Raw genomic sequence first — 70171 nt, forward strand, 5'->3', positions numbered from 1 at the left:
ACGAATGAGTCCAATGTCTAGACGATAATTAATAATTTCTTTGGACCTTGAATGGGAAAGAGAGCAGATAATGGTTTGGGATGAAGTTTGGGCTCTAGGTGTGGTGTTTAATGTTCAGTCTCATATCCTCTGGGATATGAGTTTTAACCTCTGGTGAATGATATTCCAGAAAAGGTAACTGTGTTCCCCTTTGGCAGGTCCAGTTTCTAGGAAGATAAAGAAACTTCAGAGAACAGCGTCATCCTGCACTTTGAGAGAGACAGAGAATTCAGAGAAGGAGGCAGAGAGGTCAGATAGACCTCGAGGCTGCTTCATGTCAGAGCACCGTATTTTAGGGCAACGCTTTCTGAGCCCCAACACCCCCATCCATGTCAGTTGCTGTGCTGGTGCCAGGACAGGAAATATGAATAAGATACGTTACCCCTCAACGGTTTACAGCCCAGCCAAGGGAGGCAGGCAGGGCAGGTGCAGGGCAGGAGAGCAGTAACTGTAACAATACAACACCGTGGTCAGGCACAGTGGCTCAGGCCTGTAATCCCAGCACTTTGAGAGGCCAAGGCAGGTGGATCGCTTGAGGTCAGGAACTCGAGACCAGCTTGTCCAACATGGTGAAACCCCGTCTCTACTAAAAATACAAAAATCAACCAGGTGTGGTGGTGCGCACCTGTAATCCCAGCTACTCCAGAGGCGGAGGCAGGAGAATTGCTTGAAACTGGGAGGCGGAGGTGGCAGTGAGCCGAGATCACACCGTTGCACTTTAGCCTGGGTGACAGAGTGAGACTCCATCCATCTCAAAACAACCAACCAACCAACCAACCCGTGGATTTGGTGCTTATCGGGTCAGTTTCTGCTCTCAGTGCTATGTATGAATCAAATCTTTTCATCCTCACAGCAATCCTATAAAGTGGATTATTGCCATGTCACAGATGAGGAAATCCAGGCCCCTCTGCCCACACTCACGGCCAGGGAGTTGGAGGTCAGGGTGCTCCGGAGGCTGCCCTTTGAACCATCCCCTGCTGCAGCTCTCCCTGGAGCAAGGGGGCACAGTCCAGGGAATTCATAAAAGGGACTATGTGCAGGTGTGGAGGTGCCTCTCAGACCCAGAACCAGCCCCCCCAACCCATGGTGGTTCTCTGTGTTTCCACTTCTCAGATACTCCTCGCCACGTTGTTGCCAGGGTCCATGTCTATCCTGCCCCATGAGGCGAATGCCCCCTCTCGGGGCTGGTCTTTTTTTTTTTTTTTTTTTTTTTTGAGACGGAGTCTCGCTCTGTCGCCCAGGCTGGAGCGCAGTGGCGCGATCTCGGCTCACTGCAAGCTCCGCCTCCCGGGTTCACGCCATTCTCCTGCCTCAGCCTCCCGAGTAGCTGGGACTACAGGCGCCCGCCACCTCGCCCCGGCTAGTTTTTTTGTATTTTTTTTTAGTAGAGACGGGGTTTCACCGTGTTTGCCAGGATGGTCTCAATCTCCTGACCTCGTGATCCACCCGTCTCGGCCTCCCAAAGTGCTGGGATTACAGGCTTGAGCCACCGCGCCCGGCGGGGCTGGTCTTTATCCTCCATGCCCCCAGATCCTGCCACAGGGCCTGTCCCTAGGAAGTGCCCTGGAACGAATGGAGGAGACAGGCTGAGTGTTGGGAGTGGGCTGGGTGGGGGACCTGGACAAAGGCAATGGGAGTAGAGGTGGAGGTCTGACCGGCTGTAGTTAAGTGGGACAGAGTCTCAGGTTGCTTGCTGCCAGGTCTGGGCCTGGGTGACCCACAGGTGGTGACTGTGCATGCTGAGACAGGGGACACAGGTGGAGGAGCAGGGTTGGGGCCTGGCAGGCCACGACTCAGGGGTCTGAGTTCAGGAGGAATCCAGTTGCGGGAGGCCCCGATTCCAGAGTCACTGGCTCAGCACAGTCATTGAAACCATCCGAATGGTGGCATTATCTAGAGAGCAGGCCCGCCTTGAAGTAGGCCAAGGCAGACTCCAGAGAACAGGGACAGGAAACCAGAAGGGCAATCAGCTAGGATTCAGTATCGAGGACCTGAGGACCCCAAAGTCCTAACAGTTTAAGGGCAAGGAGCTCCTGCAGGTATCGCTGTGCAATCAAGGGATCAAACAAAGCCACTGGAAGTTCAGGCAAGATCAGCCTACCACATTCCACCCCTACCAGGTTAATAGGCGAAAAATTTAGTTGCTTAAAATAACACTTTCTGTTAACCTGAACATTTCAACATTTCATCTTCCCCCAAATGATTCATCCTCCATAAGTTAAGGATAATAAAGCTCCACTGTGCTTATATAGCTGAGGTTATTTCAGTAGGTATGACAGCTGACTTCATTTTGAGCCTTACCTGATGTGACATCACACCCACACTGGGCATGGCAGAACAGAGTTTGCTCCCATTTTTCAGATGAGAAGACTGAGGCCCCAACAGGAAGGCTCTGGAACGCAGACCTTCTGGGGCCTGGTGCAAAGCTGATTCCACAGCACCAGGACCAGATCACTGCATAGATCCATATTCAGCCCACTGTGTGGATGGGGGCTTTGATCCCTGGCGGCAATGACCCAGGAAGTGGAAAACATTCCAGCGCGGATGGTTAGGTGAGGTTGGGAAACGCATTTCCAACTGTTCCTGACACAGAGGGGGCGCCAAGCAAATATTTGCCAAGTGGATAAAAATTTCATCATTCTTGTTGCTCAGTGTTGCAAGCTCCTGCCTCGAACACACAGGGTGGGTGGGGCAGGCCCTGGCAAAGGCCAGGATCCTGCAGTGAGTGGTTAATTATTCTAGGAGTTCAGGCTTGCAGGAGGCCGGACAGAACTGGGGGGAGGGTGTGTGCCTAGTTCATTCCTAACAAACTCCTGCAAAGTTAAGCTGAAGTTCTGTGAGTCTTAGAAAGGTACAACTAGATCTCCCACCTCTGGGCAGGTCACCTCCAAGCCTGTCCATACCCAACGAGGACCGTCCCAGGAGAAAAAAAGCCCAGGGCTGGGATCAGCCTTGGTTTCCTTGCTAGAGGTTGGACTAGGGTAGGGGAAGGGCCCCTAACCCAAACCCGTTGATTGAATTCCACTGCTCAAGGTTTCCCTGTGGAGCTGAGAAACATGTGGCCATCTTCCCTGAGCTTCTCACGTGTTTCTGTTCTTACTTTGATCCTGGAATCTGGAAAACCATGGCAGGCAAGATCCGCTGGAGAAACTCCTTCCCTGGAGAATTCTAACTCCAGTTAGGTTCCTCTAGGAAACTAGCTGTGTGCCCTGAGGCGAATCACTGAACCTCTCTGAGCTTGTTTTCTCACCTGTAAAACTAGTCTGTTGTGAAACAGATCATTTCACAGCACCCCCTTCTCTCTGGAAATGTACTCGAAAAGACTAGTTTCTCCTCCCTAGTTTGAAAGCTTTGAGAGGGGCTGGGACACAATTCTATTTGTCACTCTCTCTCCTCCAGGGCCAGAAGTGCAGAAGGCACTTAACAGGCTGAATAAATAAAACTCCTTTAAAACTAACGGAAAGAAACACTTGATGTTTACTCTGTACCAAGCTAAACAGTTTCTATGGATTATCTCATGTTATCCTCATACTGCTCAAAAAGGTACTCTTTTTTTTTTTTTTTTCTTTTTTAAGATATGCTCTCGCTCTGTCTCCCAGGCTGGAGTGCAGTGGTGTGTATTCACAGCTCACTGCAGCCTTGACCTCCTGGACTCAAGCGATCTTCCCACCTTAGCCTCCCAAGTAGCTGTGACTACAGGCATATGCCACTCTGCCTGGCTCATCTTTTCTCTTATTTTTTTGCATACAGATGAGGTCTCACTATGTTGTCCAGGCTCGTCTTGAACTCCTGAGTTCAAGTGATCTTCCCACCTATGCCTCCCAAAGTGTTAAGGTTACAGGCATGAGTCACCATGCTGGCCAGGAAGGTACTATTGTGCCTGTTTTAAAGGTGAAGAAACGGGTCTGGGCACTATGGCTCATGCCTATAATCCCGATGCTTTGGGAGGCAGAGGTGGGCGGATCATGAGGTTCAGGAGTTTGAGACCAGCCTGGCCAACATGGTGAAACCCTGTCTCTACTAAAAATACAATAATTAGCTGGGCATGGTGGTGAATGCCTGTCATCCCAGCTACTCGGGAGGCTGAGGTAGGAGAATAGCTTGAACCTGGGAAGCAGAGGTTTCAAGGAGCTGAGATCGTGCCATTGTACTCCAGCCTGGGCAACATAGCAAGACTCTGTCTTGGGGGGCGGGGGAGGGGAGGGGGAAGAAATCAAAGCCTGCAGAGGCTGGGCAGCATGTCTGAGGTCAGGCAGCCTTGTGTGGAGTGGCTGGGACCAGAAGCTGGATCAGAACCTCACATGTTTGCAGACAAACTTGTCTCCTCCAAGGGGCAGATCCATTCCAGGAAGAAAAAATAAAGCTTGTCTAAGACCGGCCAGCAAGAGGGGAGTGTCCAAATTGCTTCATTTCCACTTCTGGGAGAAGGTGCTCATGATGGGGATCGGGCAGCCCCTCCACGTTGGGTTCCCTGTCTACGCTGTTCCTGACTGCAGTGGCCAATGGTGTTATTTGCCCCTAGAGCAGTGGTTCTTAACTGGGGGTGATTTTTGCCCCCCAGGAGACAGCTGGCCACATCTGGAGACTTTCGGTTGCCATAACTGGGCGGCGTTACTGGCATCTAGTGCAGAGGCCAGAAACGCCCTCTCTGGTCTTGTTTCCAAAGGAAGGGCCAATAAGGTATCTCCTCAGTGCTGCCTGGCAGGACGCTGCCCCTGCCTGCTGAGATGGTGCCTGGGGGCTGGGAAGGCGGGGAGGGGTGATCCAGGTCGTGATGGGCAGGGGGGAATTTGGGGCCTTCTCAGACACCGACATCCACCTCTGCACAAAGGATAAATCCAGGGCAAGGACTATGGAGCCCCTATCCTTGGGAAATGGGGAGAGATGTTCTCCTTGAGCAGAAAGAATCAAACTCCCTGGGTCCACCCACTCCGGGAATTCCAGAGACCAGCCTCCAAGTGTGCGCTTCCAGAGTTTAGAGCCAGGTTCTCCTCTAATTCAGCCCAGTCAGCCCTTCCCTAGAATATCCCAGCTGGGCTGGAACATTCCTCCTTGGCATGGCACAGGCTCCTGTTAAGCTCTGGACCCATCTCCTTCTGGAGATGAGATGTACTATTTACCTGCTAGAAGGGCAGGTGGTGGGAGAGTAGCTTTGGGTGGGATCACAGACATGTCACAGCAAAATTCACCTTAAATAGGCCAGATGCCAGAAGGGAGAACGCCCGGGATTATGGGCTAAGGGAGAGCTTGCTAGGTGCTAGCCCAGTCACGGGAGCGGAGAGCTCTGGGGCCCCAGCACTGCTCAGAAGGCAGAGACAGGATGTCCAAGACCCTCAGGCTCCCCAGAGTGACCTTTGCTGGGCATGACAGAACCCCTGGCTCCTTAGGAAAACCAAGGCAGCCCCAGCGCTACAAAGATTTAGCACTTGGTGGTTTTATTTCTTCAAAAATAAAACAGAAAGGAGGCGGGGCCCCACCTCAGCACCAAGTGGGCAGCTCAGAGTTGCAGCCTCCCTCCTCCAGGGCTCGCCTCTGCCTTTCCTCCCACCCCCACGGGCAGCCAACAAGTCAACAGGATTCCTGGCCTTTGAGATGTCACCCAAAAGTCACCTGAGTTGAATGAAGAAACACTCTCTCGGTTAAAGCAGAGCCAGAGCTACCAGGCCAGGCATTGCTGGTGGCCAGCATCACTCGAGCTTGCCTGCGTCCTGCCCAGCCTCAGTGGCTCTTCCCCCGGCCCTCTGAGATGATATCTTCGGGCCGGGCACGCATGTACCACTCCACCCAGGAGCCATCATAGATGGGCACGTCGGGCTTGCCGCAGAGGTATGCCCCTAGTGCCACGTGGCAGGCCGTGACGCCAGAGCCACACGTGGCCACCAGTGGCTTGGACAGGTCCACCTTCTTCTCCTGGAACAGATGGCGGATCTCCTCAGGGCTCTTCTCCAGCCCCTCCTGGGTCAGGAAGTCTGTGAAGGGGATGTTCACGGTACCCGGGATGTGGCCAGGTTCAATGCCTACAGCAGGGGAGCAGGGAGGAGGCGACAAATAGAAGGGTGCTATGAATGGTGCCTCGTATTTGTGGTGCCCGAGATATTGAGATCATGCTGTGCAAGCATGGTGCTAAATCCTTTCTATCCACCATCTCATTTAATTGTCACAACCATAAAACTCGAGCACTGTTTAGAGGAGTCCCCATTTTATACACGGTGATACTGACGTTAAGTACCACCTAAGGCTAATGCATCTACCAAATTGCTGACTGAACTTTGAACCTAAGAATTGGCCCCCAAGGTTTCCTGACTATACACCCTAGGGACAGCAAAGCAATAAACAAGACCCCTGCCTAGCTAGAACATGCAGCACCTGCAGGCAAGGAGTTTTAATCTGGCAGGGCAGACAGGCAACTGAATACTTACAAGCATAATGGGTGTTCCAAAAATGCCCTACTGGGTGGCCTGGGGCATGTCAAAAAAAATAACACCAGTAGTAGCAATAGCTGATAGTATTACTGAGACAGGGTCTCATTCTGTTGCCCAGGCTGAAGTGCAGTGGCATAATCATGGCTCACTGCAGCCTCAACCTCCTAGGCTCAAGCAATCCTCCTGCCTCAGCTTCCTCCTGAGGGGCTGGGACTACTACAGGCACATGCCACCATGCTCAGCTAATTTGTTTTTTTTCTTTCTTTTTTTTTGTTTTGAGACGGAGTTTTGCTCTTGTCGCCCAGGCTGGAGTGCCGTGGCACGATCTTGGCTCACTGCAGCCTCCACCTCCTGGGTTCAAGTGATTCTCTTGCCTCAGCCTCCCGAGTAGCTGGGATTACAGGCTAATTTTGTATTTTTGGTAGAGACGGGGTTTTACCATGTTGACCAGGGTGGTCTCGAACTCCTGACTTCAGGTGATCCACCTGCCTTGGCCTCCCAAAGTGCTGGGATTACAGGCGTGAACCACCGCGCCTGGCCTAATTTGGTTTTTATAGACATGGGTTCTCACTATATTGCTCAGGATGGTCTTGAATTCCTGGCCTCAAGCAATCCTTCTGCCTCGGCCTCCCAAAGTTCTGGGAATATAGGAGCTTTGCCTGGCCAATAGCTGATGTTACTGAATGCTTACTTTGTGCCACGCACTGTTTGGAGATGGTCAGCTATTGTTTCTCCTTTAATACACCCCAAAATTCTCTGGGAAAGAAATGATTATCCTCTTTTGTACAGATGAAGAGAATGAAGTACAAAGACTAGCTTGTGCAAGCTAGCAGAGGGCAAGGAGGAGTAAACCCAGGCAAGTCTATGCCTCCCACCATCATGCCACACTGGCTGGGGGCTCAGCGGGTGGAGGAAGTTTCTCTGAGAATGCCCCGAAGGATGAGCAGGATTCAGTCACATAAAGGGGTCTGGGTGGATGGAGGCCTAGAGCATCCCGGGCAAAGGGAATCTGAGAGGCGAAGTAACCACCTGTTGCTCGGAGGGGTTTTAGGTCATTGTAGAGAAAGCCCAGACAGTGAGGAGGCAGAGGCCCAAAGGGGAAGCCAAAGGGGATGGAAACGCCTTAGCAGGCCTGGAGTTAAGACTTGAGGGCTTTGACCTGACTGCAGGGGGAACTCAGGTTTCTATGTTTACTTTTTTACTATTACTTTTTCCTTCCTTCCTTCCTTCCTTCCTTCCTTCCTTCCTTTCTTTCTCTTTCTTTCTTTCTCTTTCTTCCTTCCTCTCTTTCTTCCTTCCTTCCTTTCTTCCTTCCTTCCTTTCTTCCTTCCTTCCTTTCTTCCTTCCTTCCTTTCTTCCTTCCTTCCTTTCTTCCTTCCTTCCTTTCTTCCTTCCTTCCTTCCTTTCTTCCTTCCTTTCTTCCTTCCTTTCTTCCTTCCTTTCTTCCTTCCTTTCTTTCTTCCTTCCCTCCTTTCCTCCCTTCCTCCCTTCCTCCCTTCCTCCCTTCCTCCCTTCCTCCCTTTCTCCCTTTCTCCCTTTCTCCCTTTCTCTCTTTCTCTCTTTCTCTCTTTCTTTCTTTCTTTCGAGAAGGGGCTTGCCATCATGTCCAGGATGATCTTGAACTTCTGGGCTCAAGGGATCCTCCCACTTCAGCCTTCCAAAGTGTGAGAATTATAGGTAGGAGTTACCTTGCCCAACCTAGATTTCCATTTTTAAAAGATCATTTTAATTGTAGCAGAAAGAATGAGATGGGATGCCTGGCGCGGTGGCTCACACCTGTAATCCCAGCACTCTGGGAGGCCGAGGCGGGAGGATCACGAGGTCAGGAGATCGAGACCATCCTGGCTAACACGGTGAAACTCTGTCTCTACTAAAAATAAAAAAAAAATTAGCCGGGCATGGTGGTGGGCGCCTGTAGTCCCAGCTACTCGGGAGGCTGAGGCAGGAGAATGGCGTGAACCCAGGAGGCGGAGCTTGCAGTGAGCCGAGGTTGCGCCACTGCACTCCAGCCTGGGCGACAGAGCAAGACTCCATCTCAAAAAAAAAGAAAAAAAAAAAAAAAAAAAACAAGAATGGGATGGGAAAGGCCCCTGCCTCTGCAGACTCCCAGGGTATTTTTTGTTTTTACTGCCCTACCTTGAGGCAGGGGTTACTAACATTCCCATTTTCATGCAGGACTGGGATTTGCAACAAAATAAACATTCACAACTAATGCTTGGACCAGGCACGGTGGCTCACGCCTGTAATCCCAGCACTTTGGGAGGCTGACGGGGGTGGGCAGATTACCTGAGGTTGGGAGTTCGAGACTAGCCTGACTAACATGGAGAAACCCCTTCTCTACTAATAATACAAACATTAGCCGGGCGTGGTGGCACATGCCTGTAATCCCAGCTACTTGGGAGGCTGAGGTAGGAGAATCACTTGAACCCGGGAGGCGGAGGTTATGGTGAGCCGAGATTGTGCCACTGCACTCCAGCTGGGCAACAAGAGCGAAACTCCATCTCAAAACAACAACAACAACAAAAAACCCAAACAAACACCCCCCCCCCAAAAAAAAAACTAATGATTCAAATCTGAGCCATTCAGACTCTTGTCCAGCTTCTGCCTTGGTTTCCCTCGGCACTGGAGTGACAGCCCCATGGGAGCTGCTGGCCCATGTATCGGTATCTATTCTCAGACCCTGGCATAGAGACGGCACTCCCGAGTCCACGGAGAGGCTGCAACGGGTTACACATCCCACTTAACAGACACAGAAACTAGGCTTGGTCAGATATCACATAGAGACCAGCTCAGAGCAAGGAAGAAAACAAACTCTCAACCCAGGGTGGTGACTGTAAAGGGAGGGCTGTCCCTACACCTTGAACCCCCACCAAGTAAAGCATGCTTCTCCTGCCTGCTGGACTGGTGTGGCACATCACAAAGGTCACTTGGCCAGGCCTCAGAATGTGGAGTGGGAATGATGATGACAGTGATATTCATCACTGATCCAGCTGCATTGAGCTTAGTTTGTTTTGACAACAAGCCCGCTAGGCGTGTATCACCTCCCATTCTATAGATGAGCCAGTACGACTGAGATGTGTTAGGCACCTTCTTGTGTGCAGCACACTTGTGCATGAAAACCCGGAGCCGAGCGCTTTACACACTTGCTGTCCTTGCCCCTACCATGTCTTTATGCTCTGGGTTACTGCTCCCAGTCTACACAGGCAGAAGCTGCGGTTCAGAGATGAGATGACCCATCATGTGTCACAAAGCCCACGTAAATGTGGCACCACCAGCTAGCTCCCCTGTGCTGCTCAGCCTCCTGGGGCTGAGATGGAGAACCCAACAGGATCAAGGTGGTGCTCTCATTAGGCGGAACCACACGAAACTGACACCTGTGTAGGTTCAAAAATGGTTGGATATCAGCTGTTTCCTATGGTTCTGATAACATCAACATTGCTTTGCAGGATTCCATGTGACAGGGACCTTCTGAATTCACCAGACCTCTCTGGCACATGGACTCTGTGCCAGGTACTGAGCTAATCTTCAGGATGCATTAAGAGCAGGGACAGTCCTTGCCCTCAGGCCATCCAAAACAATGCTGGTGAGCCCAAGCGGCTCCAAACCCAATCTGTAGGCCTGGTAATGCTATTCAGAGAGCTCCCTCAGGGCAGTGGTCAGTTTCTTGCACTCTTGAAGGCACAAGAGAAAGGGCTGGGGAGTTCCTGGTTGCTCCCGAGTCTGAATCCTGACTGGGTTGTTTCTTGAGACACTGGGCAAGGCTCCATTTCCTCCTCTGTACAATGACAGTATATACTTACACGGGATGTTTGAAAGACTCACACCAGTGTGACCACTGACCAGTCTGCTTTGTGGGGACCCCTCCCCGCATTATATAGAACTTACCCACAGGCTTCTTGCCTGAGGAAATCCAGCCCACAGGCAGAAGGGTCTGCCCTACCCACTTCTGTTTAATCCCCCTTCCGCCCTCAGCTCTCCAAGCTTTGGTCCCTGGGAGAGACTTCCTCTTATGCAGCCCCCGACGCTGCCCTCATTCCACCATCCTCAGGGGCATGGGCAGCCCTGATCAGGACCATCCCTCTGGGGCTTTCTCTCACACTGGGGCCTGCTCCCCAACATTCCACAGTGACCCCCCACACCTCACTCACAGTTCGAGGGAAAGCTGTTTGGGCAACCAGCGTTCCCAAGGAGCCAGGGAGAGTCACTGGCCAAAGCCCAGGAGGGGTGTGGCCAGTATTATTGCTCTGCTTAACAAACGAAGTCACCCAGGCAAGTGGAAGTCAAATCTCCTTCCCCATCTCATGCAGTGGCCTTTGAAGGCGAGGTCAGGCTGAGGGGCAGGGTCACCTGAGCCCAGGAGGTTGGGGTTGCAGTGAGCCATAATTGTGCCACTGCACTCCAGCCTGGGGGATAGAGCCAGACCCTGTGGAAAGAAGGAAAGGGAAGGCAAAAGGGGAAAGGAGGGAAGGGAAAGAAAAAGGAAATGAAAGAAAGATAAATTAAAAAAATAAAAGAAAGGTCAAGTCCAGGAAAATGCTCAGGACACAGGCCATGCCCCCGACTACCTCCCGTCCCCTTCTCCCGCGTTACCGTCTCGGGGCTCGGGCTCTTTGCCGCGGAATCTGCCGGCGGCTCGGGAGTCCACCACCTGGAAGCGCCGGGATTCCAGGTTCTCCCTGATCTCCTCATAGGTCTTGATGAAGGCGGGGTCGAGCTGAGCGCGGAACTCGGCGGGAGCAGGGTAGCTCTTGCCGGAGCTGAGAGGGAAGTTCTGGCGCAGCCAGTGGCGGAGGCCGCCGTCAAGCAGTGACACCGCGCGGTGGCCGAAGGCGCGGAACATCCACCAGACTCGCGGGGCGGAGTAGAGGCCCTGGTCACTGGCGTCGTAGATCACGACGTGGGTGGTCGCGCCCACGCCCAGGCGGCCCGCGTAGTCTGCGAAATGCTGGGCGCTGGGCAGCATGTGGTCGTAGGGCGAGGTGCGGTCGCTGCACTGGTCGATGTCGAAGAAGGCGGCGCCCGGGATGTGGCGCTCCTCGAACTCGCGTCGCGCATCGCGCCCCAGCTTCGGCAGGTACCAGGAGGCGTCCAGCAGCTGCAGGGGCTGCCCAGCGCGCGGGGTCTGCAGCGCCTCCACCACCCACTGCGCCGACACCAGCGCGCGGAAGAGCTGTGGCTGAGCCATGGTGGCGACACTCGGACTACGGGCCTGGGCGACAGGGAGGATGTCAGGAGGGAAGCAAGGAGAGGCTGCCGATGGGGCTGGGGCTGGGGCTGGAGCATGGGCGAGGGCCGGCGCGGGAGGTGGGACCCGTGCAGGGCAGAGTCCAGAGAACGCAGAAACCAGCGGTGGTGAACCCGGGCACAGAGGTGGGTAGCCAGGGGCCTCCCTCTGCCAGGCTTCATATAAACACAAGCTCCGAGTGACCCAATGACCATGACCTCATGGAGAGCCCCAGGATGCGCCCCTCACCTCCACCTGCTGGGCAGGAGTGTGGGTGGAGGTATCCTAGGGCAAGGCTCTGCTGGCTTCAAGGCACAAGCAGGGGCAAAGTCTCCACTCCTCTCTAAGATGCAGCTCGGCTTTATTTGCAACCAAGTCCCAAATGGAAGTCATTCATTCACTCATCAAACATTTATATTGGCCACCTAATAGGAACAGTAGCTGGAATTTACTGAGTTCTTGCTGGGCACCACTAAATCCTAACAATATCCTAGAACAATGCCTGACATAGTAGACTCTCCAGTATGTGTTGAATGAGGGATCTTAAGAAGCTTGGTATATTATTGTCACCGTTTCAAGGAGGACACTCAGGCTCACTGAAGGGCACTAACCTGGCCTCGTGCAGTGGCTCATGCCTGTAATCCCAGCACTTTGGGAGGTCAAGGCGGGTGGATCACCTGAGGTCAGGAGTTTGAGACCAGCCTGGCCAGCATGGTGAAACCTCATCTCTACTAAAAATACAAAAAATTGGCCGGGCGTGGTGGCTTAAGCCTGTAATCACAGCACTTTGGGAGGCCGAGATGGGCAGATCATGAGGTCAGGAGATCGAGACCATCCTGGCTAACACGGTGAAACCCCGTCTCTACTAAAAAATACAAAAAAAACAACCAAAAAAACAAAAAACTAGCTGGGCGAGGTGGCGGGTGCCTGTAGTCCCAGTTACTCGGGAGGCTGAGGCAGGAGAATGGCGTAAACCCGGGAGGCGGAGCTGGAGTGAGCTGAGATCTGGCCACTGCACTCCAGCCTGGGCGACAGAGCGAGACTCCGTCTCAAAAAAACCAAAAAAACAAAAAAACAAAAAAATACAAAAAATTAGCCGGGCTTAGTGGCGGGCATCTGTAATCCCAGCTACTCAGGAGGCTGAGGCAGGAGAACTGCTTGAACCCAGGAGGCAAAGGTTGCAGTGAGCTGAGATCGCGCCATTGCAATCCAGCCTGGGGGACAAGAGCGAAACTCTGTCTCAAAAACAAAAAACAAAAAAGAAAAAGTGCACTAACCTGACCCGGTGGTGCCAGGCTTCTCAGTAGGCAGTCAGTCCGGCACCAGAATCCGGACTTCTCAGGCACACACTCTGTGCAGGCTCCGGGAGTCTGGTGAGGCCAGGTTTTGTCTGTCCAGCCTGGGCTCTCTCTGGCCCTTAGAGCAGTAGCAACAGTGATTTCGAACCTCCCTCCCTCTCCTCTCCATCTTTCCTGCACGCCACAGACTGACAGTGTACCAGCTCGCCAGCCCGCTATGCCGGGCCAGCCCACAGCCTTCCTGGGTGTAGACTCCCCAAACACTTTAAGCCCTTTGTGCTGGGAAGCCACCACTGCGCAGGTGAGAGGAAAGGGCCCCTTCTGCCAGGCAGAGGCTGAGCCCCCACCAGGGCACATGGCTGGGTGTGTGGAGTAAGGGCTGCAGGTCAGCCCTCACTTACCCCCTGTGTGAGGTCCAACCTTGACACCCATTGCAGGCAGTCCTGCCGGTGAAATGAAGGGGGCAGGTAGAGAACAACATCTGTGGACTGAGTGCCTCTGTGGGCCAGGTCACATGTTAGGCACCGAAGCCTTGGGCAGGTATTAGGATGCCTGCTTTATGAATGAGGCCACTGGCAATTAGAAGAATAAGTGCCCTGCCCGTGGTCACAGAAGGCAGCCTCAGGATTGGCAGCCAGAATCTGACCTCCTCAGGCTGGACTTCCCCTCCCCCAGGTGCCACGATGACTAGGGCCTAATGAGTTCTAGGGTGACACCCTGTGCCCATCCCCACAGTCTCGCGGCAGCTGGCTTTTAGGAACCCACTTCACCCATGCAGTCAGGCCCTGTGCGGGACACTGAGCCCTCTTGCCTTTGCCAAGCCCTGGGGGTAAAAATCAGGCTGCAGGCAAGAGACAGTGAAATTGAGGACAGTTTAGAATTCAGTGTTGAGCACAGAGGGCCCCTGTGTCAGCCTGGGGTGGCAGCAGAAGAGGTGGGAAGGCTTCCTGGAGTAGGAGGAAGTCCAGACTAATCTGACTTTTCCAGGGGCCCAGGAAGGCTCAGCATGGTCTTTAGAGTAGGGAGGCTGCCAAGCGATCTTTGGCTAAGGGGCAATCCCCATTATTTGCGTTACATCTCAGCTAGGGGGCGCTGTGCTGGCAGCTGCTGCAGGTTCCTTCCTGAGGAACCCTATTGTGGGAACCACAGCAGCCCTGGTGTACCCCCCAACACTGTCCCCCATTCTTGAGGATCCTTGTTTCCCTCACCCAATCATCCATTTAGAGTAGAAAGAGCCCTGGCTTGGGAGCCAGAGAGCCCCCAAAATCAACGTAAACCCCACTCCACTGCTTAACTGGTTGTGTGACAGTGGCTGTGTAGGGTCTCTGGGTAGTTTCTGTTCCTTATAATGGAGCTTCCCACCTCCACCTCTTAGAGCCAAGATTAAACAATAAAGGTAGAGGGGCAACCGTCATGCATTACATCTGGCTGGTTTTAATAATCATTAAAAACGGTTTAGGCCGGGCACGGTGGCTCACACCTGTAATCCCAGCACTTTGGGAGGACAAGGCGGGCAGATAATGAGGTCAGGAGTTCGAGACCAGCCTGACCAACATGGTGAAACCCCATCTCTACTAAAAATACAAAAATTAGCTCGGCATGGTGGCATGAGCCTGTAGTCCCAGCTACCCGGAAGGCTGAGGCAGGAGAATCGCTTGAACCTGGGAGGCAGAGGTTGCAGTGAGCCGAGATCGCGCCACTGCACTTCAGCCCAGGTGACAGACTGAGACTCCATCTCAAAATAATAATAGTATTGCATTATTTCTTCCATTACTCTCATTGGTGGCCCTGGAACTGACAGCAGCAAATCTAAAATCTTAGAATTTCAGGGCTTGGTGGGACTTCAGAGATCTGAGGTCAACCTGCCCCAGTCTCCCTGCTTGATTGGCACTTCTCACAAAGGACTGTGGGCCATAAAGGAGGGTGTGAGGGCAGGCTGTGGGTGTCAGGGAGGGGTAGAAACCAGGTGCCTGTGTGATTCAGGAGCCAGGATCACCATAGGTGGGGGTGCCCTGGGAGTGGAGGACCCTAGGACATAACCACCCCAGGCTCATGTCAGGAGGGTACACAGCTGCACTGAGGCAAGCGTGAGTAGCAGGCTGGATCCAGGGTACCCATTGAGGAGCAGAGCTTGGGCACTCCTCTAGGACCTCCCTACCTGGTCCCTCCTGCCCACCCCCTCCCCCAACCACCAGACACTAGGCTTTGAGGATTGCTGTGAGCATTTTAGAACAAAACCTTTTTTAAAAAAGGGGGATGAGGCCAGGGACGGTGGCTCATGCCTGTTAACTCAGCACTTTGGGAGGCTGAGATGGGCAGATCGCTTGAGCCCAGGAGTTCAAGACCAGTCTGGACAACATGGCGAAACTCCATCTCTACCAAAAATTTAAAAATTAGCCAGGCATGGCGGCACATGCCTGTGGTCCCACCTACTTGGGAGGCTAAGGTGGGAGGATCGCTTGAGCCTGGGAGGTGGAGGTTGCAGTGAGCTAAGATGGGGCCACTGCACTCCAGTCTGGGCCACAGAACCACAGCCTGTCTCAAAAAACAAAACAAAACAAAACAAAAGGTCAGAGTTGGGGAACAAGGAAAGCGTTCCAGGCTAGCCTCTGCAAAAGCTAGGGAGGAGCAATGGAGTCCCCCACGGTGAGCTTTTCAGGAATTTTGCCAACTGGTTGTTAAACACAGCTATTATTAAAAATTGAATTACATCAACTTATGATTACATGGTCTAAGTTAAAAACAAGCAATTTTTTTAAAAGCACGAGGCTTCAGGGAAGAGCCAGGTAAGCAAAGGCAACGGGTACTACGTGGGCTTCAGACCAGGATCAGACCCGGCCTGGCCTCAACTCTGGGTGTGTCCTCCAGCAACTCGCTCTGCCGCTCTCTCCTGTCTTAGTAAGTTTCTGGCCTACTCCTCAGTTATTGTGGGAACTAAGTCACACCACGGGAGAACCCAGCAAAGTGCCACACCAAGCAGGCCTTGACAACGTTAGTTCCTTTCACTCACTAACAAGCTATTGGCTAGTGGCTCTTTCTGGGGCCTCTGGGTCACCGGGGTCTCGTCTCCCTGTCCTCCTCTCTCTCTCCCACCCTCTCTGGTGGTACCAGGCCACCCCACCTCCACCCAAGGCTCCCCACCTGTCACTCGCCACGACCCCACCCGGCAGGCCGCCCCAAGCGGACAGTCACCCTTAGTGCCAACGTAGCGGCGCGACTTCTCTCCTAGACTGCGCCCCCTCTTCCGCCCAGGTCCCGCGCGGGAGCCCCGCGCCGCGCACCCCCAAAGAGCTACTCCCTCCCGCTCCGGAAGGGCAAGCCGCCACGCCGCGGCAGTTACCAGGATCTCGGACTCCTGGCTTCCCGGCTCCGCCATGGCCCCTGCAGCGCGGCGCCCCCTCCCCGCGCCCGCAGCTGTCCCCTCCTCCAGCCACCAACCTGCAGCTGGCCAAAGGGAGGAGACTCCGGCACAGCCCACCGCCGCAGCCACTCGGAGCCGCTGCTGCCCGCGCCTTCCACAGGCCGGGCCGTGGGGGGACGCCCGCTCCGCCTAGCCCGGGCCCGCGCCACCCCCGCGCCACCCGGCGTCCCCCTCAGACCCCCGCGGGTCCCGAAGGCTCTGCACGCGAGGGTGGCGGGTGCGGGCGCTGAGCGGCGGCGCGGGGGCGGCACGGGGTGGCGGCGGGCGGAGCAGGGTCCCCCCTCTGGCGGCGGCGCGGTGGTGCGCGCCGCCCGGGGAGCTGCGGCCGGGGGTTTGAACCGGCCAACTTCTCCAGCGGGCCAGGGCGAGCGCCGGCGCGGCGTCTGGGGCGAGTGAGTGCGGGGCGGGGGCGGCGGCCGGGCGCCTGGGTCGCCGGCCGGGCCACCTGCTGCCCGGGGAAGGATAGGGTTGCGAGAGTGGGACGGGGTGCCCCGGGAACCTCTGAACCACCTAGGGCAGAGGGCAGTGAGCCGCGGGCCGGACTTGGGCACTCTGGAGGCGGGCGAGCTCGGGCTGCCTGGGGAGGCCGCAGGCGATGGCCTGTGCGCGGCCCGCGGAGCTTCCTCGCCGTGCGCCCACCCCCTCTGCCTTGGAAGGAAAGGGGATTATAAGCCCAAGATGCCATCGCCCCCCATCCCGGGCATGTTTTCACTGCTCTTTCCTGGCGGGATCGAGTACTGTAGCTTCTAGGAGCCAGACCCCTGTCCCAGGAAGCACCCCTATCTGGAGTCCTCGGAAACTCTTGCCCCACCCGCTTCTGCGCTGGGCCCCCGGGCCCGCTGGGAGGGGCGGGGCCGGCTTTCCAGAGGGAATCTGCAAACTTATCCCGCTGCACGCCACAGCCCCGCTGGCTTGCAGTAAACAAGGACCCCGGGGGAGTGCGGAGTGAGAAAGAGCTTCTCCCAGGCCTCACCCTACTGCACACACCGACTTCCTCACGCCTGTCTCTTTTTCCTGGTTCCCACCCGTGCCAGGTGACACGCAGAGCTGAAGCCATGGTTCATCAGGTGCTCTACCGGGCGCTGGTCTCTACCAAGTGGCTGGCGGAGTCCATCAGGACTGGCAAGCTGGGGCCCGGCCTGAGGGTGCTGGACGCGTCCTGGTACTCACCAGGCACCCGAGAGGCCCGCAAGGAGTACCTCGAGCGCCACGTACCCGGCGCCTCTTTCTTTGACATAGAGGAGTGCCGGGACACGGCGTCGCCTTACGAGATGATGCTGCCCAGCGAGGCTGGCTTCGCCGACTATGTGGGCCGCCTGGGCATCAGCAACCACACGCACGTGGTGGTGTATGATGGCGACCACCTGGGCAGCTTCTATGCCCCCCGGGTCTGGTGGATGTTCCGTGTGTTTGGCCACCGCACCGTATCAGTGCTCAATGGTGGCTTCCGGAACTGGCTGAAGGAGGGCCACCCGGTGACATCCGAGCCCTCACGCCCAGAACCGGCCGTTTTCAAAGCCACACTGGACCGCTCCCTGCTCAAGAACTACGAGCAGGTGCTGGAGAACCTTGAATCTAAGAGGTTCCAGCTGGTGGATTCACGGTCTCAAGGGCGGTTCCTGGGCACCGAGCCGGAGCCGGATGCAGTAGGTAGGTGTCCCAGTGCTGGGTGGTCCCTGGGGAATATTGCCCCGTGGAAGGATAGGGAGTAAGGATGACTGGGACCCTCTCCAGGGTCCGTCCCATGGCTTCAATCCTCCCATGTAGGCCTCAGTCTTTCCATCGATAAAACCAGAAGGTGGAGACAAACCTAAGGCTTTTTCAGCTTGGATGCACAAGGACCCAAGAATGTGTCTCCATAGCCATGTGCCAAGAAGCCATCTAGCATCTGTGTGGAGTGACATCAGCAGAAGTCACTGGTGACATGTCTACCACCTCCACTCCCAGGCACCAGCTGCCCCACATGTGCTAGGATATACCTAAGGGTGTCATGCACCCTGAGCCAGCATTTGCATTGCTGTACGGAAACCTCCCACGGACATTTCCAGCTTCTCCAGGCCTCTCTTGTCCCACAGAAACCCTTACAGACATCGACAGTGTCCCTCCCCCAGGATCCCCCTCTCCCCAGAGCTAGCTTTCCTGGGGCCCCTGACTGGTGTTTGCAAAGGCCGTGTTCCCTAACCTTTCCAGGTAGCTGCAGCCTGTCTGCAGAGCTGTAACAGCAGCTGCCATTTCATGCCAGACACTTGGTACTGCATTATCTCAGCGAACAAAGCTCAATGCCCCTGTTTTGGCGGCAGGGGGTTGGGGAGACTGATGCCAGGACATTAAGTCACTTGCTCAGTTAAGTGGTGGAAGCCAGGATTCAAACCCAATGCTGCCTTGTTTCAAACCAGGGCTATAAACCCGGATGCGCCCCGTGCTGCCCTACCCCTACTTCCCAGGGCTAGGAGGGTGTCCCCTCTGCTAGTTGCCCCAGGAAGGCGACTCAGAAGTTCCCCTCCTGTGGAAGGGAAGGCCAGGTGGATTGGAGGCTGAGGGCTTGAGGGCTGTTTCTAGAACTCAGGAGAGGAAATGCTGAGTTCTAGAACCTCCTAACCAGAGAGAACCTCAGAGGTCTTCCCTTTTCTAGATGCAGGACTGGAGTCTCGCTGCCATCACTCCTGCTGAGTGCCCTCCAGCCCCTGCCTGGCCATCTCCAGGAGCAGGGTCCTCTCTTGTCCTCTGGGCACCTCCTTGGTGGGTCTTTCCTCAATCAGGGCTCCTCTACAGAATCTAACTCATGTGCAACATTTTGCCGGACTTGTTGAAAGACATCTCTTCCGGTCTGTACCTCCCACAGAGAGAATTCTGGGAAAACTGTTTTGCACACTCTTAGAGCTGGAGGGCCTGAAAGGTGACCTCATCTGACAGAGGGGAGACTGAGGTGCACAGGGGCAAGGCCGTGTAGCTAGTGACAGAGCCAGGACAGCAAGGTCTCTGCCCTTTCCAGCGCAGCTTTTCCAGGCCCCATATTTTTCTTGCCTGCTTGCTCTCTGAAGGTCTGGAGTTGAAGATTCAAGTTCATTTGGCACCTCCCAGAGAATCCCAGCTGGGAACGCCTGCAGCCCTCTCCTGGCCTTGGTTCAAGATACCTCTTCTCCTTGGGATTTAAGCTGTCACTGGGGGAGGATCAGTGGAATTGGTTCTCTTGCTGCTTCCCAGCCTGCCCTGAAGCAACCTAGGAAATAAATGGAAGGGACAGGTTGGAGGTACCAGGCCCAATGTCCTAATCCATTTTACAGATAAGGAAACTGAGGCTCAGAGGAGGAAAATGGCCTGCAGTGGGTAATGCCTCCTGAAGGCCCAGGATGCTGAAGTTCCTCCTCTGTGATCCTGTTCCCACCTCCTCCAGTTTCCCTCAGGAGCACCAGGGAACATAGATTCTCATTTCAGTTCAGCCACTCCTCCTTGGGGTGACCTCAGTCCAGTTGCTTGGCCTCTCTGGGTTTCCTTATCATAAAATGAGAAGAGTCACGACAGCCCTACCCACATGAGTATGCATTTGTTTAAACGTAGAAGTGGCGGCCGGGCGTGGTGGCTCACCCCTGTAATCCCAGCATTTTGGGGGACCGAGATGGGTGGATCACGAGGTCAGGAGTTCGAGACCAGCCTGACCATGGTGAAACCCCATCTTTACTAAAAATAAAAAAATTAGCCAGGCGTGGTAGTGCGCACCTGTAATCTCAGCTACTTGGGAGGCTGAGGCAGGAGAATGCTTGAACCCGGGAGGTGGAGGTTGCAGTGAGCCGAGATCGCGCCCTGCACTCCAGCCTGGGCAACAGAGCAAGACTCCATCTCAAAACAAAAAGAAAAAAAAATGTAACAGTGGCTGGAAAGGGATTTCGAGAAGGGTAAGGAACAATACAAAACCTGGCAGGTGTGGCATTTCCCCCCCAACCCCCTCCTCCAAGAGGCTTTGCTGACCTGCCATACAGGATATTTTGGGGACACAAAGGCGCGTGAGGTTCTGCCAAGTTTATGGTTCCCAGCTTGATGTGGGATCAAGGAGGTACCCTATAGCTTCAGCGGTCCAGGTGTAACACACAGGGGCATGGGGGTGGCAGGCCTGTGGGATCAGGCCTTGGGCCTGATCATCTCTGGAAGAAATGGCCCCAAATGGAGCGGGAAGCAGAGCCTAGACACCTGGCAGCCACTTCCTGCCCACCTTAGGCAAGCACCTTCCTCTTTGACTGTAGTTTTGTCCTTCCACAAGCCCTTAGTCCTGGAGTCAGCCAGATGTGAGGTTCCATCCAGGTGTGATACCGATGCGTAGCCTCAGGCTAGTGCCTTCCCTGACTGTTCTTCATGAAGGGAGCACTGCTCACCTGAGAGGAGGGCTGGAGGAAGCGAGAGAGGCAGAGTAGGAGTTTATCCAGCCCAGTTTCTTTATCAAGTTAATTTTCTTTGCCTCCCTTGGAGGGAGTGAGGGTGAAGAAGGGAGAAGGGTATCGACCCCCTAATGAGCACTTTTATTTACAGAACCCTTTTTACATAGTCTCTTCTGGACACCTGCAGCAGCCCTGCAAGGGGAGGCAGGCAGGGGTAGGGTAGGCTTGGTCTCACTTTGTGGGTGGGGACAGGGAAAGGGCTTCTCTGTTAAGGCAAAGTGGCTGAGACTTGACCCCAAGTTGCCAGGCTTCAAGGTGGGGCTGTTTCCCAAGGCTACTGCTGTGGGTGGGGTGAGCTGTAAGCAAACCCAGGGGCTGAGGGAAAGGTCACAGCTCCATGGTGTGGCTTCCAGGCTGCTGTATGGGACTGAAAATCCACTCTGCGTGTGTCTCCCTCCCAGGGCTGGGAGCTGGGCTGAGGGAGCGGGGAGGGTGCGGGGCTGCCTCCTCCTGGCCAGAGTTAAGGGGTTGCCTTCTGGGGCTGCCTGCTCTGGATTCCTTAGTGAAAGCAGAAAGGGCCAGACACCTTTCCTTGGCCTTAAAAATCCACACCTACCAGCGGCCTGAGGGATGTCAACTCCAGTAGTTGAGCATAAGAGGTCATCTCATCCGTTCCCCGCCTCAGTCTCCTTTTCCAGGGAGGCTCAGGGTGGTCAAAGAACACAGGCGTTGGGGACTGACCAATCAGACTTCACTTACCTTTGCTGTGTGTCCTGGGGCAAGTGACCTTACCTCTCTGAGCCTGGGCTCCCCAGCATTGCTGAGAGAATAATCTCCCCTGCTTTGTGAGGATTGAGGAGGATAATGTTCTTGAGAGCACCTGCCGTCAAGTGCCTGGTGCCACAGGTTATGGGAATGGGGGGATGCCTGCTGGGGGCAGGGAGAGCCAGAAGCCTTCAGCTAGACTTGGGAAGAGAAGCCTGGGAGCCTCTGCTTTCCAGCCCAACCTGCCTTTCCACCAACTGGCTGTTCTTGAAAGTTCTCTGGCCCAGGTTCATCTCAGCCCTTCCCACAGTTCATTTAAATGCCCCAGACAGGCCCTGAGCTCCCCTCACTTCACCCCGTCCAGCTGGCCCAGTGTGGGAGGCCCGCTCTACAGAAACTCCCTGACTTCATCTTTACTCAGAAGAGGTGCCCTTTATGTAATCAGAGGAACACAGTGGGGCTGTGTCATCAGGTTTGGGGGCAACAAAACAAAACAGGATTCAACCCTTTGTGCTTTCAAATGCACTTCAATGCAGCCCACTGCCTGGATGTGGAAACATTTTAAAGCTGGGTTTCTTGGGAAAGAATACCCTCGATGCCAGCGGATCCGTTGTTCCTCATTGGAAGGGTGGGTGCACATCTTAGATTCAAGTTTCCAGGCAAAACAGACGAAATACAACAGGAAGAAATGTTCTAATTTTATACATTACATTCAATCAAACTTTCTTTTTTAATTCATTATTATTTTATTTTTGAGACAGAGTCTTGCTCTATCACCCAGGCTGGAGTGGCATGATCACAGCTCACTGCAGCCTCCTAGGCTCAAGTGATCCTCCTACCTCAGCCTCTCAAGTAGCTGGGACTACAGGTGCATGCCACCACGCCTGGCTCATTTTTATTTTTTATTTTTTTTCTATAGAGATACGGTCTTGCTATGTTACCCAACTCCTGGGCTCAAGGAATCCTTCCATCTGGGCCTCCCAAAGTGCTGGGATTACAGATGTGAGCCACCATGCCTAGCCTTTCTTATTTATTTTCAGGCTATTCAAATGAAACAGTGGGAGTGGAGAAGGAAGAAAGAAATCTGTAACTGGTGATCAGTTGATTGTAAACACCACTGCCAATCAAACTCGACTTGTACTAATAGATTTTGGAATCCGCTTTGGCCCCAGGATGAAAGGAGCAGGACGTAACTGGAATGATGACATACCGAATCATGTGCCTGCCAGGGTCACTGGGTTCTTTTAGCTGCAGTAGTTACACTTCCCCACACACCTTTGAGGTAGGTGGGGTTTACTTTTTTTTTCTTTTTTTTTTGAGACGGAGTCTCACTCTTGCTGTCTAGGCTGGAGTGAAATGGGGCGATCTTGGCTCACTGCAACCTCCGCCTCCCAGATTCAAGCGTTTCTCTTCCCTCAGCCTCCCAAGTAGCTGGGATTACGGGTGTCTGCCACCATCCCCGGCTATTTTTTTTATATCTTTAGTAGAGATGGGGTTTCACCATGTTGACCAGGCTGGTCTTGAACTGACGTCGGCCTCCCAAAGTGCTGGGACTACAGGCGTGAGCCACCGCACCCTGCCTAGGTGGGGTTTTCTCCCCGTTCTGCAGGAGGGAGACTGAGGCTTGGAGGTTCAGGGCCTGCTTGGCTGTACACAGCCCCAGTATGTGCCTTGGCCACATTAGTCAGATCCTTCCCCTCCCACTCCTGCCACCCTTTTCCTGCCCTGTCCCATAATCCAGGTTGAATGGGGTGGGGATCTGGGGAGCAAGGAGGGCTCAGAGGGCTGGAGATAGGCCTATGTCAGGCCAAAGTGCAGATTGGGCACTGGGAGTGGGGCCAACCACGGAGCCCCCACCCCCGCCAGGGTGTGGGCTGCTTGAGGAAGAGAGGAGTGGCCTGGGGCATGTGTGGGATTGGCCTGTGGCCTCACCTTGTTGGTGGCACCAGCTCTGGCCGTGGCCTGTTCCCCTTTGTCCCAATTCCTGACTCTTTTGAAGCCAGATTTGGCTGAGGGCCCTCACTGGGTACTGAGACAGTTCCAGAAAGGACCCTAGAGCCAGCCTAGTCCCTCCACTCTGCTTCCATCCAAGTTCTTGGAGGGGACCAAAAAGGCCCACACTGTCCCTGTTCTCCCCCTACACCCTCCGTAGGTGGTGAAGTGGCCGGGGGTGCAGCATGGCAGCGTGGGTGGGCCAACCTCCAAAGCCAGCAGTTTCCTTGTGCCATCCGCTCCGTACAGCAGCCTGTACCCAGTGGGTACTCTCATTTCCATTTTTCCTATGGAGAAACTGAGGCTCAGAGAGCTGACATAACTTGCTCAAGGTGGGATTTGACCTTACGTCTGACACCAGGTCACTTGCTCTTTCTGCAACTGTGTGCTTCACAGAAAACCAGAGGCCCCGATGTGATCCTGGGTCTGCCTTCATCTTTCTGTGTGGCCTTAGGTGAGCCGTGTTGTTTTGCAAAGCCTCAGGGGATTCATCTGTAAAATGAGGTGACATATCTGATTGGTTATGTGGTTATCTATTTAGCATCTTTCTGGTTAGACTGGAATCTCCCAGAGGGCCTGGCTGTGTCTCTCCCTTTCACCGCTGTGTTCTCAGCACATAGCATTTGCGATAAGTTGTCCCATTTGCTCTTCTCAACATCGCTGTGAGATAGGTATGTACCACTGAGCCCATTTTACAGATGAGAAAACTGAGGTTCAGAGAAGTGAAATGATTTGCCCAAGGTAAAGGTTAGTGGAGCTGAGACTCATGCCGCTGTCCTCTCAAGCAGGTGTGCTTTTGGGCATCTCGACTTTAATACAGGTGTTAGGGGAGGAGGTGCAGGCGTCTTAAGTCATGAGAAATGATAGTAGGTGGGGCTGGGAATAAATTGAGCTCCAAGCAGAGCAAAGATGTGATTTTTATTTGCAAAGCTATCTATCCTTCCAGCTACAGCTGATTGAATCCTCCAGGCTCCATTAGTCCCCACCCCTCATACATCCCCTAACCTGTGTCCTCTGCCCTGCCCAGGACTGGACTCGGGCCATATCCGTGGCTCTGTCAACATGCCTTTCATGGACTTCCTGACTGAGGATGGCTTCGAGAAGAGCGCAGAAGAGCTCCGTGCTCTGTTCCAGACCAAGAAGGTGGATCTCTCGCAGCCTCTCATTGCCACGTGCCGCAAGGGAGTCACTGCCTGCCATGTGGCTCTGGCTGCCTACCTCTGCGGCAAGCCTGATGTGGCCGTGTACGATGGCTCCTGGTCCGAGTGGTTTCGCCGGGCCCCCCCAGAGAGCCGTGTGTCCCAGGGAAAGTCTGAGAAGGCCTGAGCCGTGACGTCTCCTGCTTACTGTATAACTGCGGCTGGTTTAGTAACCCCATGACTTGCAGCCGGTTCATACCTCTTAGGTGAAGGAGATTGATGTGTTTTTAGAATTGCTGTGCAAGGCTCACCCTCTCTCTGTCAACACTGGAATAAACTTTGCCTTTTCTGAGTAGTTTGCCTGCCTCTCCTTCGGTTCCATCCTTGCCCCCAAACTTCCATCTCTTTCAAACTCTGGAGACTCCACCAAGGACAGAGACCACCATAGCCCCTCCGGCTGTGGAAGCCATACCGAGGACACCGCTTTCACTCAGTTTTGGCAGAAACAGCCTCCTGCTGTCCCATGTCAGGTGAACTCTGTCCCAGAGCACACTGGGTCCTACCAGGAAGACAGGTGGAAGGGGAACCAGAAAGCCAGAGAGCTGAAGCCCCAGCTGCTGTAGCCCCAGCCTCCTGGGGAGGGGTGGGGGGACAGGTGGCTTTGCCAGTATGTCCATAGAGGTGTCACACAGCCCCAGGGCCTCTCAGGCCATGCTCAGGAGCAGGTGAAAGGATGGTGGCTTCTGTCTGGAGCACCCTTCCTGGCCCAGAGTAAGGCCCCCTGGGGAGCGGTGGAGGGAGGAGCTGGAGAAAGCTTTGGCCCTGGGACAAGGTCCAGGTTCTGTCAGGTGAATCAGGAAGTCACAGTAGAAGAAAGCAACCTGGTAGCTTGGCCCCATGTGGCTGGATTTCGAGTTTCCCAGAAAGAGTCTTGGCCCTCCTTTGGGGTTGCAAGAAGAATTCTGGGCCCCACCTACTGAGGACTCCCGGCTCCCCACTATCCAGCCTTCCCAGTGAAGGCAGGATCCTGGAGGGCCGGAGACCAAGTCTGTCCTTGGCTTGGCACTGGGGCAAATAGGTGCTCAGGAGATGCTGAGGAGGTTGGCTTTGGGGCTGGCAGGTTGGGTGACGGGGCTGAATGCTGAGGCTGGTGGGATCTATAGTGGAGGGACTGGTAGTCTGGAGGGTTGACCCCTCTCACTTCCATGCCACTAACAAAACAATCCTCTTCCCATCTCACATATGGCTCAGACCCTACTGTGGAAAGAAGAAGCAAATATACATAGTATGTCAGATGGCGATAAAGTCCAATGGTAGAAAAGGTCGGAAAAGAGCAATAGGGAGTGTGGGGTGGGCTGGGATGCTTTTTAAGAAAAGGTGGTCTGGGAAGGCGAGCAGAGTCTTGAAGGAGGTGAAGAGGCAAGCCATGTAGATATGTGGGGGAAGGAAGTTGCAGGAGAGGAGAGGGAACAGCCAGTGCAAAGGCCCGGAGGAGGGACTGTTCTTGGTGTGCCCCCAAACAGCAGAGCCTGGCATGGCAGGGACCCAGGGAGCACTTGGGAAAGTGGGAGGAGCAGAGGTCAGAGAAGAAGGTTGGACACGTTGGGTAGGGCCTTGTAGACAAAAGGGAGGAGGTCAGCTTTTACTGTGGTTGAGCTACTGGAAGGTTTTGATTAGGGGGTGACATATGATCTAACACATAGGTCTTAACAGGATTGCGGGGCTGTTGAGTGAGAAAAGACTGTCAGAGAATATGGTGAACTCCAGGGTGGTCCCCATATTATCTGCTCCCTCATGTTCATGCCCTGTGTGGCCCTCTCCCTGTCACTGTGGGTGGGACCCATGACTTGCTTTTAACCAACAGCCTATGGCAAAGGTGACAGATGCCACTTCTGTGATTATGGTACACAATATTGTAATATCCCATCTTACAAGAGAACCCTCTCTTTGCTGGCTTTGATGAAGTCAGTGTCATGCTGGGGGGCCCAGATAGCAAAGAACTGAGGATGGCCTCTGGCTGACACTCAGCGAAAGCCTGAGACCCTCAGTGTAACAGACTGCAAGGAACTGATCCTCCCACGGTCACATACGCTTGGAAGCATATTCTTCCCCAGCGCAACCTCAGATGAGACTGCAGCCCTGGCCAATACTTGGATCATAGCCTGCTAAAACCCCAACACAGAGAACTCAGCTAAGCCATGAGTAGACCCCTGATCCAAAGAAACTGTGAGATAACAATTGTATGTTAAGCTTTGAAGTTTATGGCAAGATTGTCATGCAGCAATAGATAATATGTAGGCAAGCGATGGGGGTGGCTTGGACCAGGGAGTTGGGGGAGTTGTGGAGGTGGACGAAGGCATCCAAGTCTAGTGTACTTTGAAGGACTTGCTGATGGATTGCTTGTGGAAGTAGCTTAGAGTTTTGTGATGCCTCTGTGCAAGGCAATGTGCTACATTTTGCAAAAAATCATTTTATTCATCCGTCACCCTTATCCTTAGCATTGGGTGATATCTGTTTCACACATGAAGAAAGTTCAGCCAAAGAACTTGGCCAGTCTCTTGTCTAATAGGTGACAGGCCCAGGTTCTGGGGACTCCAAGTTTAAACACAGTACTCTCTGTTTCCTGGGGAAACCCTGAAAGTTTGCAGGAGGCATTCGCTATACCCACTCTTTGTCCAGGCTGAGCAACAGCCAGGCAGGAATGGGCCAGTGCTGGCACCAGTGGCTTCTGCCTCCTTCTTCTCTGCAGAAAAGAAGTCACTTAACTTTGTTGATCTCCTTCTGTAACCCTTGCTATTCAGGAATAGAAGAGGGGACTCTCACTGTTCCATTCTTGCTTTAGTTTTACTCCCAGGTCCCTGATCCCTGGGCATAGAAATCAGACAGCCCCAGATGCATCTTTTTCCTTCCCCATTGATCTTGACCTACATTTATGCTGTTATACACATCCATGCCTTTAATATTCTCATCGCTTCGAAACTGTTAAACTCCTAGGCATCCTTCAAGATCCAACTCAAATGGCTCTTTCATAAGTCCTTCCTCCTTTTTCCTACACAGAGCTAGTTCTTCTCTCTACTTAGTGCTTTGAACTCCCAAGAACATCTTCTGCACTTGGTAGCATCTGAGCCTCCTGTGCCTGGCACACACCTGGCACGTAGTGGGTGCTCAACCGACATTCTTGAGTGGATGAGAGAGTGAACAATACATGAAGCCCCTCCTACCTCCTCAGTCCTGGCTTTCTCCTGGCCTCTTTTCCCTAGCAGTGGGCCTGTTAGCCCTCTGAGGTAACAGAGCCCTGTGTATAGTGATCACCATGGCAACTCCAATGAACATCTGGGGGAGGGCCACTTCCCAGCAACCATCCATTGGTCTTTACCAGTAGTTCTGCAGCGGCGATCTGCACTCCTGGGCTTCAGCACACATCAGTGTGGTTCACGTGTTTCCTGCTGTTATGAAAGAGATTGGAGAGGTGAGGCAGAGACTTATGAAGGGCCAGGGTCCTTCCAGGACATGGGGTTTCATCTTCCTTTTCCCCATTCAGAGTTGCTTGTGAGTGAAGACTGCCCAGACTAGAACTACCTTCCCGCCCTCTTTGACCAAAGTTCTTGGGATCTCTCTCTCCAGGTCAGAAACTGGAAGTGAGTCCACACTTCTATTGTAGCCCATCCAGACTGCTCTGGACTGGCGGTGCACGGGGACGTACAGAGCTGCTGTGGACACATCAGGTGGGTGGCTGGGGATGGGGGATGGGGATAGGAGGAGAATGACAACTTGAAGGAGCTAACTTGAACTTCACCTAGCTTGAAGATGTGCAACTTAATTTTAGCCCCACCTGGTGAAGTCCTGTGCCTTTTCTGAGCCTCATTTTCTCCATCTGTGAAAGAGGATACGTTAGTAGTGTCTCTGAACACCTTACTGGGTATTTGTGAAGACAGACTAATTTACCAGATGTGAGAATGCTTGACATAGGACTTGTGTTAGTTATCTCTTGCTGCACAACAGATCACCCCAAAACTTAATGGGCTTAAGACAACATTTACTCTCTCATAGTTTCTGTGAGTTGGGAGTACTGGTGGAGTGTTGGTGATTTTTCTGTCCTAGGGTCTCTCACAGGCTGCAATCAAAGTGTTGCTTGGAACCCATTCACATGGCAGGATCCAGCTCCTTTGGAGCTGTTGGCAAGAGGCCACTCTGAGTTCCTTGCCCTGTGGACTTCACCGTAAGGCAGCTCACAACAGGGAAACTGGCTTCCATGAGAGCAGATGAGCTGAGGAGAGCTGCAGAGAGTGTGTGAACAAGACAGAAGTCGTAGTCTCTTATAAGTTCATCATGGATGTGACATCCCTCATTTTTGCCACATTCCATTCATCACTAGGTCCAGTCCACACTAAAGGGGAGGGAATTATACCAAGAAACAGGATGATTAGGAGCCATGTCAACTGCCTACCACTGTCTGCCCTCTGGCCACCAATAATGTACATCCCTTCCACATGCAAAATACATCCCCTCCTAAGATATTTAAAATTCTCATCCTATTAAAGCATCAGTTTAAAAGCTAGAATCTGGTCATATAAATCAGCTCCAGGTGTGGCTGAGGCTCCTCCAGTGTTGTTCCTTAAGTACAGCTTTTCAAATTCAATTCTTCTCCATCATAGATCTATGAAACTAAGTAATTTGCCCTGAACACACCTAACATACAATGATGTGATAGGCATAGGATAAGAGCTAGTGACATTCCTATTCAAAATTGAGGAAAATGGAGACATGGAGTCAATGGTCCATAGCAGTTTTGAAATTCAGCCACACAAATGTTGGACACTCCTTGGTTAGGTTTCAAGGCCTGGGAATAATTCTCCATGGCTCTCAGCTCTGCCTTCTGGACTCTTGCTTCCGCTCTCTGACTCGTCTTTTTTATTTTTATTTTTTTTTCCAATGGTATCTTTTCATTTTGTACTGTCTCTATCCCTTTTACCCCAAGCTGCCGGCATTTTGCTGATGTTGTTTTCTCAACAGTAAAGCTTACAGGGGTTCACTCCACTGAACAAAACTCACACCCCTTTTTAACTGGGGCTCCTGTTGAGGAACCTTAAGCTTCCTAGAGGTCCTATAGTTCTGTTAAGAGGATACATCAGGCATATCGTTAATGTCTTTAAAGCACCGTTTGTGTGATGGAGTAATATCCTGATCCTTTGATCTTTCTGAAGTTTTAACAACAGGTCGCACAGTCACACTCTGGGGCACACTTTCCAGACAGTTTTCTGAAGCCATTTCTTAATTTTAGCATCTTTTTGGCAACTGGAGAGGATGAGACTTCAGAACCATTAGTTAGGTACTGGCATCTTTTTCTTTAACAGTCCCTTCTTCAATTCATCTCCTTCCTTTCACATTTCATTACAAGCAGCAAGAAGAAACTAAGTGGCAACTGCAATCTTTTGTTTGGAACTCTTTGGCTAGATGACTCAGTTCATTAGTCAGATAGCTGCAGATGACAGTGTCACTGTTTCTGCCACTACATAACAAGGGCCTTTCTTCTGCTATTTCTAGTAATATATTCTTCACTTCCATTTGGGCCCTCACTGGCAGCTTCTTCCAACTCCAGATTTGTGCTTAAAAAAAAAAAATCTGTTTAAGGTGATTTAGGCTTTTCCTATCATGCTTCTCAAAATCCTTAAAGACTCTGAACACTGCTTGGTTCCAAATTCAGTCCAACATTTTTAAGTATTAATTACAGCAACACCCCACTCTTAGTACCAAAATATGTATCAGCTATGTATTGTCACATAACAAATGACCATAAAGCTTAGAAGCTTAACACTGCATGTTTAAAACAGTACAAATTTATGGTCTCAGAGTTTATAGGGGTCAGGATCCTGACTTGGCTGGGTCCTCTGGCCCAGGGTATCCCACAGGCTGTAACAAAAGTGTCATCTAGGCTGTGTTCTCGTATCAAGGCTCAACTGGGGAAGGATCCACTTTCAAGCTCACTCAGGTGCCAGGATTCATTCAGTTCTTCAAAGACTGTTGGACTCAGGGCTTCTATTCCTCATGAGCTTTTGGCCAGAAGCCACCCTCAGTTTCTTGCCGCATGTGCTGCTCCACAGGGCAACTCAAAACATGGCATTTGCTGTCATCAGAATGAGCAAACCAAGGAGAGCCAGGGAAAGAGTGCAAACAAAACCAAAGTCATGGGCTGGGTGCAGTGGCTCATGCTGGTAATCCCAGCACTTTGGGAGGCTGAAGCAGACAGATCATGAGATCAGGAGATCTAGACCATCCTGGCTAACACAGTGAAACCCCGTCTCTACTAAAAATACAAAAAAAATTACCTGGGCATGCTGGCGTATGCCTGTAGTCCCAGCTACTACAGAGGCTGAGGCAGGAGAATGGCTTGAACCCAGGAGACGAAGGTTGCAGTGAGCCGAGATTGTGCCACACTGCACTCCAGCCTGGGAGACAGAGTGAGACTCCGCCTCAAAAACAAACAAACAAACAAACACCTGAAGTCACTAATATAACCTTGGAAGTGACATCTCACCAGTTTTGTCATATCTTTTTTGACCAGAAGCAAGTCACTAGGCCCAGCCTACACTCAAGGTGGGGTGGGATCATACAATATGTGACTCTCAGAAGGGTAGGATTATTGCAAGTTATATCAGAAGTTTCACAATCATCAAACAATGATTAAGTGTCCAAATTAATAGAGTGTTTTCCTTGGTGGTTTTTTTGAGAATAAAATTGACCTGTTTTTGAGCTTACCAGGAAAACAACTTACAGGATGATCTTAGAGTCACTCTCCCTCTTCGGGTCTCAGTCCTCAAAGATGCCTTCCAGATCTGACTTGTGTCTATTCCTCCCTTATTACAAAGACACTTACCTTGTAGTAGTATCTTTAGGGCCAGATTTTATTTATACTACAAAATTCACAAAAACCTGGGAGTCGGGGGAGCGGTGGAGGGACAACCCACATGGAATAAAAGAAGAGAACATAAATAAGAAAAAGAGGCCAGACATGGTTGCTGTAAGCCCAGCACTTCAGGAGGCCGAGGCAGGTGGATCACTTGAGGCCAGGAGTTAGAGATCAGCTTGGCCAACATGGTAAAACGCCATCTCCACTAAAAATACAAAAAATTAGCCAGGCATGGTGGCACACACCTGTAATCCTAGCTTCTCGGGAGGCTGAGGTGGGAGAATTGCTTGAACTCAGGAGGCGGAGCTTGCACTTGCAGTGAGCCGAGATGGAGCCACTGCACTCCAGCCCGGGTGACAGAGTGAGACCCTGTCTCAAAAAAAAAAAAAAAAAAAAAATCACATAAGAAAACAAAACACAAGCACGAAAGCTACAGAGCCTATTGAAACTACCCCTCTAATTTGAATCAAAGGCCTTAGGGAGAAGACTGAGTTTACAACAGAGCAAAGTGTGGGTTCCTGCTCTTGGCTCTTCTTCATGGTGGCTAAGCTGCTTCCCTTCCCTGACCACGAATGACCAGTCAGCAAATGGATACAATCCTATTTGCAGGAAGACAAATGGTTGCCAGGCTGGGGGCCGGGGCAATGGGCTTCACAGCCAGGGGTCTGCTAGGGTCTCCTAGGGTGGTGGTGATAGGGGAGAAGAGGAGGAGGAGATGAAGAGATGATGAAGGAGTAAAAGGAGCCCAGGGTCCCAAGGCTACTTGAGAAAGGCCTTTGAGGACTGGTGGGGTGGGGTGGGGGTGGCCAGGGCTTTTCAGAGAGGGCAGAGGCTGCATAAGTCCAGGAGGCAGCCCCTGGGCCAGGGGTGATGAGTAATGAGGCAGAGGTTCCGTGGGTCTGGGCAGTGCCAGAGGGCACCAGGAACAGCTTAAGAACCTCTGATCAGGGGTGGGCAGACAGCCACAGGCCTTCCTGTTCAGCTCCCAGCTCATCCTTGTTCACAGAGACTCTGTGTCATCTGAGATGATGGAATGTGGTGCTTTGTTTACAGGACTAAGCTTGGAATTGCCTGTCCCACAGCAAGAGGCTATGGAGCTGGGCCACCGAGCAGGTAAGACGGGCAGACCAGGGATGTGCTGAATGCACATCCAGGCTTCTGGAGGGACTCCCTGGGGCAGCAGGGCACAGGCCCTTTCTCCTCCCCTTCCGTCTTGCGTTGGCCGCCAGACCCACCATCGGCCCTGGCTTCCTAGGGTGCATTCTGTTGGAAGACAGAAGGAAAAAGAAGGGATTGGTATTGTTGAGCCCTCCCATCCTGCCGTGTGTAGGGATTATTCACCCCGATATGGTCCCCATCCTGAGGGGATGACTCAGGTGGTCTGAGTCTTGTGTGCACCAGAAGGGCAGGGCTGTGGGGGAACATGGTGAGGGGTCTGGCCTTGGTGGGTGGGAGGTACATACGGGGTCACACGTGAGCCAAGACCAGGGTTAGTGTAAAGCCCAAGGAGTGGAGGGGAGTGTTCCAGGCAGGAGGAACAGCTCAGGCAAAGGCCTGGAAGGGAGAGAGGTCTGGCACTTTCAAGGAGTCCTGAGAGCAGGGACTCTGCCCTGAGGACAAGAGGAAAGATTTCAATGCAGGTGCGGGACAGAGTCAGGCCTGCTCTGAGAAGGGTCCCCGGGGTGAGTGGAGGGTGGCTGGGGCTGGCAGGTGGGATGGGGCGAAGAGAGTCCAGTGAGTTGGGGCAGCGCTCCTCCTAAAATCTTCCTCCAATGTCGTGAATGCCCACGGGCCTTGTTAGACACTCAGATTCCAGATTCAGGGCCTTTCTGATGTAGCAGCTCTGAGAGGGGCCCAGGAATCTGTATTTTTAATGAACGCCCAGGGAATCGTGATACATAGCCACATTTAGATAAACTCTGCAGACTAATCATTTGATCTTCATAATAGCAAATGAAGCAGGGTTCACTCTGCCCGTTTTACAGCTGAATGAATGGAGTAGAGGAAAGGTGTCAATGAGATTCTTGAAATGGCAGAGCAGGTCTTCATTCATTCATGCATGCATCCATTCATTCATTCAACAGATATTCAACACTGACAGGATAGGGGTTGGCCTGTTCAGCTTACTGTTGTGTCCCCGTCGCCTGGCATAGCACCTGACACGTAGTTGGGTCTTGCTCAGTTGATGAGTTGGTGAATATCCTGGCTCTCCAGGTCAGAGACATAAGACATATTTGGGCCATAAACGTGCCCATAATCCCAAAGGGTAGGCTGAGGGTGAGCTGGCAATGGCGACAGCACGTGCTGATAGAGGAGGCAGTGCAGGACTGGCTGTCCTGATCCAGGAGGAGCCCATCCCTGCCCTGGGCCCTCAGTCCACCCAGGAGCAGGGGGAGGGGGCTGAGGTTGACCAGATGGGTGGTCTTCCCGCTCTCTGCCTCCGCTCTTTTGAGGAGGGTCATCATGCCCGTCCATCCTGACAGTCCAGCTGTCTCCAGAGGTGCCCCTCTGCTTGGCTGCCTGCTGGTTGAGGCACAGCCCAGTATAGGAAGAAGGAAGTCTGGTCTTGGGGAACAGGTTTTCCCTCTGCCTGTCATGTAGGTGACAAAGAGCCATGACAAAGGCACCAAGCGGAAGGAAGACGAGGAGAAAGTGGGCAGGGAAGCAGAGAAACCTCAGGTCTCCGTCTCCCACTGCCCTGGGGAAGGGTCTGCAGTCCCCCGAGGGGTAGGCGAGAAGGGCCCTTCCCTACCTCCATCACTTGTGACAACAGAGCAGGGATCCGTGGGAGTGAAATAAAAACCACAGTGGCTGCCAAAGCCTGATGTCTGCAGCATCCTTCTCTGAGAAACTAAACTGGGCCCATCTGAATGTTCCCCAGTGGGGTGGTGGTGGAGGCCTGCAGGGCTCCAAAGGGAAGTTAGGGCTGTCTCCACTACCTTGAGTAGATCCCCAAGGCAGGGTGGTGCATTGAACAGAAAGTTACAAAGCAACACACTACTCTGGTCTCATTCAAACACAAAAGCAAAACAAAGTTATGTACTTTTTTTTTTTTTTTTTTGAGGTGGAGTCTTGCTCTGTTGCCCAGGCTGGAGTGCAGTGGTGTGATCTCAGCTTAATGGAACCTCCGCCTCCTGGGTTCAAGCAATACTCCTGTCTCCGTAGCTGGGATTACAGGTGCACGCCACCACACCCACCTAATTTTTGTATTTTTAGCAGAGGCAGGGTTTCACCATGTTGGCCAAGCTGATCTCGAACTCCTAACCTCAAGTGATCTGACCACCCTGGCCTCCCAAAGTGCTGGCGTGAGCCACCATGTACAGGCATGTCATTAATGACTCTTACAGGTATGAGGCCCTTAATGACCACTTACAGGTGTGAGTCACTGTCATGCACGTGAAGAGACCAGCAAACAGGCTTTGTGTGAGCAATAAAGTTTTTTAATCACCTGGGTGCAGGCGGGCTGAGTCCAAAAAGAGAGTCAGCAAAGGTGGGAAGAATATTACGAAGTACCTTCCTAAGGGCGGGGGAGGATATTACAAAGGACCTTCTCAAGGGTGGGGAGGGCGTATCCTACAAAGTACATTCGCAAGGGCAGGGGAACATCACAAAGTACATTATCGCAAGGGCCAGGAGGCTGTATCGTCACAAAGTCAATTGATCAGTTAGGGCAGGGCAGGAACAAATCGCAATGGTAGAATGTCGTTAGTTAAGGCAGGAACTGGCTATTTTCGCATCTTTTGTGGATCTTCAGTTGCTTCAGGCCGTCTGGATGTATACCCACAGGCCACAGGGGATATGTTGGCTTAGCTTGGGCTCAGAGGCCTGACAGCCACCATGCCCAGCCCCTGTGTATCTTTTAAGAGGACTGGAGGACTCATCTTGAGGTTTTGGAGGGAAGACCACCAAACACATTTACAGCTGTAATCTGGGGTGGAGGATGGGGCCAGGCTGTGAGGCTGAGAGCAAGAGACCCAGAGGAGTGGAGGCCGTGGGCAGGGACATGGGAGACAGGGAGAGGTGGGGAGGAGAGAGCCTGGGAGGTGAGTGGGATGGTGCCACTTCTCAGCCCTGGCGAAGGGAGGAGGTAGGTATTGGGGAGCAGCCTTGCATTGGAGGCAAAGTCTGGGAGTCCCATCCAGCTCCAGTACTTCCCAGGCATGTGGCTTGGCCCCAGGAACGCCTCTGCCAGTGCCACTGCTGCCAGATTCTCACTGCGGAGACTAAGGGGGAGGTTTCAAGATGGAAAAGTGGGGAAAGGAACTATCCAAATGGAGCCAGGGGCATGCAAGTGCAGACAGGCCAAGTCCCTTGCTTAGGGTCACACAGCTAGGCCTCAAGGCGGGACACGCTTGGGGGGTAGCCCTTGTTGCCCCAGGCAATGTGGACTAACCCTGCCCATGGGAGGCATGGCAGGCTGACCTGTCTTCTCCCTTTGTGTCTCCTAATTTCCCACCCATGCCTCTGGTCCCTCTCCCCTTCTCTGGCTCCGGAGTTCTGGGGCTCTGTGCCTGTCTGTTCCCCCTCCTCACCCCCATCTCTGCCCCTCTCCCCATCCTCTACTTTCTGCCCTTGTCTGCGTGTCTCTCTCCCTCCCCCTCTGTTTCTCTTTGTCCTGTTCAGGTACAACCTCTTTGACCAAGGCCCACCTGAACGACAAGGAGGGCCAGCAGAACTTGGACCCCTGGAAAACGACCTGCAGTTCCTTGGACACCTCCAAGTTCAAGAACCAGGGTCTGTCGCCACCACAGCCCCTGCCCCGGGAAGCCAGCACTCAAGGCAGCTCCCTAGGACAGTGCCACTCGAAGGAGATTCCCCCTCCACCTCCGACTGCTGCCAGAAGGGATTCTCTGGGGATGGACCCACAGTCCAGGTCCCTGAAGAACGGGGGCTCTCGATCCTCCTCAAGAGAGAACAGGGCCACCTCGGGAGAGGGGGCTCAGCCGTGCCAGGGGACGGATGACGTTCCCAGCTTGGGGGCCCAGGACCAGAGGAGCACACCCACGAACCAGAAGGGCAGCATCATTCCTAATAACATTCGCCACAAGTTTGGGAGCAACGTGGTGGACGAGCTGGTCTCCGAGGAGCAGGTGTCACAGCAGGGGCCAGGAGGGTGATGCAGAGTCTTAAAATGAGGACACAAGATAAACTCACTCTTGAGTACAGAGTCCCTATAATAATAACACTAGAAAGCAGTATCTCCTGAGCACCTGCTGTGTGCCAGGCACTGTGCACTGTTTACACTTCACATATAACAGGCTGTTACATCTTCCCAGCAACCCATGAGGAAGGTACTATTATTCTCCTCATTTTATGGTTAAGGAGCCCGAGGTTTAGAGGGGTTAAGTCAGTCAACCAAATTCACCCAATTGTGTGAGACGAGGGTGCAAACTGGGTCGGCAGGTTCTGGAACTCTGGCCCTTAATGACTTTGCAGTTAAAAGCCTTTTGTGTGAATTGGATGTTTTCCATTTGAACAAGTCTCCCAAAGAAGACAGCATTTAGTGGATGGATAGCATTTACTTGGAATCGGAAGACTTGGATTTGAATCCTGGACCTACTCCTAAATGCTGGGTGACTTTGGATAAGTTACTTACCCTCTCTGGGCTTCAGTCTCCACATCTGTAAAGCAAGGCAGTTGGACTAGGTCAGGCTGACAAATACACAGTGTGTATATCACAACCCTCCCAGCCTGCATTCATGGCAGACATCGCTAGTCGATGCCAGCACTCTTTTCCACCCGATATAGCATTCCAGGCAGTCACTACGAATCAACTGAAACTTAAGATAAAATTCATTTACCATTTTTGGCCAAATGCTGTGTTCTTTCTGCCCTGGCATTCTGAGACATACTTTCAAAGCCAGCATCTCAACCCTCATAGCAACTGCATTATGTGGAGGGTCAGGCAGGAGTTACTGCTTCATTTTTAACAGATGGTATAACCAAGTCCCAAGGAGGGGCGTGGGTCACAAAAGCTGGGGGTCAGGCTTCTCCCAGGCTACCCTTCCACTCTGTCATCTTAAAGTGCGGTGACCCCACCACCAGCAAGTCTGGAAGGTCACAATCTTGACATGTTCTGCCCCACTTGGAGGAACTTGTCCCAATTTGAGGTTGACTCTATGGCCACTACCTCTCACCACCCTGCCCAGCCTTGGGACATGTCCTTTTTTTCTTCAGCCACCATTGTCCCTGGCTGGAATCAAGAAATCTGTGTTTTCTGCCCACCTGTAACTTATGTCACAAGTGTCATTGAGCCAGCAAGTGTCAGAGCTGGAAGCCACTTCAAAGAGCATCCAGTTCCACCCTGCCTTCACATTTTACATGTAGGGAAACTGAGGCCTAGAGCGGAGAAGAGGCTTGCCGAAGTCAGCAGCTGATATATTGCAGAATTGGAACTCAAACCCAGGTGTTCTGCCCCTGGGCCTGGGCTCAGCTTCTCTGCGTGTCAGTTTCCCTGTTGGTATGAAGAGGGAGTTGGCCTTGTTGAAAGCTAAGCACCCACCCAGAGCTGCCCTGCGTGATGCCTCAGTTGTAGGAGGCAAGCCAGGGCTCTGTGGCCTGCCAGCCATGTGAATTGGGTGATCTCGGGCCTCCAGAGGCCCGCTTTCCTCATTTATAAAATGGTGGGAAGAGTGGCACCCTATAGAGACCCCCCACCCCAGTGTTGCATGTAGCAGGTGCTTAATGCTTGGAAGAGGTTTTATGATAGTTAACCTGATGCCCCCCACCCATGGCAGTGCAGCTGAGAGGGGTTGGGGCTGGGGCCTTTGTATACTCCAGCTCCCCAGCCCTGTGAACAGGTTGAGGGCTGCAGGCTGAAGGTGGGATCATGGTGGGGAGGGCAGGGTCAAGGGAGGAGGGGTTGGAGGGAGATATGGGGCTTGACACTGCTTTCCCATCCCCGGTCTGTTGTCCCTGCCTCTCTGCTCAGGCTCAAAGGGCTATTGAGGAAGCCTTCGAGGGCCAGAAGAAGGCAAGCTCATGGCCCAGCAGGACCCCGAATCCTGTGGAAATCTCCTCCGTCTTCTCAGACTACTATGATCTCGGCTACAACATGCGGTCAAACTTGTTTCAAGGTCAAGTCAAAGGGGAAAAGGGTGGGACCGGGAACACCCATGGTCTCCCAGGCATGGGGCAGGGAAGGCCTTTACCCCAGGGCACATCTCCAAGGACACTTATTTCATGCCCATGTGTCCTCTATGTCAGCTTGCGAGTGCTGGGAGCATCCAGACCCCTGTCCTGGATGTGTGGATGATTCATCCCAGTTGGCAGTCAGCCCCTCACGCTCCCAGACACCTGTGGCCCCTTCCCTTCCTTTCCATTCCCTTCCCTTCTCTTCCTTTCCTTTCCCTTCCTTTCCCTTCCTTTCCTTTCCTTTCCCATCCTTTCCCTTCCTTTCCCTCCCCTGCCCTCCCCTCCCCGCCTTCCCTTGTCTTCCCTTCCCCTCCCCTCCGCTCCCCTCCCCTCCCCTCCCCTCCCCTCCCCTCCCCTCCCTTCCCTTCTTGTGTTTTTTGAAGTCTCATCCTGTTGCCCAGGCTGGAGAGCAGTGGCACAGTCTTGGCTCGCTGAAATCTCCACCTCACACGCTCAAGCAAGCAATCCTCCCACCTCAGCCACAACCCTGCCCTGACAAGTAGCTGGGAGCACAGATGCATGCCACCATGCCTGGCTAATTTTTTTTTTGTTTTGTTTTTTGTATTTTTGATAGAGACAAAGTTTCATCATGTTGCCCAGGCTGGTCTCAAACTCCTGGGCTCAAGTGATCCACCCACCTCGGCCTCCCAAAGTGCTGGGATTACAGGCGTGAGCCACTGTACCCTGCCCACCTCTGGTTCTTAATTTGCCAGTAGGAGGCCCAGGACTCAGTAGAAGACCCAGGACTGCTGCTCCCCACCCCCAGCCCCATCCCAGGAACCTTTGATCACAGTGACAATATCAAGTTTTTTTGGTTCAAAACTCAGCTCACTAGCTGGGTGTGACCTTAGGTGGGATCCTCAACCTCTCCAAACCTCCACTGCCTTCTCAGTACAGTGGAGATGATAATGAGAGTATGGCCCTCGCTGGGTCATTGGCAGGACTTTATGAAGTGCCACACAAAGGTGCTTGGCCAAGGCAAGTCGTGAGCACTCAGTAGCTGTCAGGCTATCATTTTTCTTCTCCAGAGCCTGGAGGTGGCGCTACCTGGGAAGACAGGAAGGGTGGGTTGGAGGATCTGACATTTACAGAGGGTTTCCATTGGGTCATTGTAGTTCTGTTTGGTTGGGATGAGGAGAGTGCTGTTAGCTCCATTTCACGGGCAGATTTCAGATCATTTGCCCTAGAACTTTTAGTAGTCTGCATTGTGTCTGGGACTCAAAGTCAGGTGTTCCTTCTGCCTCCACAGCCTCATAGTCTTTTCTTGACCACTAAGTCTCTTCCCTAGCTTTGATCCTGTTCCCAGGGTCTTCTAGATGGCTCAGATGCCCGTCACAGCACGCAGGGACTTCTCTCTGCCCCACATTCTGATTTGGCCTCATTGCAAAATGAGACTCTTTCTGGTGCGGCTCCTTCCTCTCTCCTCACTCCAGGCCCTCTCCAGTGTTCCCAGAGGCCTGACAAACCTCTTCCACCTGGCTCGGATCCCTGTCACCCGAGGAACCAGACACCCACTGGAAGCCTTTCTGGATTTTTCTTTGAGCTTGGAGAAGGGATGGTGCTGGGGGAGGAAAGCAAGAATACAGTTCTGCTTGCTCTCTGTTCTGGGCCTTCCAGATCCTGCCTTCCAGTTCTCTCTTTAACAAGTATCGGTCACCAAATAGCTATTCCATACAACTTTGTATGATAATGTCTACTTAAATGTAAAATAATCTATTTTTTAAAATGTCCATGTCCCATCATCCCACCTGGGAAGTAGAACTGTGCCAAGGATGTGCTGGAGCTCCTAGCAGCTTGAGCCAGCTCACAGGAGGCAATTGTTTCGCTGCACTGATTGGCACATAAATGCTGTCTTAAAATTGGCTATGCTAGTAGTATTTACACTCTGGAAATTGGCAAACACTATGAATCAGGGCTTCACCCTGCAGCACAGTACTGTCAGTGTGCCCATCCATCTGTCCCTCTCTGTCTCCACCCACCCGGGGTTAGCCTTTGCGCTTGCTGTTTGAGGTTGGTGAGACTGGTATGGCTGCACAAGAGTGAGGCAGAAGACATCAGAGGAAACACACTGGCTCGTGAAGCCTGCTGGAAGGTCTTTACTCGGAGTGAGATGAGAAACCAAGCCAGGGTTTTAAGCAGGAGAATGGTCCTGTTTGGCTCAGGTTAAAGGCTCACTCCAGTTGCTATGGGGAGAATGGACATAGGGAGCTGGGGCAGAAACAGGGAAACCAGTAGGAGGCAGCTGCAAAACTCCAGATGGGACAGATGATGGTGGCTTGGTCCTGGAAGCTGGGCTAGTGCACTGCACGATTCTGGAAGGCACCATTGTGCAATATAGCAGCTCAGGGAGGTAATGGTGAAGGTGGCCTGATGTAGTAGGATTCTGGATATTTGTATAAGGCAGAGAGAAGAGAATATGCTAATGAATAGATTTTGGGGTGAGATACAGGAATTAAGGTTGATTTCAACGTTTTTGACCTGAACGACTGGAAGGATGAGATGGCTATTTACTGAGTTGGAGAAGGTGCTGGGGGAGCAGGCTGAGGGACTCCTATCCTATGCTGAATCATAGAGATCATCTTTTATACAGTCTTCTAAAATATTTAGCTTTGCTTTTCACATTTAAGTCTTTAATCCACCTGGAGTTGATTTTTGTTTTTAGTATGAAGTAGGGATTCATTTTCAAAAACTGTAGACGGCTTTTGTGAGTTTTAGCCACTTAAGAAAGTAGTAAAACTAGGCTTGAGGAAACTTTCGGCAGCTTGCCCAGCTGTATAAAAAGTGAGATGATGAGCTCGGGCACTCCTTGGGCATCTATGTGCCCAGCCCTCAAAATAATGGAACAACAACAACAAAAATCTTTCCCTAGTAAGGGTTCATTTTCAATTCCTTCTTTATGTGGATTACTGATTCCCTCAGCATCTTTCATTGAATAGGCTCATCTTTCCTCCCAGTGACCTGCAGTGGTACCTCTGTTATCCATCAGGTTTTGACACATGCATAGATCGGTTTCCAGGCTCTATTCTGTCCATTGGTCTAATATTACACTTTTAATCACTAAGATATTATAAGTGACCTGATATCTGGTCAGGCAATACTCCCACTACCACCCCTCCACCACCATCACCAGTTAATGTCTTAGGTTTCTAGGCCCTTTACTCTTCCATACAAATGTTATTAATATATGGAAATTTCCATGAAAAACCCTGTTGGGATTTTGTTTGGAAGTACGTTGAATCTACAGCTCAATTTAAGGGCTGTTGTCAGCTTTATAATGAATTTTCTAATATATGAATATGGTGTATACCTTCATTGATTTAAGTCTTCCTTTGATATCTCTCAGTAACATTTTGCAATTTTTTTTTCTATAAACATCATGCAGGGTTTTTTTTGTTAGACTTATTTAGGAGAATCTCTTTTTTTGCTGCTTATTGAAAATGATATATTTTTAAAATTCTGTTTTCTAACTTTGCTTCTGATACTGTATATGTAAATGCAATTTTTTGTTTTTGTATATTAATCTTATATCCAGAAGCTTTATGCAGCTCACCAATTAATTCCAATAATTATTTATAGATTCTTTAGGAGTGCTTTGAATAGTAATAATGGCTACATTTATGCATTGTATCTAACATATGCCAGGTACTGGTCTAAATACTTTATACATATATTTTATTCTCCACATGAATCCCATGTGGTAAATGCTACAATTCCCATTTTTTTTTCCGGATGAAAAAAATTGAGTCACGGAAAAGTTAAATAACTTAATTAAGGCTACACAGGTAGGAACGGTCAGAGTTGGGATTTAAACCCTGCCAGTCAGAGGCTAGAGTTTAAATTCTTAAACACTAGGCTTTTCTCACCTTTATATCAGCACCTGGCTGACCTTTCTAGGACAATGGTGTATATAAGCAGGAAAAACAGGCATCCTTATCTCCTTCTTGATTCTACCATTACACCATTAAATATAATATAGTCAGTTTTCACACTGCTGATAAAGACATACCTGAGGCTGGGTAATTTATAAAGAAAAAGAAGTTTAATAGACTCACAGTTCCACGTAGCTGGGGAGGCCTCACATCATGGCGGATGAAAGGCACGTCTTACATGGTGGCCGACAAGACAGAATGAGAACCAAGTGAAAGGAGTTTCCTCTTATAAAACCATCAGATCTCATGAAATTTATTCACTACTATGAAAACAGCATGGGGGAAAATGGAGCTGGCTCTGGGTCTTAGTCTGGCTTTGGGTGTCCTGAGAGTTTAGTGAACTTCATGCGGGGAGAGTGTTGTCATGGCTGTGAGTCCTGGGTATATAGGCTTCCCACAGCCAGGCACCAGACAGGGCTGCGGGGGGACCATGTGGGATGGCCTGCAGGAATATGGCCAGGGTGAGTGGCCCTTTGTGTATTTTCTGCCTCCCAACTCACCGTGGCTCCAGCTTCAGAAGGAGGGCAGAGCAGAACACCCCTGTGGGCTAACATGAAGGTCCTCATCTGCTCCAGGCAGCAGGGCTGGGAGGGGAGAGTAGAGGGTGAGCCCATGGTAAGGACAAGCCAAGTACAAATCAAAGCCTGGACTGGGCTCACCTGGACATTGTGTCTTTGAGTCACAGAGCAGGCAGAATGGTAGCTTACGTCCTTCCATTTCCCTCTGTGTCCAGGTATCCAGGGATCCCCGAACCAGCTTACCAAGGATTTTTTTTTTTTCCCACTTCTTTCCATTGCTGGAATTCTGATTTCCTCTATTTGGTGTCTTCCTCTTTCTTGGTTTGCTCTCTTGTCTTTGGAGGTGGATTCAGTCTCCTAGCTTGATGTCATTGTCATTGGAGAACACAGCCCTGTAATGATGTAAATCCTTTGAAATTGTTCAGATTCACTTTAGAGCCCAGTAGATGGCGATTTTTGTAGATGATCTGTGTGTGCTTAAAAATAATCTCTCTGGGGGCCAGGCACAGAGGCTCATGCCTGTAATCCCAGCACTTTGGGAGGCCGAGGCAGGCAGATCACGAGGTCAGGAGATCGAGAACATCCTGGCCAACATGGTGAAACCCTATCTCTACTAAAAATACAAAAATTAGCTGGGTGTGGTGGCATGTGCCTGTAATCCCAGCTACTCAGGAGGCTGAGGCAAGAGAATTGCTTGAACCAGGGAGTCGGAGGTTGCAGTGAACCAAGATTGTGCCACTGCACTCCAGCCTGGTGACAGAGCAAGACTCTGTTTCAAATAAATAAATAAATAAATAAATAAATAAATAAATAATCTCTCGGGAGGCAGAGGCAGGCAGATCACGAGGTCAAGAGATTGAGATCATCCTGGCCAACATGGTGAAACCCCGTCTCTACTAAAAATACAAAAATCAGCTGGGCATGATGGTGCACTCCTGTAATACCAGCTACTCGGGAGGCTGAGGCAGAAGAATTGCTTGAACCAGGGAGGCGGAGGTTGTAGTGAGCCAAGATCGCGCCACTGCACTCCAGTCTGGTGACAGAGCAAGACTCCGTCTCAAAATAATAATAGTAAAAATAATAATAATAATCATCTCTTGGGTAAGGGATTCTGCATTTGTCTAATAGAACAGGCTTGCTAATGATTTCCATGCAAATCTTCTAATCCTTATTAATATTCTTTGCTTGATCTATTAGTTACTAAAATATGTGTCTCTAAATCTTCCCCTATAATAGCAGCTTTGTCCATTTCTCCTGTGGCTCTGACAATTTTGCCTTATCTATTTTGAAATTACCTCAATGTAGCAAGTTCAGAATCATTGCATTACCTTAATGAATTGCGGTTGTTTTTGTTTTTCATCATGCCTTTGCACTACAGTCTATTTTGCCTGATATAGTTAGACCAGATTGCTTTTAGTTAGTGTTTGCCTGGGTGTATCTTTTTCTGTTCTTCCACGTTTATCCTCTCTTTGTGTCCTTTTAAATATGCTTTGAATGATATATACCTGGAAAACATTTTCGGTAGTATCGTAATCTGGTTTTTAACGAATGGGTTTAATTTATTCATATTGATTCTTGTTACTGATATAGACTATTTGGATTTATTTCCATGATCTTATTTTGCGTTTTCTATTTGTGCTGCTTTTTCTTTGTGGCTTCTTTTTCTTTCTCTTTTTGGATTTGCATCAGCTTTCTTATTTTTCTCAATCTGATATTTGTTCTTTTCTACTCCTCTTATTCTTTGAGTGGTTACCTTTGACATGTTTATGTGCATAGTTAACAAATTATAAAGTTAATCTAGGCATTTGTGTTTTCCTGAACACTATAAGGTCCTTAGAAGGCTTTAACTTTGGCTGGGCACGGTGGCTCACACCTGTAATCCCAGCACTTTGGGAGGCCGAGGTGGGTGGATCACAAGGTCAAGAGATCGAGACCATCGTGGCCAACATGGTGAAACCCTGTCTCTACTAAAAATACAAAAATTAGCTGGGCGTGGTGGTGCACACCTATAGTCCCAGCTACTCAGGAGGCTGAGGCAGGAAAATCGCTTGAACCTGGGAGGCGGAGGCTGCAGTGAGCCGAGATCGAGCCACTGCACTCCAGCCTGGTGACAGAGCAAGACTCCGTCTAAAAAAATAATAACAAAATAAAATAAAATAACTTTAATTACTCTCCCGACCTCCACCTCAGCTTACATGTTATTATTTTATAGAATGTATATATACGTATATATAGAATATATATATTATATATATATATTTAGAGATTGGTTCTCGCTTTGTTTTTCAGACTGGTCTCAAACTCCTGGATTTAAATGATCCCTCTGCCTCAGACTTCCAAAGTACTGGGATTACAGGCATGAGCCACTGTTCCTTGCCTAGAATTAGACATAAGCAAAGTACTTTAAGCTGTGGAGCCTAGAGCCACAAGGTCTGGGTTTGAGTTCTAGATCTCATGTACCAGCTGTGTGACTTTAGACAAGTTACTTAACTTCTCTGTGCTTCAGTGACTTCAACAGTAAAATGGGCATAATAATTATATCTACTTCTTAAGAGTCGTTGAGAAGATTCAATGGGTAGTTCATGTGAAGCTCCCATCATCGTCACCATTATTATATTATTCCATAAATTAGATGCTGATGCTGTTATTATAATGAACATATATTTAGATTTACTCTGTTTCCATTTTCTTTGCTTCCTATTCCTTCTTGTATCTCAGGCCTTCCTTCTGGGATCACTTGTTCTCTTCCTGAAGTATGTTTAGAAGGTATGTTTAGTGAGGTCTTGTTGCTGGTGAACTTTAGGCTCTGTTTCTCAGAAAAGTCTTATTTTGTCCTCCTTCTTGGAAGGTAGTTATATTATATATAGATTGCTGATTGTTTTCTATTAGTACTTTGATATTGATCCATTTTTTTCTGTCTTTGATGATTAATCAAATCAATTATTATTCTTTACAAGTAATTTTTCTTTTCTCCATGGCTACTTCTAACATCCTCTTGTTTCTGGTGTTCTGAATTTTACTTGGATGTACTTAGATAAGGAATTCCTTTGACTTACCCTGATTAGAGAATAATGATTCCTTTTTTTTTTTTCCGAGATGGAGTCTTGCTCTGTTGCCCAGGCTGGTATGCAGTGGCACAATCTCGGTTCACTGCAAACTCCTCCTCCCAAGTTCAAGCGATTCTCCTGCCTCAGCCTCCCAAGTAGCTGGGATTACGGGCGCCTGCCCGGCTAATTTTTTTTGTATTTTTAGTAGAGACGGGGTTTCACCATATTGGCCAGGCTGGTGTCGAACTCCTGATCTCAAGTGATCTGCCTGCCTCCGCCTCCCAAAGTGCTGAGATTACAGGCGTGAGCCACCGCGCCAGGCCTATGATTCTTGAATCTAAGACTTCACATCTTTCAAGTCTGAAAAAATTTCACCCATCATCTTTTCAAATATTGTTTCTGTCCATTTTTTCTAGTCTCGCCTTTTAGAACTCCATTGAGATGTGTTTTGGGCATTCTCATTTAACCAGCATCTTTACGCCTCTTTCATGTTTTCCACATCTTTTTCTTTTCTTTTCTTTTCTTTTCTTTTTTTAATTGAGACAGAGTTTTACTCTTGTTGCCCGGGCTGGAGTGCAGTGGCGTGATCTCGAGTCACTGCAACCTCCGCCTCCCGGGTTCAAGCGACTCTCCTGCCTCAGCCTCCCAAGTAGCTGGGATCACAGGCATGCACCACCATGCCCAGCTAATTTTTGTATTTTCAGTAGAGACAGGGCTTCCCCATGTTGATCAGCCTGGTCTCGAACTCTGGACCTCAGGTGATCCGCCCGCCTCGGCCTCTCAAAGTGCTGGGATTATAGGCATGAGCCACCACGCCCAGCCCACATCTTTTTTTTTTTCTTTATATTGCATCCTAATACTAATTTCTTCAGGTGTATCTTCCAATTTACCATTTTCTCTCAGCTGTATTTGATCTGCTATTTTACCTGTTAATTGAATTTCTTTTTAAACTTTTATGATGGCAATTTTCAAGCTTATGGAAAAGAAGAGAACTTAGTTTATGAATAGATGTTGCTCATGCCACCCAGCCTCAACAGTGATGAATACATAGCCGATCTTGTCTCATCTTTTCTCCCACCCATCCGCTCCCATCCAAGATTATTTCAAAGCAAGTTCCAGGCATCTTATTATCCATGAAGTTTAATTTTTTCAATTATTACGTTTCATTTCTGAAATTCCGTTTGCTTCTCTTACTAATCTATCTGCTCTTTCTGGATGGTTTCTTATTCTTTCCTTATATTTTTATTCTCTTTTTTATGGTTTCAATCATTAAATACACTTATTTTGTATTCTGTATCTGATCATTCAAATCTTTGCTAATTTGGGAGATTTTGTCCTTTGGTGTTTCTGCTGACTCTTGATCATTGTAACGTATTTGCTTGTGCATGTTTGAATTTTGAATATAGAGATGTTTTCTTAAGTTACAGGTATTAGTTGTCACTTGCTAGATGTCCTGATGAATGTCCAACAATTTTGTCTTCCCAGCCATGCAAAAAAAATCTCATTTCTTGGTATAGCTGAAGACACTGAAGCTCAGAGAGGTTAAACATTTCTCTGAGGCCATACTATCTGTAAATAATGGAGTTTGGGTTTGAACCCAAATGGCTTTACTTTGAAACCCTTCCCACTCCCCTTCCCTTCTGCAATTTACCATCTGTAAAGGAAACTGACACCCAATATAAACTATGGAGTACCCGACTGCGACTGAATTGGGCACTCGGGGTTTCTTCATGGCATTCCACAGGGGCTGCTGAGGAGACAAAGAGCCTCATGAAGGCTTCCTACACACCAGAGGTCATTGAGAAATCAGTTAGGGACTTAGAACACTGGCATGGCAGAAAGACGGATGATCTGGGTAAGTGAGGAGCTGCGGGTGATGGGAGGCAAGGACTGTCCTCCACAGGCAGGGTGTGTTGGCTCTAAGGTTCAGAGAGAAATCAGAGCAGGAGACAGAGCCAGGGGTGGACTTGGAAGAGGTATGAGTCATCCCTGGGGTCTGGGCACTCCAGAGACTGCTGGATGATCTAATCTGTGCTGGCTCCTCTCCTGCTCTCTGTAGGACGGTGGCACCGGAAAAATGCTATGAATCTGAACTTGCAGAAAGCACTGGAAGAGAAATATGGAGAAAACAGCAAATCCAAGAGCTCAAAGTACTAGATTTGACACAGTAGAGGTGTCTTGTACTCAAATAAAGTGCTAACAATAAGGAAAGGCTCAGGTCTGAGTCCTTCTGTGCTTGGTGACTTTCATCACATTTGAGTGGAAGCCCATGTATCGTGTTGGAGAGACCAACTAGGGGAAGATAGAAGCCCTGAAGGCCCAAACTATTCCCTAGTCCACCCTCCTGCACATGCGTGCACACACACGCACTTTCATCTGTTATCCCAGGAAAGGACATGAGAGCTGGGCATGACTCTGTCTCAAGCCCAGGGTTCCTGGCTTCTCCTACATGCCCTATGTGAGGGGGGTCCTATAGTGGGCACTGCTCGATCTTACCCTACATGCTCTTCCTAGAAGATGCCAATTATTTCCAGACATCCATTCCTCCCGGACATGAGACATGGGCTTCAGAGGAATTGGCCACACACATTTCCTCCAATCTAGTGGTGGATTTGATTGGTCTCATGGTAATTCTTAACTCCTACCCCCAACCCCACCTCTTGCACATGATTGGTTCAGTCATGCACATGTGACTCAATTTGAGCCAATAAGATGCAAAGAAACGTGTGGATGTGAGCAGCCTTCTGGGAAAACCTTTTCTCCGCTGGGAATGCTGGGAGAGCATCCGTCTTTCCTGATGTAATGAATGAGGAACCATGCAGCCCAGACCACTCCTGCCAGACACCTATGACCAGGGGAACTGCAGACCACGCAGCATATTCTGGGTCCTCCATGGCCTCCCCAAGCTGCTCCATCAACTTGACCAGAAGCTGCTGGCCTCTGGACTTCCTGTAATGTGAGCCCGTGGATCTCCTCATTGTTTAAGCAGCCAAAAGCATCCTCAGCACATAAGATCCCTGGGACTTGGAGCCCCAGGGTAGAGTACCCAGATAATGGGTTCTAGGTCAGACAGTTCTGTTTTCCAGTTGATCCTGAAGCTTTTCACCTGATGAGCCTCTAAGCCTGCAGCACACTCCACCCCCAGATCATTGACTTGCACCCTCAGAACGTGCTCTACCCATGGGTTATTATTTGCTGTGTTCCAAAACACCATCAAAACTTGTGGGCTTAAAATGACAATGACATGATCCCTAATTTGCTCACGATTTAGCAATTTAGGCAGGGCTCAGGAGGTACCGCTCATTTTGGTTCTGTATAGCATCTGCTGTGAAGACACCTGCTCCTCTCCCATACCTAGTGCCTCAGCTGGGATGAGAACCACAGTTGGGGGCTGGCTGATCATCACTTTCTCTCGTGGGGCCTCTCTTCATGGCTCACTTGAGCTTCTTCTGGAATGGGGACTGGGTTTCAAGAAGGAGCCTCCTCAGGGGCCAAGATTCAATGTGCAATGGTTTATCAAGCCTTACACTGGCTTGTCAATGTCCCTGTGGTCAAAGAGACATACGGCCAAGCCCAGACTTTGTGAGAGGGGACTACATAACAGTATTACTAAGAGTATTACTATATGCAGGAATGGTTTATTGGCGACCTCAAAATAATAGTTTGTCCCAGTGGTCATCTTGTTTTTGAAAGATCAAAAGCAAAAGGAAGAATCAAAATCATTACCAGAAGAGGAGACATGTTCCTGTTTCTCCCTCAACTGCCCCTCCTCCCACAGAAGGGAATGACTTTTACCTTTATTTTTCTTTTCTTTTCTTTTCTTTTCTTTCTTTCTTTCTTTCTTTCTTTCTTTCTTTCTTTCTTTCTTTCTTTCTTTCTTTCTTTCTTTCTTTTTCTTTTCTTTCTTTTTTTTTTTTTTTTTTGACAGAATCTGGCTCTGTTGCCCAGGCTGGAGTGCAGTGGTGCGATCTTGGCTCAATGCAACCTCCGCCTTCCGGGTTCAAGCTATTCTCCTGCCTCAGCCTCCCCAGTAGTTGGGATTACAGGCGTGCGCCACCATGCCCAGTTAATTTTTGTACTTTTAGTAGAGACGGGGTTTCACCATGTCGGCCAAGCTGGTCTCAAACTCCTGACCTCAAGCGATCCACCCACCTCAGTCTCCCAAAGTGCTAGGATTACAGGCGTGAGCCACCATGCCCGTCTGGGAATGACTTAAAGATAGGATTGGATCAGAACGTAACACAGGGAAGTGAATCTGACTTGATTTAATATTTATCAAGTACCTAATTGTGTGCAAAGTGCAGAGTTCAGTTCAACTTCTTTACAGGGTACCTAATTTCTGCAAGACACTGTTCCGGGCACTGGAAACACCAAACTTTGTCTTTATTAACTACTATGTACCCATCACATGTGACATCTGAAAAAATGAGCCACCCAAAGTCTAGTGGCTAAAGCAGACTCTGTGCTGTTCTGATAACATGGCAAATGAATATGATTATGTGCCACATGGTTTATATATGCAACTGTATTTTATCCTTATACCAGTCCTCAAAGCTGTTATCATCCCCTTTATGAAGGTGAGGAAACTGAGGCTTGGAGAGGCCAAGGAAATTGTTCAAGATTATATGCATAGGAAGCTGGGGTGCAAACCCAGGAATTTCTATCCAAAGTCACTTCTATTCTACCAGGCAATCGTACTGCAGTGGTACGACAGTATGCAGTGTATGACAGTGCAGTGCCTAACAGGGCTGAGTGTTTCTGGTGCCTGTTGACTGAGCACCACAAACAGCCCTGCTAGGCACAGTGAAAACATCAATATGAATGCAATACAATATGCAATATGAATGCCATATAGTCCAGACCTCAGAGCTTTGCAGTCTGCAGGAGATTGAAGTGGAACAAGCTGGCTGAGAGACTTATCTACCCATGATATGAGCCTGCCCAGCCCTGATCAATGAGCTGGATGTGCAAAAATAAATAAGACATGGTGCCTGTCCTCAAGGAGTTCAGAGTCTAGTGGGGAGACAGATACATCAGTAAATAGATGCTCAGAAGTCTTACACATGCAGTGAGACGTTCACGTGGGGCCAGCAAAAGCACAAAGGAGAATGTGATTAGCTCTGCCTGGGATGGGGTGGAGTGCCAGTCATATGGTAGGCTTCATAGAGGAGGTGGATCTTGAGATTAATCATGGAATGTGAGTAAGGATGTTCAGGTGGACTGGATGAGGCACAGCATTCCAGACAGAGGGCATGGTATGCATGAAACTGCAGTATGATGTATTTGGCAAGCTGTAGGTAGCTCATTAAGCTTGGAAGATAGGGCTTCAAGGAGGAGCACAGATGTGAGGTAGAAAGCAGACAGTCTGTACCTGGACGGGGCTGTCCTCTCTGAGGGCCTTACATTTGAGACTCAGACCTTCCTTCTAGGAATTTACAGTCTGGCTAGAACATAAAGAGTTAATGACTAAAGAAGCCACAGAGAAGAGTTGGAAAGATGCTCATTATCCCAAATAATCAGAGATGCAAATGAAAACAATCCATCAGGTTGGCAAAAATTAAAACGCAAGTGTAGCTGAGAATGAGGGAAACGGAAACTTTCATACACTTGATGAATTATGAGCCAAGAGCTGTGGGTGAGTATTTAGCAAAATTGAAATTATATCCTACAACCTACAATTTCCATTTCTACATAGCCTAGAGAAATCCTTGAACATGTGCACAGGGAGCGTGTGCAGAGATTTCCATTGCAGTGTAGTTTACAATAAAAAAACAACCTATGGCAAGTATTAAAAGATCTTGTTCTCGGCCAGGCACTGTGGCTCATGCTTGTAATCCCAGCACTTTGGGAAGCCGAGGTGGGCAAATCATTTGAGGTCAGGGGTTCGAGACTAGCCTGGCCAACATGGTGAAACCCTGGCTCTACTAAAAATACAAAAACATTGGCTACTAAAAATAAAAAAAAGAAAAAAAAAAAAAAGTAAAACAACCTAAATGCCTTTTAGCTGGACAATAGACAAATGGGATGATCTATGGCAGTGGAAAGAAATGAACCACATCTGCATGTATCAGCATGGAAAGATCTCACAATACATCATGGTGGGTGAAAACAACAATCTGTAGAACGAGCCCTACAGCAGGAAATGTACTGTTGATGTAGCCTTCAAAAGGCACACACAAAACCAGTCCATTGCTCATAAGTATGAGTATGGAGTATGGAGGGTGAATGGGAAGGATGCCACAGAAATCCAACTTCACATTACATTTAATTTAGTACTTTTCAGAAGCAGCTTTACAAGAGAGAGCTGCCAAAATGCTTTCTGATGAGATAACTAAGATGCTAGCAAGAGTGTCTGAGAAACACAGTGTTGGTGAGCTGATCTAAAGTTAAGTGAGCAATTTCAATGTTGACATAAAGGAACAAATGTCTCATGTTTTATGACTTTGTCACAGTTAAAGATTCATCCTCAGAAAGAGGAACCCTTTTTAATTAAACATTGAACATTCTTGAGAGAGAAAAGCTGTAATCTTGGCAAAGTAAATAAAATATGCGTAGATTTTTTTTTTTTTAACTTAAAGAAGGTCTTTCATTTCACTCATTGGCATGATTCCCAATAGCATTCCTTGATCTTCATGTTCCTGAGGTCCCTAGATAGTGGAATTCACAATGATTCTTAAATTTCAAGGAGGCACAGGGACCAGGTAGTAAGTAAGCATTAATTCAAATAGTGAAAAAAATTAGTCACCCTTCAATTCATGCAGGGCATCATTTGCCCATTGTGACTCAAAACCATCTTCATAATTCTGTAATATCCATGTACCACTCAAGGGAACACCAATAAAATCAATAAGGGAACACCAATAAAATCAATTTAGGATGCTTTAACCCAGGATACAGCAGACGAGCCTACCACGGCTATAATCCCAGTCCAGATCGCCCCCTGGCGGCAGTGTGTCCAAATTGCAGGCCCAGAGATTTGGAATCATAAGCCCACAATGTACATGCTGTGGAGGGACAGAGAGACCATTTAGTTACATCTTTCTAACCATGCTTTCCTACTCGATGTTACGGATGAGGAAACTGAGGCCAAGTTGAACACATTTATGTTTAAATTGCAAGAGAGGAGTTTACGTTTCCTGCTTTGCAAATCCAAACTCTCAATGATGTCACAGAGTGGTAGGCTGATCTTTTTTCCCATTCTCCCTCCCAGATTCATGGACTCTGTAATAAACAGGAACGGGAAGGAGCCACAGCAGAGGAAAATTCAAATGCAGGTTTACTGTAGAGAGGCAACAGGAGACTCTCGCTAGGCTTGCGTTCTTGGGAAGACCACCTCACTTGTCAGAGCCAATTTGCATTTCTAGAGTACTAATAGAGGGACAGTTCCACCTCCTTCAGAGGCTATTGTGAGGATTATCTGAGAAGATGCATGCCATGTATCTGGCACAGAGCCAGTTATAGACATGTAGTAAACACTTATGCTTTTCCTTCCTCCAGGCCCAGTTTCCTAAATATGTTTGAAAGAACTCTGTGGCATGTTAACAGATGTTCTATCAAAAAGTATCCCATTGTCAAATAAATCAGGTTATGCTGGTTTACATAACGCTATACAGATTGCTTTTGGGCAAGACTTCTCAGAACCTTGAACACGCTAACACTGATTGCGCAACTCCAAATTATTATACATAGTTTTCACTGTTCCTCACTTCGCCTGGCACAGACAGAGAAAGCTATGAACATCAGTTACAACAGCTGTGATTATGACAATGATTTTATTAAAATCGCAGGTTCAGAAGCCTGGGAGTTCAGCCAAGGAAGAGGATCCCTGTTTTGGGGGGTGGTTAGATGGATTGACGTGTTAATCCAGATGCTCATTACCAATGCTCATGGAGAAATGTGCCTGCCACAGGCCTGGCCACTTCCTTCCTCTGGCCCACACTGCAGGCATTGCACTTTGGAAGCAGATAATCAGAGAAAGGAGTAAGCCTACTCTCAGGACAAGGGGTTGAGTTTCTTTTATGGCTGGCATTGCATGAATCAGTCTGAGTGAGGGCATCTTAACCTCCCTGTGCTGCTGGCTTCCCTGGTTTATGACAAGCAAGAGAGGTCAGGTGACCTGTCCAGCACAGTGACAGGAGCCAGGCCTGGGCCCCTCCTATCCAAATCCCTTTTCAGTGGGCCAGTATAAATATATATATATATATAATTTTTTTTTTTTTAAACGGAGTCTCTGTCACTCAGGCTGGAGTGCAGTGGTGCGATCTTGGCTCACTGCAAACTCTGTCTCCTGTGTTCAAGTGATTCTCCTGCCTCAGCCTCCTGAGTAGCTGGTATTACAGGCGCCCGCCACCATGCCTGGCTAGTTTTTGTATTTTTAGGAGAGATGGGGTTTCACCATGTTACCCAGGCTAGTCTCGAACTCCTGAGCTCAGGCAATCCACCTACCTCGGCATGCCAAAGTGCTGGATTACAGGTGTGAGCTACTGTGCCCGGCCCCAGCAGGCCGGTATTTACTGAGCACCTACTATATGCTGAGTGTTTGGCACCATGTGGGAGACAGAGATGAGTAGTCCTTGGCTCAGAGGGATGATAATATGGACATAGATGGGCTTAATACAAGGAGGTGAAGGGTCAGGGGAGAGAGGTGCAGCCTGGGGGATGGAAGTCAACCACCTGGGGCTTCCAGGGTGGGAATTTAGAAGCTGGGGAGCATTGCCCCAGGCCCCAGGTGATTTGGGGTCAATGTTACTAGAGTCTTGGAGCAGGTCAGGGTCCCATGCAAACTTCCTAGGGTAAAACATTCCAGGTCTCCAGGGGGAAGGGTCACTGTGGGCCCTTTGGAGGTCAGAAGTAAAGCGTTCAGCTGCTCATTTGCTCCCCAAATGGTTCCCACAGCACTTTCCCTCTGGCTGTCCCTAAACAAGCAAGCCCATTCTTGTGTGCGATCAATTCCCGGTGATTATAGGTTTCTTCCAGTCATCTTAACCTCCCTAAGGGATTTTCCCTCAATTTTGTTTTATATAATATTTATTTATTTAGTTTTTTAAAGATTTTTGTTGTTGTTGTTGTTGAGATAAAGTCTCACTCCGTCACCCAAGCTGGAGTGCAGTGGTACGATCTCGGCTTACTGCAACCTCTCGGCTTACAGCAACCCTCCCGGGTTCAAGTAATTCTTGTGCCTCAGCCTCCTGAGTAGCTGGGACTATAGATGTGCATCACTACACCTGGCTAATTTTTGTATTTTTAGTAGAGATGGGGTTTTACCATGTTGGTCAGGCTGGTCTCGAACTCCTGACCTCAAGTGATCCACCTACCTCAGCCTCCCAAAGTGCTGGGATTACAAGCGTGAGCCACTGCACCTGGCCTTTATATAATATTTAGTTAGGTCTATTTACCTTACTCCCCAGCCTTCTTGCAATGTCCAACACAGATAAGCTGATTCACCAAGTAGAGACTACGTTTTCTCAGACTTAAGGGACTTGAACCACAGGTGACCCCATTAAGAATAATAGCTAGCACTGAGAAAGCACTGTATATACATGAACTCACTTAGTCACCACAACACCCCTGCCAGGTAGGTACCTTTATTGTCCTCATTGCCTCATAGATCCAGAAATTGAAGCACAGAGAATTCTAGTGACTTGCCCAAGGTCACACAACTAGTGTGTTGGAGCTGGGGTTTGAATCCAGGTGGTTTAACTTGGAGGTCCTCACCTTTAACCTCACCTAGGTCACGTTGCTCAGGGGAAGTACAAACTACAGTGGGCAAGGTCGAGGTCTAGAATACGTATGTAAAAAGTCCAGAGGAGGGGCCGGGTGCGGTGGCTCACACCTGTAATTCCAGCACTTTGGGCGGTTGAGGGGGGTGGATCACTTGAAGTCAGGAGTTTGAGACCAGCCTGGCCAGTATAATGAAACCCTGACTCTACTAAAAATACAAAAATTAGCTGGGTGTGGTGGTGGGTGCCTGTAATCCCAGCTACTTGAGAGGCTGAGGCACAAGAATCACTTGAACCCAGGAGGCGGAAGTTGCAGGGAGCCGAGATCACGCCACTGCATTCCAGCCTGGGCGATAGAGCAAGACTCACTCTCAAACAAACAAACAAACGAAGAGTCCAGAGGAGGAAGTTTACATGGAGATTTTCATATTTGCTGCTAGTCATTCAATTCTTCCTAATAATGAAGTGCGAGAGATAGTTTAAAGCTGGATGAAGGAGAAGGAAAAGCTGCAGATGCATTTGGTAGGATTTGGGGAAAAGTCAGGCAATGTCTTCAAATAAATTAACCCGAGATATTTACAGGCCGACTTCAGGTCCACAATCCAAGAAGGGCTTCTTGGGCTGTGGGCTTGAAGTCTTTATAACACTGTGCTCCCTCCCTGAAGAAGAACAAGAGGAAAAAGGCTGCGAGGTCTTTAGAGGCCCCTCTCTACACCTTCCTGTTTAACAAATGGGGAAACTGAGGCATGCACGGAAAACAAAATGAACTGTCAAGGTCCCAAGGCACGTGAGAGGAAGACAGAATTGAGCTCAGGTCTCTCGGCTTCCTTTGGGGCACCCTCTCAGTGACCTCGCTGCCCTGGCTAACACAATTCAGGGTGGCCAGAACCAGGACTCAGCTCTGGATGCCAACTCAGCTGCCAACCAGCTGTGAGACCCCTGGCAAGAGGCCTCCTCTGAGCCTCAGTTTCCTCATTTGTAAACTGGGGATAGTCAGATAACCTACCTCATGGGGTGGTTGTGAGGGTCTGGGGGCTCCTGGGGTGTAGCGCCCGCCGTAGTACCTGGTGCGGAAGAGGGGCTAGATAAGTGCAATTTAGCCTTAGTGTATTTTCCACATACCCCAGCCACCCAGAAATTATTAGAAACAGAGAAAGGACAAGGGAGAAACCCTTTCAGTTTAGACTCAGGAAAGCTGAGAGGGGAGATGAAGGATATCTGTAGGGACAGAAATTAGACCCTAGGGTGGAGTCTGGGCCGGGCTTTGCCCGCAGGGGGCAGATAAGCATATTACACATTGCCCAGCTGAGAATACAAGCCAAAGCGCCTCCAGAACAGGCCCTGGGGACCAGGCCACATGGCTGGGGAAGAGCCTCAGAGTTGGGGTTCCCTAAAAGCAGACCCTGGAACAAGGATTCCCATGCAAGGGTTTACTTGGGAACCCTCATGAGGAGATGCAGGGAGGGGAATAAGGAAGAGAGAGAAAGAAGGAAACCAATCCAATGTACACAACTGGCCGGGTGCAGCGGTTCACACCTGTAATCCCAGCAATTTGGGAGGCTGAGGTGGGCAGATCACCTGAAGTCAGGAGTTTGTAACCAGCCTGGCCAACATGGTGAAACCCTGTCTCTACTAAAAATACAAAAATTAGCCAGGCGTGGTGGCACGCACCTGTAATCCCAGCTACTCGGGAGGCTGAGGTGGGAGAATCGCTTGAACTTGGGAGGCAGAGGTTGCAGTGAGCCGAGATCATGCCACTGCACTCCAGCCTGGGAGACAGAGTGAGACTCCATCTCAAAAAAAAAAGTATACGATGAACGAAATTACCCCTGGAACTTAATTCCCCCCAGGAACTCTAGGAAGTGTGTAGAATCTGTAGAACCTCAGAGCTATGGGGGCGTTGGGGGAGAGCTGCCCCCGTGGCAGGGGAGGGCTGTACCTCCTTGACACTTGCAGCCTTGGGGCGGGCTCTGCTCCAGCAGCGGTGGCTGTAGTGTGTGTCCCTGGCATAGGAGGCCAGTGCGGGCGTTGGCGGCAGGAGTCGGGGGAGCACCCGGAATGGTCCAGGTGGCAGAGTGGGTGTCAAAGAGAAACACAGCCGACATGAGTGCAGGCGGCGGAAGTGGAGGCAGATTTGGTTCAGCAGGGGAAAGAACAGCTGTGTTCCAGTTTGTGCAGAGGTGACTGGGCAGATGTTTGAAAGAAAGAATGTGGGAGCTGAGGAGACAGCAGGCACTCAAGTGAACAGCGACGAGGGCTGGTCAGGGTCGGTGCCATCCCGCCAACTGTGTCTGCAAGCTGGCAATGATCCCAGCTGGGATTCTGTCCACCCAGAGACAGGGAGATAGAGGCCCTCTCCTTCCTGAGGATTCCGTTTCAAAGGAACAACTTTTAGGTCGCTCTTGAGCTGTAGAAGATGAACACACATCTCAAAGGGACTGGGGAGGGATTCATCATCGTAAGCTGTTCTTAAGTTAACTTTCTAAGAAAGAGTGGCCAGGTCTGGTATAATTTGGGTATTTGTTATCTCCCAAATCTCATGTTGCAATGTAATCCCCAATGTTGGAAGTGGGGTCTGGTGGGAGGTGTTTGGGTCATAGGGGTGGGTCCCTCGTGGCTTGGTGCTGTTCTTGCAGTAGGAGTGAGTACTTGAGGGATCTGGTTGGTTAACTGTGTGGCATCTCCCTCCTCCACTCTCTTGCTCATGTCTTCATCATGTGACAGACATGCCTGCTCCTGCTTCACCTTCTGCCACGAGTAAAAGTTCCCTGAGGCAGCTGGGCGCGGTGGCTTATGCCTGTAATCCCAGCATTTTGGGAGGCCGAGGCAGGCAGATCTCGAGGTCGGGAGATCGAGACCATCCCGGCCAACATGGTGAAACCCTGTCTCTACTAAAATACAAAAAAATTAGCCAGGCATGGTGGTGCGTGCCTGCAGTCCCAGCATCTTGGGAAGCTGAGGCAGGGGAATTGCTTGAACCTGGGAGGCGGAGGCTGCAGTGAGCTGAGATCCTGCCACTGCGCTCCAGCCTAGCGACAGAGCAAGTCCCCGCCTCAAAAAAAAAAAAAAAAAAAAGATTCCCTGAGGCTTGTCTAGAAGCAGATGCCAGCACGATGCTTCCTGTATGACCTGCAGAACTGTGAGCCAATGAAACCTTTTTTCTTATTAATTAACAGTCGATTACAGGGACCTATTGTCAGGTGTTGGCTAGAACAAAAACAGTCAATTCTCCAGGTAATGTTGAGCTTTCTCAAGCAGCATTATTTATATATTTATTCATGTATTTAATTTTTTAGAGATAAGGTCTCACTCTCTCTCCCCCAGGCTGGAGTGTAGTTGAGCAATCATAGCTCACTGCAGCCTCCAACTCCTGGGCTCAAGTGATCCTCACACCTCAGCCTCCTGAGTAGTTGGGACTACAAGTGCATGCCACCATGCCTGGTCTTTTTTTTTTTTTTTTTTTTTTTTTTTGAGACAGAGTTTTGCTCTTGTCGCCCAGGCTGGAGTGCAGTGGCGGAATCTCGGCTCACTGCAACCTCCGCCTCCTGGGTTCAAGTAATTCTCCTGCCTCAGCCTCCTGAGTAGCTGGGATTACAGGCGACCACCACCACACCTGGCTAATTTTCGTATTTTTAGTAGAGACGGGATTTCACCATGTTGGTCAGGCTGGTCTCGAACTCCTGACCTCAGGTGATCTACCCATCTCGGCCTCCCAAAGTGCTGGAATTACAGGTGTGAGGGACATTTTTTTAAGGTACAGATGGGGTCTTGCTATGTTGCTCAGGCTGGTCTCAAACTCTTGGGGTCAAGTGATCCTCCCTCCTGAGCCTCCCAAAGTGTTGGGATTACAGGCATGAGCCACTGCACCCAGCCTCAGGTGACATTTTAATGGGGAGAGGATGGTGGTGTTGGAGTCATTCAAGGGACACATCCTGATGCTGATACGAGCCAGCTAGAATTTGGTCTTCCCTTAGTGCTGAGGTTGGGACAGAGTTTTTCTGTGCCAAGAGCTCTGCAGTTCAGTGGGTGGGACCTGACAAGCTCCTCTTATAGGAAGACACTCTCTTGCTATTCTTTTCTTTTCTTTTCTTTTCTTTTTTTTGTTTTTTGAGATGGAGTCTCACTCTGTCGCCCAGGCTGGAGTGCAGTGGCGGAATCTCAGCTCACTGCAAGCTCCACCTCCCGGGTTCACACCATTCTCCTGCCTCAGCCTCCAGAGTAGCTGGGACTACAGGTGCCCGCCACTGCGCCCAGCTAATTTTTTGTATTTTTTAGTAGAGACGGGGTTTCACCATGGTCTCAATCTCCTGACCTCATGATCCACCCGCCTCGGCCTCCCAAAGTGCTGGGATTACAGGTGTGAGCCACCAAACCTGGCCTTTTTTTTTTTTTTTACTTTTTCCTTTTTTCTTTTGAGACGAAGTCTTGTACTGTCACCAGGCTGGAGTGCAATGGCATGATCTTGGCTTACTGCAACCTCTACCTCCTGGGTTCAAGCAATTCTCCTGCCTCATTCTCCCTAGTAGCTGGGAGTACAAGCACCTGCCACCACATCTGGCTAATTTTTGTATTTTTAGTAGAGAGGGGATTTCACCATGTTGGCCAGGATGGTCTCGATGTCCTGACCCTGTGATCCGCCTGTACTGTGATCCGCCTGTACTGACCTGTGATCTCCCAAAGTACTGGGATTACAGGTGTGAGCCACCGCACCCAGCCCCTCTTGCTATTCGTCAGCAGCCTTGGAGTGAGAAACCTGAGCCCCCTGTCCTTCCCTGGAACAGAGAAACCTGCTGTCTCTCACATGCATATATGCACACACACACACAAACACACCATGCATGAACTTACACACAGACATCTAAGGCCGGGTGCGGTGGCTCACACCTGTAATCCTAGCACTTTGGGGGACTGAGGTGGGTGGATTGCCCGAGGTCAGGGGTTTGAGATCAGCCTGACCAACATTGTGAAACCCCGTCTCTACTAAAAATACAAAAATTAGCCAGGTGGCCAGGCATGGTGACTCACGGCTGTAATCCTGGCACTTTGGGAGGCCGAGGTGGGCGGATCACAAAGTCAGTATATCGAGACCATCTTGGCTAACACGGTGAAACCCTGTCTCTACTAAAAATACAAACAAAATTAGCCAGGCTTGGTGGTGGGCGCCTGTAGTCCCAGCTACTCAGGAGGCTGAGGCAGGAGAATGGCGTGAACCCGGGAGGCGGAGCTTGCAGTGAGCCGAGATCGCGCCACTGCACTCCAGCCTGGGGGACAGAGCAAGACTGCGTCAAAAAAAAAAAAAAAAAAAATTAGCCGGGCATGGTGGCGGGTGCCTGTAATCCCAGCAACTCGGGAGGCTGAGGCAGGAGAATCGCTTGAATCCAGTGGGTGGAGGTTGCAGTGAGCCGAGATTGAACCACTGCACTCCAGCCTGGGTGAAAAAGCGAAACTCCGTCTCAAAAAAAAAACGAAACAAAACAAAACAAAACAAAAACAGACATCTAAGCACGTTTGTACAAGCAGGTGCACGCCAACATGATGCATACACACAAATACACGTATTTGCACACATACACAACTGGGCACAGCATTCGAAAGCATTGCTAACTTAAGTTCAAATACAAGCATGCCAACCGGCTTCATAGACATGCAGCCTATAACCTGTGCAGTCCCAGAGGGCTCATTCTCAGAGGGCGCTGCCCTTGATTTAATGCTCTACTGTTACGGTTTTGAGATTCTTAATAATTTTTTAACAAGGGGCCCCCAAGTTTTCGTTTTGCACTGGGCCCTGCATGTGCAGATGCACACACAGATGTTCTCTATCTCATTCTGTCTTGCCCTCTCCCCTATCTTGACTTCTGGAAGTTCCCGCAAAGCTGCATCCTCAACTCTGAAATCCAAGGGCTTAGAATGAAAATGGAAAACTGCCCCTGCGGAAGAGGAGTTGAAGTAATGTCTGCCGCCGACCTCTAGGTGGCAGCACAAGCCGACCCAAGCCTCAGCAGAGGATGGGAAGGAAGGAGGCGGGGCTGGGAGGAGATGAGTGTCACCGCGTCACTGGTGCAATCCTTCTACAGACAGGACGGAGATTTCCCAAAGCACGAGGTTCTCCGACGGATTGTCTCACTAACCCATTCTTCTACCAATTCAGTTTTAACAGTTTTCTTTCTTTCTTTTTTTTTTTCTGTTTACAAATGCAGCATTTTTTATTATAGAGAATAGCGTCTAAAGGAAAGTAAAAATCATCCATAACTAGACACTTTTTGGTTCTTTTTATTTACTTATTTTAGAGTCGGGGTCTCACTCGGTCACCCAGGCCGAGTGCAATAGCGAGATCTTAGCTCAATGCTGCCTCGAACTCCTGGGCTCAAGCGATCCTCCCGGGGGCTACAGGCGTGTGCCGCCAGGCCTGGCTAATTTTTTTTTTTCCTATTTCATCCCGTGGCTATTTCATCAGGCGTCTTGGGAAGGAGATTCAGAGAGAGAGAGAAACAAACAGAGGGAACACGCTATTTGACAGCTCTGAAAATACAGAGTCCTCCAGAGCAAAAGGGCGTCTTCGTTCTCCTCACAGCCACCTTCAGCCCTTATAGTCTGTATCTCAGATGGGCAAATTCCTCCTGCCAGGTTTTAAAAAATAAATTACTTTTGGCCGGGCGCGGTGGCTCACGCCTGTAATCCCAACACTTTGGGAGACTGAGAGACTGAGGTGGGCGGTCATTTGAGGTCAGGAGTTTGAGACCAGCCTGGCCAACATGGTGAAACCTTGTCTCTACTAAAAATACAAAAATATTAGCCAGGTGTGGTAGCAGACGCCTGTACTCTCAGCTACTCGGGAGGCTGAGGTAGGAGAATCACTTGAACCCTGGAGGCAGAGGTTGCAGTGAGCCGAGATCCCACCACTGCACTCTAGCCTAGGTGACAGAGTGAGACTCTGTCTCAAAAATAAAATAAAAATAAAAATATATGATTTTTTTAATCCTCTTTCCATTCCTTCTTTGCTTTTCATTGCTGTCTGCCCCAGTCCAGGGTCCAAGTGGCCATTGTGGGGAAGAGCCTAAGTCCTTCCATGACACTTCTTTTTTTTTTTTTTTTTTTTTTTAGACAGAGTCTTGCTCTGTCGCCAGGCTGGAGTGCAGTGGCGTGATCTTGGCTCACTGCAACCTCCGCCTCCCGGGTTCAAGCAATTCTTCTGCCTCAGCCTCCTGAGGAGCTGAGATTACAGCTGCCTGCCACCACGTCTGGCTAATTTTTTGTATTCTTAGTAGAGACAGGATTTCACCATGTTGGCCAGGCTGGTCTTGAACTCCTGACCTCAGGTAATCTACCAGCCTCGGCTTCCCAGAGTGCTGGGATTACAGGCATGAGCCACTACGCCCGGCCTTCCATGACGCTTTTAAGACTACTGTTAGCACTCAGAGGGTGTGGGTCTGTCGGCGTCTTCAAAGTGAAACAGCTACAAAAGAAACCATCTCGCTATACAGGATTGTTTGTGTCAATTCCCTGTCACCACCATTCCCTTCGAAGGTTTCCTCTGGTTGGCAGAGACTTCCCAGAAGCCCCTTCCTTGTGTGGTTCTAGCTTTGTTCCCCAGTGAGAGGCTCTAGAGAAAGATCTAGAAGTCAGGAGAGAAGGAGAGGACACTGTCTTCTGAAGGTGCCGGTAGCCAAGTGTGGGGCAAGTGAGATGCCCAGCCCCTCCCTTGGGAGCTCTTGAAAGCCATCCTTGCCCGTTAGTGACAGCTTCTCCCACCCACTGGTGGCGTCTCTGGCTTTTGCTCTGCATGCTCTTTCCACAGTTGTTTTGGTTTTAAAAGGGGTTTTTGGAGAACAAATATGTGAATATAGGAATCTGGAATTGTTCCTTTCATCTTTTTAGATTTGAAGGCCACAGTGACTTCATTGCCAGTGGAAAGTGAGATGCTAGCCGTTCATGACATGCTTTGACAAATCAGTTACCTAAATTAGAATCTGTAATTGCCTGGGGTCAGCTGCCTATGGCAAGCAAGGCCTTGGGACATCAAGTAGCTGTTGTAATAGAACGTTATAAGATTCTTATATTAGATTCTTCTTGTAGAATGGGCTGGATTTTTCTGACCATACTGGAAAAAGTGGAGGAAAAAAAAAAAGAGACAAATTTAGGGCTGTAAATTTCCAATGGAAGGCAAAGATAGACAACCAGAGAATTATTAGATTACTCTGAAATAACTCATTATTTCTTATGGTCACAGGGCCAAGATTTCTTTTCTCTATTTCTCTTTCAGTCTCTCTCTTTTTTTTTGGAGTATAGTGGCATGATCACAGCTCACTGCAGCTTTTACCTCCCAGGCTCAAACGATCCTCTCACCTCAGCTTCCCAAGTAGCTGGGACCTCCAGGTGCGCACCACCACACCTGGCTAGTCTGTAAAATTTTTTGTAGCGATGAGGGTCTCCCTATGTTGCCCAGGTTGGTCTTGAACTCCTGGGCTCAAGTGATCCTCTCACCATGATCTCCCAAAATGCTGGGATTACAGGCAGGGTCAGGATTTCAAAAAACCAAACTCCAAGTAAAATACAATACAAATTCAATTCATGACCTGGCTAGGTGTCTTCTGTAACAAGGGATTAATTAGGAAGGAGAGAGACTCTAAGAACTGGAATGTGGAAATTTGGGCAGATGTTGATAAATCTGAATACCTTGAACCCCAAACTTCATCTCCCTAGTCATCAATAGCAGCTCTTTTCTATATGGGAGATCAATCTTCTTTTGCCTGAAGACTTTAATTAACTCACCTGAGGCTGCTGCCTTGAGCGGACTGTTGATTTTACTCCCACCTTTTATTATTTTCAGAACCATAACATCCTGGCAGACCCTCGGGTAATGACGACCAAAGCTGATCTGGGAGGAGGCATCCAAACAATTGCAAGACCTTTGCCAATTGATAATGTTGGAAACCTGGGGAATATGTGAAGGAATGAATTTCAGGCTGTGAGCCCAGGGCAGAAGGAACATAACGTTGAACAAACAGAATTGATGAAGATGGAAGCGCTGGCTAGAGAACCTGGCTTCAATCTGTCAGATGGAGCAGCTGGGGGCGGCTCTCATAACTCACTCGGTGCTGCAACCCCAACCCGGGGCCCATGGTCCATTAAATGCAGTCAGGATGCAGGCATTTACCTTGCTATATTATAGAGGAGGGGTCTAAGGCTTAGGCAGATAGGAACGTTGAAGTGTATTTATGGTGCGCAACCTGCTCAGCCTTCCCGGGGGATGATACAGAGGATGGTGTCTTCATTAAGCCTTTTTAAAAATACTTTGGTGTGATGAGACACAGTGAGGCCTACTGGGGATGGAGAAACCTAGTTCCAGTCGGTCACCCGGGGACAGGGAGCTCCACTATGGTGCAGATGTGCAGCTGCACAGAGACAAAAATATTATGTAATGAGCATGCGGAATGCCTGCTTAGAGTGAATTGTTGTTAGAACAAGTTCATGACAAGACATAATTTATAACGATGTGCGAACACTTGCTGACTGCTAGATGAAACACACAGTTAGCCTGTAAAATATCTTACCAAAAACAGTTCAACGGGAAATAGAGGCTGAGTGCATTGGCTCACGCCTGTAATCCCAGCGCTTTGGGAGGCCAAAGTGGGTGGATCGCTTGAACCCAGGAGTTCAAGACCAACCTGGGCAACATAGTGAGACTCTGTCTCTACAACAAAGAACCCTTAAAAAACAAATAATTAGTCAGGCTTGGTGACGTGTACGTGTAGTATCAACTACCTAGGAGGCTGAGATGGGAGGATTGCTTGAGCCCGGGAGGTCAAGGCTGCAGTGAGCCATGATCATGTCACTGTACTCCAGCCTGGGCGACAGAGCAATACCCTATTTCTAAAAAAAAAAAAAAAAAAGGAAGTAGAAATGCTAGTAGAAAGAAAAAAGATGAGAATGTTTATGATGTTTATTTTAACCTGATGCCCAACTTAATACTAAGGTTTGGAAACCCACGTGGAGGTTGACTGAAGGCAGAGACAGGCCCGGCTCCTTGGAGTGGCATTTGCCTTGGACACAGAACCTTAAGAGGTGAATTCCAGCAGTCATGTACAAAAAGAAAGAGTATTTTCAGAAAGCAACAAGTCTCCTTTTAAATGGCAAAATACCAAAGAATAGAATAATTATAGAAAAAGTGGAAAGTGTATTTAATAATTAATCACTTATAAATGCATCAGGCCTAGACGGTTTAACAGGCAAGCTCTTTTGTTTCTAAGTTCATTAAACATGTTAAGTTCTTACAAGGCAGATTACTTTTTAAGTAACAGATAATCCTCATGCTATTTAAATAATACCAATGGAAAGATAAAGAAGGAAGGAAAATCTCCCAATTCGTTCAATGCAGCTATCATATCTTAAAGCGTGGGATGAAAGCACACAAGACCCTTTAGAAAGAAAACCCAAGATCAAGAGGATGAAGGCTCTTGGTACAATGAAGGTCACCTAGCTGCTAATAAGAAGCAGCTTGTAGGCTAGAGTTTAAAGCTAGAGAAAAGCCTCAAAGCCAAGAGTGTCGTTTTACCTGAACTTAAACTCCTGTCTCCCAGAAAAAAAAAAAAGAGCACTGCAGATGTTAATAAACACGTTAATTTACTCATTGTTGCACGTATTAAGTCTCTTTGTAAAGTGTAATTATTTCAAATGCATGTGAAACATTGCTGAGGCTAAATTACATAATTCATGAACATTGATGATGGCTCAAAAATTAGTCAGTGTATATAAATGATTCAACAGTAAGCTTAGCAGATTTCTACAAAAAAGCATGATATTCATAAACTGTGAAACCTCAGTGGATAATTGCAGCATTAAGAGATCTCTACTGTTCTCTTTTTATGGTACCAGAATTTTTGAATATATGATATTTGACAGCTTTTTAAATCTTGAAATCTAAGTGTAAAACAATTCTTTTTATTTATTTTTATTTTTCCCTTTTTATTTTTTAGTGACAGGGATTTGCTCTGTTGCTCAGGCTGGAGAGCAGTGGTGTGATCACAGCTTACTGTAGCCTTGAACTTTTTCTTTTTTTTTTTAATTTGACATGGAGTCTTGCTCTGTTGCCCAGGCTGGAGTGCAGTGGTGCAATCTTGGCTCATGGCTAATTTCCACCTCGCCTCCTGGGTTCAAGTGATTCTCCTGCTTCAGCCTCCTGAGTAGCTGGGATCACAGGCGTGTGCCACCACACCTGACTAATTTGTGTATTTTTAGTAGAGATGGGGTTTCACCAAGTTGGCCAGGCTGGTCTTGAATTCCTGACCTCAGGTGATCTGCCCACCTCAACCTCCCAAAGTGCTGGGACTACATGTGTGAGCCACTGTGCTCAGCCTGTAGCCTTGAACTTCTGGGCTTGAGTGATCCTCCTGCCTCAGCCTTCCCAGTAGCTGGCACTAAGAAAGGAGACCACCACTTTTCCTGCTGCCCCTTCTCTCCCCCACTTTTGCCTAGTTTATAAGACAGGAGAAAAGGGAGAAAACAAAATTTGGAAAGAAACAGAAGATAAATAGCCAGACAACCCTGGCACCACCACCAAGCCCTAGGAGTTAAAATAATAATAACAATAATAATAATATCAACCCCTGACCTAAACTACTTGTGTTATCTGTAAATTCCAGACATTGTATACAGTAGCATTACAAAACTTTCTGTTCTGTTAGCAGATGCATGTAGCCCCCAGTCACATTCCCCACACTTGCTTGATCTATCACAACCCTTTCACCTGGACCCCTTAGAGTTGTAAGCCCTTAAAAGGGCCAAAGATTTCTTTTTCAGAGAGAGCTCTTAAGATGCAAGTCTACCGAAGCTCCTGGCTGAATAAAGACTCCTTCCTTCTTTAATCTGCTGTCTGAGGAGTTTTGTCTGTGGCTCATCCTCCTACAGCACTAAGGTGCACACCACCATGCCTGGCTAATTAAAAAAGTTTTTTGTTGCCCAGGCTGGTCTCAAACTCCTGGGCTCAAGCAATCCTCTTACTTCAGCCTCCTGAGTAGCTGGGACTACAGGCTCACACCAACATGCCCGGCAGCAATGTTTTTTATTATATTACATTTACTGTTAACTCCCTCCACCACGTTCTGTAAATCTGATAAAGTTAGTATAGAAAAGGATTTGTAGACTAACCTTACTTACAAGTGCAGACACAAAACCATCAATAAAATATTGGAAAATCAAATCTGGTAATATTTTAAAGGAATTTGATCAGGTAGAATTCATTTCAACAATGCCAATGTAGGACATCAATCAGTACAATAAATTGCAGGAAAATCCCTGTAAAGGAATCTCATAGCATTAGATGTCCCCCTGTAACCCAGGGCAGTTGTATCCCTCATGGGTTTGGGGTTTTAAGGGATTGTCCCGATGCTGAGGCTTCCATGTCACCATGCTGGGAACTGTCAAAGCGAAAATTGCACCAGACACAACTAACAGGCAGGGAAGACTTTATTCAAGACTACTGCAATAGAGGAGAGAGACCAGAACCAAGTCCGACCTCAACTCTGTGGAAGGAAGTGTGGCAAGGTGTTTTAGCACCGGGTTGAGAGGGAGATCATGGGCCATTTCTGTTTCCCAACTGGCTTTACCCAAAGGAAAAGTAAAGTTTCTCATATCTTTATGACAGGGGGTAGTTTTCCAACTGCCAACCAAAGTTAGGCTCCTACCCTCCCATGGGACAGAGAGATAGGGTGATATATTCCTTGGTGATTACTAAACTTTGAAGGGATGTCTCCTTGGGAAAGACAGTCCTGGATTGTAAACCTAGCAAGAGGCTTTTTTTATTTATTATTTATTTATTTATCTATTTAGTTATTTTTTGAGATGGAGTCTCACTCTGTCTCCCAGGCTGGAGTGCCGTGGCGCAATCTTGGCTCACTGCAACCTCTGCCTCCTGGGTTCAAGGGGTTCTCCTGCCTCAGCCTCCTGAGTAGCTGGGATTACAGATGCACACCACTATGCCCGGCTAATTTTTGTATTTTTAGCAGAGATGGGGGTTCACCATGTTGACTAAGCTGGTCTCAAACTCCTGACCTCAAGTGATCTGCCCACCTCGGCCTCCCAAAGTACTGAGATTACAGGCATGAGACACTGTGCCCGGCCAGCAAGAGGCTTTTGAAAAGATTTACCGACATCTCAAAGGGACAGATAAATCATTTTCAATGACAAGTTTTCTAAAGAAAATGCTCTAAAATAAGGGAGGTCAGGACCTACAGTCAGTGAGAAGCTGTCTAAAGTCAAACCAAGCTGAGGGTAACATTAAGGGCATTTTGGTAGGGGCTCTCTGTCACCTGCCCAACCACAGAAGCCTTCTGGTGTGGTCTTAGTCTGAGGCTCATTTTATTAAAACGCCTCACATGGCCACTTGGAGATGGAGGCAGAAACATTTCCCTGGACGTAGATCCTTGACAGGTGAATGCCTGCTGTCATGAGTAGAATATTGTTTTAGTAGGATCAAGAGGACTTTTCAGGAAGCAATGCTAAGTCTCTCGAATGGTGAAGCATTTGGCATTCCCTATGCAATCTCTCTGAAGACAGGTGTGTGCACCACCAAGAATTTGTCAACATTGTTTTGAACTTTCTAGCAATTGTGACTGAATAGGAATAATAAGTAAAATAAGTATTAAAAATAAGAGACAAGGCTCATAATTTGAAGAAGATATGCTTGTATGTCTAGAAAGCATGTAAGATTTAAATAAGAATTATTCAACAAACAAGACTTCGAGAAGGAGCTGGGTATAAACTCGTTATACAAATATCAGTAGCTTTTCTTTGCACTAAAAATAATCATTTGCAATAAAATAGGTTGGGAAGATATTAGCCACAAAAGAGGAAAATGAAGAAAGCAAGAAAGGAAGGAAGGAAGGAAAAAGAAAGAGAGAGAAAGAAAGAAAGAAAGAAAGAAAGAAAGAAAGAAAGAAAGAAAGAAAGAAAGAAAGAAAGAAAGAAAGAAAGAAAGGCGGGTGGAAGGTGGAAGAGAGAGAGAGAGAGAGAACGTAGGCTGGCATTGCAATCTTAAAAACCTGGAGATGAATCTAATAAGAACCTAGGAAAAAGCTTTTAAAATTTGCTGATGTAAAATTCCCAAAATAAGTGGAAATCCATAATTATTGGATCAAAAGAGCCAGTATTACAAAGTTGTCAAAACTGTCAGATCTTCCCAAATTAAGAATTAAATTTAGCGCAATTCCCATAAAAATTCAAAGAGGACATTTTTATGACTTGATAAATTGA

At 49.4% G+C, this 70171-nt stretch overlaps 3 protein-coding genes across 6 annotated transcripts; 2 read left to right on the forward strand and 1 right to left on the reverse strand.

The window, feature by feature from the left end:
- Positions 1 to 5457: 5457 nt before the first annotated feature.
- MPST (mercaptopyruvate sulfurtransferase) lies at positions 5458 to 16636 on the reverse strand. 4 transcript variants are annotated; one of them, XM_077948165.1, is made up of 4 exons: positions 16422 to 16454; positions 11935 to 12110; positions 11052 to 11670; positions 5458 to 6056 (listed from the first exon to the last, which is right to left on the reverse strand). In XM_077948165.1, exons 3-4 carry the CDS (start codon positions 11644 to 11646, stop codon positions 5758 to 5760), a joined length of 894 nt encoding a protein of 297 aa, XP_077804291.1. In that variant the 5' UTR covers positions 11647 to 11670; positions 11935 to 12110; positions 16422 to 16454; the 3' UTR covers positions 5458 to 5757.
- A 37-nt stretch (positions 16637 to 16673) lies between these two features.
- On the forward strand, positions 16674 to 25025 carry TST (thiosulfate sulfurtransferase). Its single transcript, NM_001193785.1, is given in 3 exon segments — positions 16674 to 16796; positions 17439 to 18054; positions 24559 to 25025. Coding segments are annotated over 2 exon segments (894 nt in total). The 5' UTR covers positions 16674 to 16796; positions 17439 to 17459; the 3' UTR covers positions 24858 to 25025.
- A 2959-nt stretch (positions 25026 to 27984) lies between these two features.
- On the forward strand, positions 27985 to 48416 carry CIMIP4 (ciliary microtubule inner protein 4). The gene is made up of 6 exons (XM_028827746.2): positions 27985 to 28139; positions 32631 to 32690; positions 36201 to 36667; positions 38509 to 38653; positions 47950 to 48060; positions 48265 to 48416. The coding sequence occupies exons 2-6, from the start codon at positions 32669 to 32671 to the stop codon at positions 48360 to 48362; spliced, it is 843 nt and encodes a 280-aa protein (XP_028683579.1). The 5' UTR covers positions 27985 to 28139; positions 32631 to 32668; the 3' UTR covers positions 48363 to 48416.
- The last annotated feature ends 21755 nt before the right edge of the window (positions 48417 to 70171 follow it).

The sequence above is a fragment of the Macaca mulatta genome, chromosome 10 (assembly GCF_049350105.2).
Source record: "Macaca mulatta isolate MMU2019108-1 chromosome 10, T2T-MMU8v2.0, whole genome shotgun sequence".
Classification (NCBI taxonomy): Eukaryota; Metazoa; Chordata; class Mammalia; order Primates; family Cercopithecidae; genus Macaca; species Macaca mulatta.

Coding starts and splice junctions, on each gene's coding strand:
- MPST (XM_001084731.5), bottom strand. CDS start 11,646: ATGGCTCAGCCACAGCTCTTCCGCGCGCTGGTGTCGGCGCAGTGGGTG. Junction 6,057..11,051: donor AGAGCCCGAGCCCCGAGACG/GTAACGCGGGAG, acceptor CCCCTGCTGTAG/GCATTGAACCTGGCCACATC.
- CIMIP4 (XM_028827746.2), top strand. CDS start 32,669: ATGGAGCTGGGCCACCGAGCAG. Junction 32,691..36,200: donor GGAGCTGGGCCACCGAGCAG/GTAAGACGGGCA, acceptor TGTCCTGTTCAG/GTACAACCTCTTTGACCAAG. Junction 38,654..47,949: donor GCGGTCAAACTTGTTTCAAG/GTCAAGTCAAAG, acceptor GGCATTCCACAG/GGGCTGCTGAGGAGACAAAG.